Source organism: Helianthus annuus, chromosome 8, assembly GCF_002127325.2.
Source record: "Helianthus annuus cultivar XRQ/B chromosome 8, HanXRQr2.0-SUNRISE, whole genome shotgun sequence".
NCBI classification, from domain to species: domain Eukaryota; kingdom Viridiplantae; phylum Streptophyta; class Magnoliopsida; order Asterales; family Asteraceae; genus Helianthus; species Helianthus annuus.
In genome coordinates this window covers 106505247-106569172 of record NC_035440.2, presented here as the reverse complement: position 1 = coordinate 106569172, position 63926 = coordinate 106505247, and the positions used below count along the sequence as shown (strand labels likewise).

General features: G+C 37.9%; 3 protein-coding genes across 6 annotated transcripts; 2 read left to right on the top strand and 1 right to left on the bottom strand.

Moving 5' to 3' along the window:
* Nucleotides 1–3882: 3882 nt before the first annotated feature.
* On the top strand, nucleotides 3883–5732 carry LOC110874953 (UDP-glycosyltransferase 85C2). The gene is made up of 2 exons (XM_022123266.2): nucleotides 3883–4357; nucleotides 4795–5732. The coding sequence occupies exons 1-2, from the start codon at nucleotides 3883–3885 to the stop codon at nucleotides 5730–5732; spliced, it is 1413 nt and encodes a 470-aa protein (XP_021978958.1).
* Nucleotides 5733–8180: 2448 nt separating this feature from the next.
* On the top strand, nucleotides 8181–11109 carry LOC118480887. 4 transcript variants are annotated; one of them, XM_035975850.1, is made up of 4 exons: nucleotides 8181–8341; nucleotides 8414–8507; nucleotides 10655–10770; nucleotides 10866–11108. In XM_035975850.1, exons 2-4 carry the CDS (start codon nucleotides 8429–8431, stop codon nucleotides 11013–11015), a joined length of 345 nt encoding a protein of 114 aa, XP_035831743.1. In that variant the 5' UTR covers nucleotides 8181–8341; nucleotides 8414–8428; the 3' UTR covers nucleotides 11016–11108. The 4 variants fall into 4 exon arrangements, 3 of the variants coding, with proteins under 3 accessions (XP_035831743.1, XP_035831745.1, XP_035831744.1); XM_035975852.1 differs by having other exon boundaries at nucleotides 8414–8495; nucleotides 10866–11107; XM_035975851.1 differs by having other exon boundaries at nucleotides 8191–8341; nucleotides 8405–8507; nucleotides 10866–11109.
* A 17898-nt stretch (nucleotides 11110–29007) lies between these two features.
* Nucleotides 29008–32354, bottom strand: LOC110876762. The gene is made up of 5 exons (XM_022124921.1): nucleotides 32071–32354; nucleotides 31799–32023; nucleotides 30544–31723; nucleotides 29958–30378; nucleotides 29008–29363 (listed from the first exon to the last, which is right to left on the bottom strand). The coding sequence occupies exons 1-5, from the start codon at nucleotides 32352–32354 to the stop codon at nucleotides 29008–29010; spliced, it is 2466 nt and encodes an 821-aa protein (XP_021980613.1).
* Between the last annotated feature and the right edge of the window lie 31572 nt (nucleotides 32355–63926).

Here is a 63926-nt window from a genome sequence, read left to right as displayed (position 1 = left end):
CTAGTGCAGTTTTTAAGCCGGATTTCTTGATATTGATATACGTTTTGGGTGTTAGCCAAATTCGTGGTATTTATCTAAATACCGATTCAACTCTAGTCTCTAGACTTTACATCATGCATCACATTCTTCTTCTCCTCTTGACATACACCTCATACACCTCGTGACACATATGAGAACCCCACATTGGCTTCTAAATGAGCAACAAATCCAACTTATTATACTACGTTGTACTTTCATATCATATGCAATAAACCCTAAAAAAAAATATATAAATTCTTATAAACCCATTGATGTAATTGACATTAATTAAAAAATAGTAGCAAGAAGCTAAACTCTACTATTATACCAAGAATAAAATATATATTGTAATTTTACGACTATAAAAACCATTGAAAACTATATCTAAGGGGTAAGATCAAATAAAAATTTATTTTGCGTAAGTAGGATGAGAAATAATCTTAATTATTCATTTTTCAAATTAATGGTTAAGATTAAAGTGTAAGAGAAATGAGGAGTGCAATGTATCTTGAGAAAATCCTATTTATGGACTTTCTCTCTCCACATGTAAGATACATGCATATTTCACCTTCATTTTTTAGACGTTTATAACTTTTTTATACGACATTATTTTTCCATAAAAATTTTCACTGTAAGATCAAACGTCTTTTTATCTTTAATTTGAGTACCATATTGCTATATAAAATATGAAGACTAAAAAAACCCACTAAAATGTGTTATTATTTCTATGTTGTATAACATTTTTTGTGCTAGATTTTTTTACTATATTTTTGTGCTAAATTGTTTTTGTCTTAATTTTTTTTTCTCAATTTTTTTTGTTGGATTTTTTTTACTACATTTTTTTGTTGAATTTTTTCGTGTTATATTTTTTTGTACTAGATTTTTTGTGCTATATTTTTTTTACTAGATTTTCTTTGTATTTTTAAAAAACAAAAGGGTGCCACATGTCATTTTCACTCATATTTATAAGGACCAAAATGCCCTTCAATCCTACTTATGAGTAGTGACACATGTACAATCTTTCTTAAGGGGTGTTTGGGATTGCGTTTTCAACCTGATTATTTGATTATTGTGTTTTGAAATCGCAAAAAATCTATTTTGAGTGTTTGGTAAAAAATTAATAAAAAGTGATTTATTACGTTTTGTAGAGTTCAAAACGTGATAATCCATAAGTAGGCCACCCCTTGCTGCAGGAAAACGTGATAATCCAAAAACTGATTTTTTACGTTTTCACTTATTTATTTTTTTAAAATATATATATATTTGCCAAACACTCAAATAGTTGATTATCTGATTATTGTGATATCAAACAACATAATCAAATCCAAACAATGTTGATTATCTGATTATTGTGATATCAAACAACATAATCAAATCCAAACACTATCTTTCTGCAGCACGTTTTGTTACGGCTAATTATCTGATTCTGATTATTCAAAACGCATAATCTATTTTCAAAACTCAACCCCAAACACCCCCTTAGGCTACTTAGACAAAATCCACTTTTTAGTGGATCCTTCCCCCTATACTTAAATTTATTATTATACCAGACTAAAATATATATTGTTATTTTACGACTATGAAATCCATTTGATTAAAAAAAAAACCCGCCTAAAAAACCCTAGCCGTATAAAGAGTTTGTTGTTGGATACCTCGTCATTGTCAGTGGGTTACCTGCTTCAGCTGCTGCTCTCGGATCCTCCAAAAATAGCTATAAAGGTACCATCAAATAAACTGTATATTAATTAGGGTGTTTATAAACCGTCAAAACAATTTAACACATATGTTCAAACAGAAGCAAATTGGCTGGTTTGAAATATATATGTTCGGTTTTGACGGCTTACGATTTGAGACTTGAAATGGGCCGTTTATTATTTACAAATTACATTTTCTTGATTTTAGGAACATATTGTTAGGTATGTTATACTCATGAATTTAAAAAACTTATGCTTTTGAAAAACAGTATAAAAAGTTTGTCTAAAACCATAAAACCCTCAAAACCAAACCATGAATAAAGGCTAGTTTAATTGGCCACCAAATTTCGTTAAAATCGGACTGAGTTGGACAGTAAACACCTTATAGAAATTTCAAACTTAGTTTTTATCCTAAAGCACTATCTTTGAGAAGATTCAGATGTGTTTATGTTCTTTAATTTTTTTTGTGCCAGTTGTTAAATTCCAAGAACATCTCGTCTCATAGAAAACGAGTACGTGTGTTTAGGGGTGTAAACGAGTCGACCTCAGCTCGTATAACTTACGATAGATCGAGCTCGAGCTCATCTCAGCTCGTTTCGACCTCTATTTCTAAAGCTTATGCATAGCTCGTGAGTACGCTGGTGGTTGGCTCGTTTATTATTTATTGAGAAATTTATTTACATTTACAATTATTTTATGTATATTTATGTTTTTATATATTACATAATATATATTTTAGTTGTTTTTATTATAATTTTATATATAATAGTGACTATTATATAAGTTTATATTTTAAATAAAAATTATATAAATAGTAAGACTGATTAGGCTCACGAGCCAACTCAAACTTCATACGCGAAGTCTGGCTTCAAGCTTCGGCTCATTTATTTACAATAAATTCGAGAATATGGTTGATGAAGAGCCTATACTTCTCAAACACAAACACATGCATATCAAACTAAAGAATATGAGATTTACTGTGCTACATGGGCAATGATGGAATTGATGGGGATGCTTATATTTGATGATGTGATTTTGATTCCTATCATTAAGCTTAGAATTGTTGAAGTTCAACTGGATATGTGATCAATACCAAACATATTTTTCAAGTTTAGATGATTGATTTTTGAAGTTGTTTCATGTCTAGGATGATTAGTGTTTGAAGTTCAATCATTTTAGACTTTTTTGCATTTTTATATTTTATATTGTTATGCCGTTCTTCGGTATTTAAGCCCGATCTAACCATTGACCAATCCGGTTTTCAAAACCTTGAAGGTAAAAATGTGACCCTATATTTGAAATTCTATTATTTCAAAATGTAACCCTAGTTTGACTATATTCAAAGTGTAAGTGTTTATGAAGATAATTGTTTTGGACTTTTGGTTGAGTATACACATCAGAAAGTTTTAATCCCATTTTATTAAGGAGTATTGGATTTAAATAATCCCAACTATCAGCAATTAGCCGCCACCAATCTCTAACGAAATACCTGCTGACAGTCTCAACTTTTAACATATTGGCCACCAACGAGCTATGACTAAAAATAATTTGTTCCATTTATATAATCAGTTATTGACCAATATGTTAAAAGTTGGGACCGCCAACACATATTTCGTTTGTTGGGACTGATGGCAGCCAATGGCTGATAGATGTGATTATTTAAATCCAATACTTCTTTTATTAAATGGGTAAAAGATGAATCTGAAGTGGATACATGGGGAAGTATGTTGAGAGGCTTCTTAGTTTTAAATTTGTAGAGAGTATCATATCAAGATAATCATGATGACATTGATCCCATGTAGAGGTTGGATTTTAGTTTGATTTTGATATACAACATTTGTGTAACAATTACTACAATAACCTCTTGAACGCCAGCTGTCCAGCGCAAGCCGCGACTTACCTGATTCCGTTGGTTAGCAGGGTATTGGTGAGTCCCGTGAGTATTCTGTAAATGGGTTCTCATGATTAAAAAAAAAGTTGTGTAACAAGCATTTTATAATTTAAGTTTTATAGTTTACAGTTTCGTAATAGAACTTTCCCAATCTTGTATCAATGATCATATGATTCTTTATCTTAAATTACACTAAAATGTAACCTACTTTCACTTTTTTTTTTGACATTGTATGTAACTTCTATAGCAGGTTATATGTTCAGAATACACAAAAGAGTCATGGATGCAATGGCTACAGCCGTGAAGAAACCACACGCCATCTTTATACCGTATCCAGACCAAAGCCACATAAAAGCCATGCTCAAACTAGCAGAGCTTCTCCACCACAAGGGACTTCTGGTAACCTTCGTGATCACGGAGTTTGTCCACAAGCGTTTTCTTGAATCAGCGGGCCCACATTGCCTAGACGGCTCGCCTGGTTTCTGTTTTGAGACCATTCCCATTGCCACCAGTGGAGATGAACTCATTCAATCTGTTGAAACCGACTTCTTGGCTCCTTTTGTTGACCTTCTGACCAAACTTCTGCATCCTCCTACTTGTATTATCTCTGATGGGTTAATGTCGGTTTTCACTATCGATGCTGCGCAAAAGGTTGGAGTCCCAGTCATGTTGTACTGGACAGTTGCTGCATGTAGCTTCATGGGATTTTACCAAACTCAATATCTCATCGAAAAAGGACTTGCACCACTTAAAGGTTTGCTTTTAATCTCATCTAATAAAGTTTTGTCACACTTAGAAGTTCAAGTTTACTAATATATATTGATGATAATAAAATTGTTAAACATTTCACACTTTCCCATTCGGCCGGTTTTGACATATTTTTGGGCCGAAGTGGTAACTACGGTTTTTGGAGAATCTAAACCAAACAGCCCGATTGGCTAGACCAGCCAAAACAGTTTGAATTTGGTCTGTTTGGGCCGTTTTTTTTTTCTTTTTTAACACGAAATTGTACAGCCAGTAAAATGGTATGCTTAGAAAAAGAGACCGAACATTTTACCTTTCAAGTATTAAAGCATTTACGAAGAAATTTAAAAAAATAAAAAAAAAAGCTTAAAGAGCACGGTTCGATCAGTTTCAACGGTTTTTGGACATAGTACAGGGTTTTAACCGAGTTCTCTATATTTTGCGCAGATGAAAGTTACTTGACAAACGGGTATTTAGACACTGTCATCAATTGGGTTCCGGGAATGGAAGGCATTCGTCTTAAGGATTTCCCGATAGCTTGGACCACGGACCCCATGGACGAAGTTCTGAAGTTCAGTACACAACTTAACCAAAGGTCTCATAGAGTTTCACATCATATTTTCCATACGTTTGACGCATTGGAGGGTAGCGTTATCAAAGCTTTATCATCGATGTATGATCACGTGTACACCATCGGCCCATTGCAACTACTTCTTAATCAGATACCCGAAACTGGAAGCTACAGTTTCCCTGGTTACAGTTTACTAAAAGAAGAACCCGAGTGTTTCGAATGGCTCGAGTCTAAAGAGCCAAATTCTGTTATTTATGTAAATTTTGGGAGTGCGACGGTCATGTCTTTAAAAGACCTGCGAGAATTCGGTTGGGGACTTGCTAACAGCAACCACTATTTTGTTTGGATAATCCGATCCGGTTTAGTGATTGAGGAAACCGCGGTTTTGGGTCCTGAATTTGAGGAGCATATAAAAAAGAGAGGCTTTATCGCAAGCTGGTGTTCGCAGGAAAAGGTTCTGAACCATCCGTCGGTTGGAGGGTTTTTGAGTCATTGTGGGTGGGGGTCCACTATCGAGAGCTTGTCCGCTGGGGTGCCGATGATATGTTGGCCGCATCGGTTGGACCAGGTGACCAACTGTCGGTATATATGCGAGGAATGGCGGGTTGGGGTTGAGATGCAAGGGAGTAAAGTGAGACGCGATGAAGTTACGAGGCTTGTACAAGAGTTGATGGGAGAAGGAGGTCGCGGAATAAGGAACAAGGCTGTAGAGTGGAAGGAAAAGGCGTGTGTTGCCGCAGGTCCCTATGGTTCGTCTTCGTTGAACGTGGATGAAATCGTTAAGGAAATTACCATGATGGTATCAAGAGGCTAGATTAGAACCTCTTCTTTTGTTGTCAATTTAAGATGTTGTCCAGATGTATTGAGCCAACAGCTCAACTGGTTACTGTACTGGTTTAGGAAATCAGGATCATGAAAGATGAATTTGCCAAAAAATTTACTTGACTCATTAAAGTAGACAACATGATCAATATGTCAGGACCACACCTCTTTGTACTAGAGAACGCGGGGCGGTCACGTTATACTATCGTATAACGCGTGATGGCCAGATTGTTCCCACCGCCGCCATATAATTAACGCGTGATGGCATTTTCTAAAGTATAACGCGTGGAAAAATTAACGCCGTGATGGTTTGGTTTTGTGAGTGGAATTGTTGGTTGGGGGGAAATTGTTGGGTGTGGTGATGAGTAATGACCACCCCCACTAAGACCATGTGTAGTGGTTAAACAATATAATGCCCCCACCATGGGGCGTTTTGCGCCATGTGGCAGCCCAGTCAGCAAGGGGCATTATTGGGCGTTTTTACAAAATGGGTGTAGTGGGGATGTGGGGTATTATGTTAAATGAGATGTAAAATAATTAAATAAAAAAAAACCTCAAAAAATTCTTATTGGATAACATATAATGAGATGGAAGATGATTGGAGAAAAGGATTGGGGCAAGGCGTTTTAAACATAACGCTTAATCAAATTTTTTTCAAAAAAAAACGCTCTAAAACGCCCCATTCCGGGCGTTTTGGGGCGTTATTTTGCAATTTTTTTTAAAAATCACGCCCCACTACGGGTGGTCTAAAAAAAGTTGTGAGTGATGGAAAAATGGTTGCTGACATGGCGGAACTTGATTGGTGCTTGTGAGTGATAGAAACTATCACTAGTGAACCACCCCCCTCCCCTATTTATGCAGTGTCATTAAACAAGCGTCTGTCAGGACCACACCTCTTTGTACTATTTATTATACGAGTTTTTAGGACCCCGTACGTTGCGACGGGACATTCAACCGAAAAAAAAAAGACGTAAAGAGATTTAACCATGCACGCGCGTTGAGGGGTGTTTACTCACAAAATTTAGAACAAAAAAAATAACTAAGTCGAAACTATAACAAAACTCACATAAAAAAATTAACGTCGAAGCGACGATAAAAAGAAACAATTGTTAACACATCTAAATAAGCAAAGCCGCAATGTTAAGTAAACACGTGCAAGCAGATACCAAATATTAAAACGTAGATAAAAAATAAAATGAAACCTAAACTAAAATTTTGGTATAAGTTAAATTAATGGGGACTTGATGGTAAAATACGTGTTATTAATATAAGTGATCATTTGTCGAAATATAATGAAAACGGTAAATAAACAGACCCCTCAATGTGACCCACACATATGAGATAATTATTGTTTGTTAAAAGAAAAAAATTGCAAAGATTCAAAGGTAAATAGTTTTAGAAAACAATAAGAGTAAATTACGATTTTGTCCTCTTTGGTTATATTACTTTTACCATATTAGCTCAAAATAGGATTTTTAACATCTATGCCCTCATGATCTCTATAACTAACTATTTTGGCTCCTGACTCTAACTCAACCCCTTACCCTGGTAAATTATTTGCCATATTCAAGGCACATGATGGGTATAATTGTAATTTCTCCTCCCCCATTACTGACACCTATTAAATCATATGACATCTCAATCGTCATCTTCATCAGACTCCCCCAAATCCACAACTACCATATCATCTTCATCTCCCCAAAATCCATAACCGCCGCTGCAAATAAACACCACCATAACACCTTGTTGCCGCCACCCACCTCCACCGCACACCACCTCGTCACACTACAAGAATTTTGAGCTTTAGTGGCGACACTATTAGTGGCGACTGCTAATATGTCGCCGCTAAAGGTGGATCCGTGTCATGTGACCATTAATCGCTTATTGGCCGTTGGATGAAGGCCTGATCCAACGATCAGGGAAATATCTCATTTGAGTCGCCACTAAAGGGTTTTAACCGGGATAAAGTCCTTATCCATTCCCTTTCCTTCCATTCTACCCTGCACATCTCCACTCACCATCTCCAGAGCCCCAGGGCATGTTTGGCTAAGCTTTTCAAACTAACTTATTGGCTTATTGACTTATCAAAAAGCCAATAAGCTTCTTATAGTGTTTGGCAAATGGAAAAGTGCTTTTTAAAAATGACTTTTTGATATGAATGAAAAGGAGTTTTTGAAAAGTCATGAGATTGTGACTTCTTGTTTAGCTTATAGCTTTTCAACCAACAAATTACCAATATACCCCTTATTTTTTAACACCCCTTATGAAAGAATGTTCATTTTAGTCATTTTACATCAATAAGCTAAGCCAAACACTTTTTAAAAAACAACTTATTGACTTATTGGCTTTTCCCACCCCATAAGCTAATCCAAACACTTTTTTTTAAAAACTCCTTTTCAAAAAGTCCTTTTCCCAAGTCGTTTTCCTAAAAGTTGCCCCTAATATGGTTCCAAATTAGGGTTTCTGGTGTCTGTGAGCCCCGTTCCAAGCTGTGCTCCGTCCACCCCACTCAAAACGCTAAAGATTCCGGCCGCCTCCACTCAATTTCTACCACCTCTGGTAACATCCACTGAAATCCAACCACCTCCGGTGACATACACGGTTAGGGTTCTTTATATTGTTGTTTATTTGAGTTATATAGTTATATTTCTTGATTTTGTATAGTGTTTGTAGGTCACCTCCACTAAAATGCAACCACTTCTAGTCATCTCCGCTGAAATCCGGTCACCTCTATTAAAATTCGGCCATCTCCACTGTATGAATTTGGGTTGGCCCGACAATCCTGACCCAATTGTATGAATTTGGGTTGAAATGGACTCTGTGTAAAAATTTATGGATTGTTTTGGGTTAGTCATAATTCTTAGAGGGGTTAGGATGGGCAAGTTAAAAAGTATGGATAAGACTATATGAAAATGTATATTTTGTCTGTGATTCATACAGGATATTGTTGTTGGTGAAACTGGTTGGGTCGGTACGGGCCAAAACTGGTTAGGTGGTTAACGAGTCAAAACTTATTCTGTCTTTATTGAACTTCAAATTTTGTAATTTGCTAATAAAATCTTTATACTCAGTAGCATGTCTTGTAGCTGACACTTGAGAGTCGAGACGGTCATGATTTACCCTTTAGCCTAAAAAATCCCTTCAGTTCTAAATCTAAGTCATTATTCACATTTCTTGGACTTTTATGCTTTTTATATATATGGTACAAAATAATGTTATGCACGTATGTAGTTAGAAGTTACATGCTACTTAATACTTGTAAATATATGTCGTACCTATATATGTAGCATCCCAAACATATAGTCGAAGTCGCAAGGTCGCCTATCGCGGCTATAATCAAGGCACAAGGTGCAAAAAAGTGCACTTTGAGACAAGAATTAAGCGCAATAATAGGAAAAATATTTTTTACATGCATAGAAAATTAGAAACTGAATGAAACATCCACCTTGCTGGCACATGGGAAGAGGTGCATGCCTCTGTTGTGCCTAGAGGAAGGTTCTTGTCTTGCCTGAGTCGTGGTCACTTCGCCTCACCTGAGTGCCTTGTGCACTTTTGACTATTATTATGTCAAATTTGCCGTATCTACACTTGACCCTTTGCATGGTGTCTTATTTCTATTTATGTAGAGCAATGAATAGCAGCATTGTACTGTACGCACAGCGCAGCAAAAACGTCGCACGCAGCAGCGGCGCCACATGCAGCAGCGGCGACTGCACCGCACGCATGTCTCAGCAGCAGCACCACACTGGACGCCCGCAGCAGCGGCTGCGCAGCTGCACTGCACACACGCCTCAGTAGCAGTGTCGCACTGCACGCACGCACGCCGCAGCAGCAGTGTCGCACGCAGAGGCGGCGGTTGCACGCCCGCGGCTGCACTGCATGCACTCCTCAGCAGCAGCGCCGCACGCAACAGCAGCTGAAAAGTCCCATTTTAAGTTCCAGATCACAAGTTCGACACCTGTGATAGAAGTTCTTTTATTTTTTTTATTTCTTACTTTGTTTGATTTTGTTCTCATGCTTTTAATTAATGGTAGACTACTAATTCTACTTTGTTAACATTTAATAGAGTATGCTTTTGGGCTTTCTGCCTTTATACCCAAATAAGTTAAATTTTTTTTATTTTTGTAATTTCTTTTGGATTAAAATTTTGTTTTTATAGAAAGTAAATACGCAATGCAACTGCATAAACAAGAAATTCTTTTGTTGGTGTTATTTGATGTTATTTAAGTAGAGTAACTATTATTATTTATAATTTTGAGCTAGACTAACTATATTACAAATTGATTTTTTTTTATGCCGGATATTATAGCTATTATAGCGAGTACGAGTATGGTAAGGGTTTCGCTACGAAGTGAACCAATACCGGTCGAATAACATTGGTACCCGTACCATCGCTACGTCTAAAACTTGTCTTAATAGTATGATAAAGCTAAAAGATATACAATAATATAAAGATAAAAGTAAGAAAATACATACTAAGGCAACATAATAAAAAGGATGAATAAGAAATCATAAAAAGAATCCTAAAATCCGTTTAATAAGAAATCATTTAAAAATAGTGAAAGACTAATAGAAAATCAATCTTATATGTAAAAAGTAATTTCAAATCTTAAGTGATTGTGCCTCACCCTTTTTTATCAAATAATATTATGATATATAATACAGATACATAACAACATATTTAAATAACCACATATTTAAAAAAGTGAAAAAATAAATAATAACATGATTCGTTTCAGTTTACATGTTTGATCAGATTTACACTTAAGTTCAAACCCTCCTTGTATGTGAATTGCTTTGTCTCCTTAGTGACCTCAGCTTGTTCAATCTGACAACGTCATCAAAAGATAAATCGGTTTAAGAATGTGCACTTTGACTTTAGTTGGCAATAATCATCTCTAAATTTTGTTTCAGTTACATTATCATGGCAATCGAGGCATGGTCATACTCGAGGTATTGGGCCTAAACCTTGTTCAAGTACATCGCGGATTGTCTCTGATGAGGAGTCGCAAACTCCACAATTTTCAAAGGTAAACTATCCTATTTTAGTTTAGAAACTAGCCTATTGTATATGTTGGTTGCTTTACTTGGTAGTTTAATAAATTTGGTATATATATTGTTGTAGGCACTATTCCAGAGTTGGTTCCAAAACCCGGATTTTAGAAATGAACTTCAAAACTTTTTGAGTTCGAGTTACCCGACAAAGTTTGGAAGCGAAGATGTTGATGGTGAAGAAGCGGATGATGGCAGTGATGATGACATGGATATGATTTAAAATTATAACGTTTTAGATGTTAAGTAGTTTATGACGTATTGGTGACTTAAAACGATTTCAGATTGTGACGTTTATGTAGTTTACGCGTATATAGTTTATGCTTATGTAGTTTATGTTTGGTTAGTTTTTTATGGCTCGTGAACTAGAAATGTACAGGTTTTAATATGAAAAAAAAACTGGTAAAAACGAAAAATCCTGAAAAATCCAAAAAAAAAAAAAAAAAAAACGTTTTAGTGGCGACGCACATCGTCACTATTGAGTAAAAGGTTTTAGCGACGAACTCAGCAATAGCGGAGACATCCTTTAGCGACGAAAATCAAGCAATAGCGACGAAGCAGTAGCGGTGACAGCTTTAGGGACGACTTTTTCTAGCTTTAGCGACGATTTTTGTCGCCACTAAAGCTGAAATTTCTTGTAGTGTCACCACCACCTATGGAAGTTCTTCATCTGCAACCATTTGATTTACCAACCGAAGGAAGCAGATCTGATTGTCACATTCGAATTCAACCTTCCAGAACCTGTAGCAAAGCCTAAAAAACCAATCGCTTTAATCTCCTGTTGTTATTGGTGCCAGTATTTCACCCTAACATGTTTTTCAGATCTGGATTTTTTTTTATATTTGTGGTGTTTGACTTTTGAGATTTTAGGTCAAGTTTGTGATTCGGGGGAAATTTTGATGGCAAGATGTGTGCTAAATTGAGGAGGGATTTGGATTTGTTGTTAAATTGTTACTTATTTTCATCTTGTAGGTTCTTTTTGTTAGAATTTATGTGTTTATGTGTTCTTGAAGAGGATATTAATTTTGTTGATTATATGTTGGAATTTTGCAGATCTAGAATTCGTATTAATTTGTTGAAAATCTGGAAATTTAATTTGTGAAGAAAAGATGTTCTTGAATTTGGGTTTTGTTTGTTGATTTGTTCTTGTTCATGAAGATCTGAAACTGAAATGTGGGTTTTGGTTAGGGGATGATGATGATGGTTGAAGGTGGTCATGTTCTTGAAGATCTGGGTTTGAAGATGATGATGTGTTCTTGAAGATCTGGTTAGAAGATGACGATGTGCAGATGATAGAAATTAGATTTAGGTTTTGTTTTTTTTAAAGTGGAGGAGAAATTACAAAAAAGGGGCAAAGAAATTAGATTTAAAGGGGAGGAGAAATTACAAAGATATCCATCATGTAACTTGCATGTGACAAATAATTAACCAGGTAAGGGATGGAGTTAGACTCAGGGGTCAAAATAGTTAGTTATAAAGACCATGGAGGCACAGATGTTAAAAAAAAATCATATTTTAGGCTAATATAGTAAAAGTAATATAACCTCAGAGACCAAAATCGTTATTTACTCAAACAATAATAATTAAACCAAGCATGTCTCATATTAAGTTAAAGGGCACACGCTACTATCCTAATTTACACTTTACTTCACACACTTACAAATAAAACAAAAATAGCTATGCAATAAGTATGAGTACATAGAGCATTAAGAGTGGTAATAAATTGAATAGTAAACTTAACACCCAAACATAAATTACATATAGGGGAAATAAATTATCTATATATAACAATTTACGTAGCTTGTTTATTACAACTTATGTAGAATCTAACTAGGTGTTGCCCCGCCCGCGTTGCGGGGCGATAGCCGAATATTTCTTAACCAATTAAAAAAAATGTACCATAGTTTTGCTAGAAAGAAAAAGTAAAAAGAGTGTTAGGCCGCTCCTTGACACGATTTTTAGCTGGGGGCAAAGTCATATTTTTATTTTTACTTGTGGGAAAAATCAAATTTTTTTCCCGAGTGTAAAATCTTAATTTTTAGCTAGGGGAATACCATATTTTTATTTTGCACTGGGGGCAAAAAAAAAACGTAATTTTGAATTGAGAGTGATATCGTAATTTTGAACCGAGGGGAAAATCGTAAATTCTAGCTGGGGGCAAAAAGCATAATTTTATTTTTGAACTGGGGGCAAAGACGTAATTTTAAAGTGGGTAAAAAATAATAAACTGGTGTAAAATCGTAATTTTGAGCCGGGGAAAAACAAAATTTTATTTTGAACTGGGCGAAAACGTAATTTTGGCTGAGGGTAAAAGCGTAATTTTTTTACCGATGGCGAAATCGTATTTTCGGTTTAGCTGGGTGTAAAGTCATATTTTTATTTTGAACTGAGGAAAAATCATAATTTTGAGGTAGGGGAAAACCATAATTTTATTTTTAGCTGGGGGCAAAAAAGTAATTTTAAACTGAGGGTGAAATCGTAATTTTGAACTGAGGGAAAAATCGTAATTTAGAGCTGGGGGCAAAAACATAATTTTATTTTGAACTGTAGGCGAAGACGTAATTTTAAACCGGGGGCAAAACCGTAAGTTTAAAGCGGGTATAAAATAAAAAGATGAGGGTAAAATCGTAATTTTTGAACCGATGGCAAAATCGTAATTTTGAGCTGCTGGCAAAAGGTTATTTTATTTTTTTAGTTGGGAGAAAAGCGTAATTTTAAACCGGAGGCAAAACCGTAATTTTAAAGTGTATATAAAATAATAAAATTATTTGTCCAATAGAGGAGGGGTGTGACAACCCGAGTTTTCAAGGTTTCTACTTGACTTAATACTTGTTCACCAGGTGTTGTTTTTGTATTTATGTATGGTGTGCATTATACGTGTATAGGTTAATAATACATTTTGTATTAATATTATGATTGTACAATTAAAAACATGGAACCTTGGCTAAATACCCTACCCCACGAAATCACCTCCCCCTAGCCGAAAACCCTCCTCACGAAATCACTCCTGGACGAAAACACTAAAGTGTTTTCGTCAGGAGGTGGGCCGGCGAAAACAGAAATGGGCCTTGGCCCACTGTCGATCTAGTATATGTTTTGATTTCGAGCTTTTACGTGAGAGTTTAATCCGAAAACCCTAGTCACCTCTCATCTTGCGACGACAACCTTGTGTCTTTGAAGCTCCCTAGGACGATCAAGCTATTGTTTTGCCCATCACGGTTAGTGTTTAGCCTGTACATGATTTCTTGATCGATATCTCTGTTAACTGTATAAATGAAATCATTGTTTGTGGATATTAAGTGATATGTAAATCCATGTTTGGATGCTAGGTTGAAAATTATAGGTTGCTAGATTAGCAATTTCGGTTATGTATGTCAAGATTAGATCGTTGTTGATGCGTTGGTTGATAGATGGAGCCTGATGTTTCTAACATGAATTTCTTAGAATAGATCTGAGGTTATTAGGTCATTGATCATGTTAGTCCAATGCTTGATGATCATGTTAATTGAGTGTTGTGTGATTATGTGTTACCTTTTTATGCATATTGATGATCTGATTGAATGGTTTTGTTGATGATTTAATCATGTAACTGTTAGAATGCATTTAGGGTTTTGGGAATACATAACTGCTGTTGATGGTGATGAAGTAACCAGCGAAAACACAGGGACCACGAAAACACAAGGGTCAGATGAAAACACTTTGTGTTTTCGTCACACCTTATGTTCGACGAAAACCAAAGGGTTTTCGCCAGAAAAAGGGTTTTCGCCACTAAGGTGTTTTCATCACATATGATTTCGTGTGTATTCTGACACAGTAACACTGTTAGTTTATTAATACTGTTAGTTATCAACTCTGTTTAGTCTATTAACTGAGTTAAGTTTATTAACTCTGTTAACTTTATTAACTCTGTTAAATTATGTATGTAACTCTGTTAAGTATGTAACTCTATTAGTTTGTTAACTCTGTTAGTTAATTAACTCTGTTAGTGTATTATTCCTGTCAAGTATGTTAATGAATAACCATGTTAGTACAAACTGTGAAGGACATTTATATGAAGCATGAATTGCATAACTTTGATTAACTGCTTATGTGATACGTGATAATTGCTTAGGCACACTTTGCGACATAGATTGTATGTGAAACCTTACAAACATGTACTGATTGTGTATACATGCATAACTATAGGACTTGACTGATTACTTGTGAGCACATCGTTTAGCATACCGAGCAAACCAAGGTGAGTTCACACTTTCTACAAGGCATGGGATTCCCGGTGGTTTGGGAATGGGTTAATAAACTAAAACGGAAATCTACATATCCTCCTTGGGTAGGATATGTACGACCATCCTCCTTGGGTAGGATGCCACTATAAATCCTGCGTATTCTCCTTGGGTAGAACTACGTACGTTCGTCCTCCTTGGGTAGGACAACAACCTTACAACTTACTAGACAAAACTCTATCATGAAGTCCCTCACTTTATATCGACTTAATCGCCGAGGCCGATGGCGAGCGGGTCATTAGTTAATAGCGCTATTAGGTTTGACAAACCTCACACTGTGTCGTTCTAACGGGCGTGTACTAATGGATCATGGCAAACTGTCAATGATGATAGACATTGCGTAGGGCACAACTATTGTTCGTCAGTGGTCGATATGGTAACGGTCTAGTGGTTCACACGGGGAAGCCCCCCACTGATTATGGATATGGTTTGGGAAACAAAGGTTACTGGTTAACTCGTGGTATACGAAAGAACTTATGATTTCAAAACAAACTGGTAAAACTAAACAACCAACTGTGAACTCGCTCAACTTTTTTGTTGACTCATTGTTACATGCCTTGCAGGTCGTTAGGTACTTTTGGAGCTTGCACGAGGAGGCGTGGACGTTGTGGGACATGGATAGTCTTATGCCATGTTAAACATTTATTATACTTTTTGATCTTATACTTTGGTTTTAAACATTATGCTTCCGCTTACAACTTAAACTACGTTTTGTTTGGACACCAATTATATTGTGTTGGGTTTTATATTTAATTACATGCCATGTTCAATATGATTGGTGGCTTGATCCTAGTCAGTCATGCCTCCAAGCGGTGATACTCCGCGTGTGGATTTTGGGAGTGTGACGGATTGGTATCAGAGCCATTGGTTATAGTGAACTTGGTTTTAAAAAGGGGAAAAGCTTTTTGGTAAAACCAGACTATAACCTGTACAGTGCTCAACGATCCACAACGACGCTTCGCTCCACGTGCAAGGCTCAACACTATAGGTGATATGGTTTATGTTTTTATTGCCTACTTGCTAGTTACATAGAATTTTGCTCATGGTATGCTAACTGTTGTTTGAAAACACATGTGTGCTTACTCTTTTCTGTCATTGCACTTTGCGAACCTCTCTCACTCATGTTTCCTTTGGTATGAAGATCATGAGTGGACGCGTTAACCTAACTCAAGCCCAGCTAACGACTCTAATCAATGAACAAGTTACTGCAGCACTCGCAGCCGCTCAGGCAGGAGGTATAACCTGCCATTGCAACTTACTCTAGGATCTTTAGATCCTACTCTCGTGAACCAACACTTGTGTTTAACTTTGTCTCTTCTTACACACACGACAGGTCAACATGCTCAGCCTCCTGCATGTACTTTCAAAACTTTCATGGACTGCCGACCTACTACTTTCAACGGCACTGAAGGAGCTATAGGCCTCCTCCACTGGTTTGAGAAGCTCGAGTCTGTTTTCGAGATGTGTGAATGCCCTGAGGCTCGCAAGGTGAAATATGCTACTGGTACTCTTGAGGGTGTAGCGCTCATATGGTGGAACGCTCAGGTTCAAATGCTGGGGATTGTTGCTGCTAATGCCACCCCATGGAATGACTTCAAGGATTTGATCAAAGAGGAATACTGCAACCGTGATGACATTCACAAGTTGGAAGTTGAGTTCTTCAACTTAAAGATGACGGGGTCAGAAATCGATGCATATACGAAAAGGTCAAATGAGCTGGCAATCTTGTGTCCTACTATGGTAGATCCTCCCATCAAGCGAATCGAGCTGTACCTTAAAGGTTTAGTTCCAGAGATTCAGAGTCATGCAACTGCAGCAAACCTCGCCACTATCCAGCAAGTTATTCGTTTGGCTCATCGTCTCATTGATCAGGAAGTCAAGGAGAACAAACTGCCCAAGTGTATTGGTACTACTGCTACAGTTACTACTACTTCTGATGCCCCCAGCGACAACAAGCGCAAATGGGATGGATTCTCAAGCAAGGGTTCAACATTGGCTCAGTCTCAGTCTCAACAGTGAAAGACTGATGACTACCAGAGTCCTGGTCAGCAATCTTCTGGTAGTTAAGGGTAGGGTTGATACAGGGGAAACCACCCCAGTGCAACCGATGCAACATGCATCATAGTGGGCAGTGCAACAAGGGTCATTGTCTGAGGTGTAACAAGTTTGGTCATGAAGCAAAGGATTGCAGGGGTGCACGACCTGTGAATCAGAGTCGTCAACAGCAACAGCAGGCTCCCCAGAATCAGCCGCAGCAACAGCAGGGTAACAGGGGATGCTTTCAGTGTGGTGCTGAAGGTCACTTCAAGAGAAACTGCCCCCAGTTGAACCAGAATCAGAATAACAACAACAATCAGGGAAACGGAAACAACAATGGGGGTAACAACGGGGGTAATAATAATGGCGGTGGCGCCCAGGGGCGAGCTTTTGTGATTGGTCAGGGTGATGCAAGGAATGATCCCAACACCGTGATGGGTAAGTTTCTTCTAGACGACTTTTACGTTAATGTTTTATTTGATTCGGGTGCCGATACCAGTTATGTGTCTCTAAAAGTTAGTCAAATGTTAAAGCGTATCCCAACACTTTTGAACACCAAGCACATGGTAGAGCTAGCAAATGGTAAAAGTTTAGAGGCCACACACGTAGTTAAGGGTTATAATCTCATCTTAGCTGGTCAGACCTTCTCTATCGACCTCATTCCTATTGTTTTGGGTAGTTTCGACATTGTTATTGGTATGGATTGGTTATCGCAACATCGAGCAGAGATCCTTTGCAAAGAGAAGATCGTCCGCATTCCTCGTTCTGGTGAAGAACCTTTAGTGGTTCATGGCGACAAGAGTGGTGCCGTTGTGGGCATCATTTATTTTCTCAAGGCCCAGAAGTGTTTGCGAAAGGGGCACATTGCTATTTTAGCCCTCGTTACTGACACCTCGAAGAAAGAGAAGAAGATAGAAGATATCCCGATTGTACGTGATTTTCCTGAGGTATTTCCTGAGGAATTACCTGGTCTTCCACCTCATCGTCAGGTTGAGTTTCAAATCGAGCTAGCTCCTGGAGCAGCACCTATAGCTCGTGCACCTTATCGTTTAGCTCTATCAGAACTTGAAGAACTGTCCACGCAACTACAAGAGCTCTTGGATAAGGGTTTTATTCGTCCTAGTTCTTCGCCTTGGGGAGCTCCAGTATTATTTGTGAAGAAGAAAGACGGTACCTTCAGGATGTGTATCGACTACCGCGAACTCAACAAGGTGACTGTAAAGAATCGCTACCCACTTCCACGCATTGATGACTTATTCGATCAGCTGCAAGGATCGAGCTACTATTCGAAGATTGACCTGAGGTTAGGATACCATCAACTGAGAGTCCGAGACGAGGATATCTCTAAGACAGCGTTCAGGACTCGCTATGGGCATTATGAGTTCCTGGTTATGCCTTTTGGATTGACAAACGCACCTGAAGTCTTCATGGATCTTATGAACAGAGTGTGCAAGCCTTACCTGGTGTAACACCTTGAAAATTCATGTCCAATAAAATAAAGACACGTGTCATGTAAGACAAACGTGTCAAGAACCCGGATCAAATAAAGATGTATGGTAGGATTTAAAGGGGCGACATGTTATTAAATTACCTCTGAGTGACCCAAGGGCGACATGTTATTAAATACCTCTGATCGACCCAAGTTATGAATCCCAAGATCCTTGAATCATTTTGATAAACATCTGATATATAGCCGGTTGTTCTAAATAAATAAAATTCCATTTTTATATGGAAAATTGGATTCTATGAATTGTTACTACAACCTTCGGTAAATAAATTCTGGACTAAAAGAATTACACTTGAAATGTTATTCATGTCCAACCCTCAAGAGAATCCAAGATGAATTCTTGGAAATTCCGTCATTTCAAGCTTGCCACAAATATCCAAATGTGAAAATTCATGCAAGGCATGCAAAAGCCTGCCCACATGGTCCCCTACTGCAGAGCATGCATGAGAATTCGTCACTACACAATTGCATGGTCAGATTTTGGAAGTTTGCATGATTTTTGGCTTCTGGCCATTGGTTACAGACCGTATGGCTTTAAGCTTATGGTCCGCAAGGAGCATACCTGGGCGCATCAGACCAGGGTCAGTTACAGACCGTATCCATAGAAGCTTACGGTCCGCAAGGGGTGAATACGGACCGCAAGGCATTTTGCTTACGGTCCGTAAGGCTGTCGCTGGCAGCAGATTTTGGACAGCTGCCTGTCTTTCAGGTTGCACCACCTTATTAGCATGGTTTTCGAAATCAGGGGCTTTATAGGCAGTATATAGCCACATAGGGGCACCTGGGATCATCTCACAACATTTGTAGACTTCCTTGGCAAGATCTTGTGCATTGTAGTTCACTATATAAGAAGAAGTTGTGAACTTTGAAACTTGCTCACTTGGAATTTTGTTCAAGACTTCTCTGGAGCTCCTGGACAGTAACCAACCCTTCTTAGGCTCTAAAAGCATACTTAGGACCATTGTAAGTGTTCCTAATCCTCCTTAATTCATTTTAGCTTAGTTAATTAGCTAAAAGTCAAACCGTCGTAATTAAGGTTTGACTTCGAGATTAGTCAATAATTATCGAATCAAATCTCGAATTAAAAATACCTATAAGTAGGTAATTATGTGGGTAACAAACCCTTAAAAGGGTATTCTCAGATTCCCACTCTAACTATGTTAAGTGTCGAGTCAAGCTTACCTTAAAAAGTCAACAGAATGCTTAATTCCAAATTAATACATAATTAGCAATGTAGGATTCATCCAACCTGTTTGATCACTAAAATAACTTGGTAATTAATATAAGAACATGTCTAAACATGTTTAACTCGACAATTTTCAGTTTAAGCTTGGTTTGGAACCGAAAGTCGCATAGTTTGACTTATGCTTTGACTTTCAGTTCTGACCCATTTAAGCCAAGTTTAGGATTGCCTTAGAGCTTCTTTTGGACCTAGTTACATGTTAGTATAATCCTCTATGATTATACGGCTTGGTTCACTAGTTGTCTAATTATTATGCAAGTTTCCGTTAAATGCTCATATGTTGACCATTATGCCCAAATGACATTAAAATGTGATTTTTGAAAATGTAAAAGAGTAGACATCTTAGTTACTGATTTATAAACTTATACCCAAAATTTGAGATCAGATTGAGGTCTAGAATTGAAGTTATGCTCATTAGCGTAATTAGAAACCTTTTTAAGGAATAAATGGCATGAATAGCATATAGCCTATCTAAACCCAAATTTTTATACAAAACTTATTACCTACTGATATAAAATAATATTTTGGGATTTTTAGAGATTTTATTTATTTTTAGGCTGAGCATAACATAGAGTTCTTAGCTTATTCGGTTAATGCCGGCTTTGCCCTTTTGGGCTATAAAATGAGTTTTATAAATCCTATTGACCCCAAACCTTTTTCTAATGATCTAATATGTTAGATAAATTATTTTGAGCCTTCTGGGATTATAAAAATATCAGCTTTCTATACCAAACCCGGAAATGGCTCCAAATCGCCTTTTTAAGCGTTTTTAACGCATAGTATGTAATAAAACCTTTTTAAACATATGGGGTTGATACCTACTGATGTATTCAGTAAGTTTTTATATTTTTAACAGTAGGCAAATGTTTTAAACTCAGAATTCCAGTTTTGACCTTTTTAGCATATGTGAAATTACCAAAATGACCCCTACGGTGAATAGTATGGTTCTAAGTAATAAATTTCACATATATTTGATACCCTACTGTTATAACTTAATAAGTTAAGTATATTTACTGACTTATTCAGACCTGTAACTCAGGTTACCAATTAAACTCTTTTATACCCCTTTAAAATGACCAAAATGCCCTTTCGGGGCATAGTTTGTGTTTAAAATCATTTTGGGCATAATAGGAGACATCTTACTGATGTCACAACATATTTGGGGCATATTAATTCAGGAAACTTGTATATGACTCTTATGGTTACTCGTTACGCACTTTTCGCGTTCGGATCGGCTTATGTAACTAGTTTACACATATTAGCCGAAACGGGTCAAACCATATCATTTTTGTCTCAAAAATCCAGAATGTGATTAAGTTACCCATATTAAACAAGTATACAAGCTTGTCGGGTCAAAGCCACATTCTAATACGGTCTTCGCTTATTTATGTGATTAAACCGTATTCGTTCTTTAAAACTAACCGGTCTAAGCTTAGGCTAAATTAAAGACCCGTTAGGATTCTAATAGGTTATTATAAACCTTCGTTCCAAAATAGGAGATCCAGTAAAAGATACGTGCACTTGCTTATTGTGAATTATACTTGCAAAGGTAAATACTTTTAACTTATTTTCCCTTATACGGGCTTGGGGTACGGTATATAAAATACCGCTTGGTCGGGCATTTGACCTTAATCGATTAGTGGTTAAGTATTATCAAGATGACCCGTTTGAAAATTTGTTTTGTTTGTTTTACGCCTTTGGGAGTTTAATGACCATGTCCCGGATATCCTTGGCATCATTCATGAAATGGCCACGACCTTAACACGCGGGTGTAGGCGTACACCCGACAGTGTGTTTATATTTATTGAGGTATACCCGCTGGTTTCCCACCGCGGGATTATACTATGTGGTGTGTCTATTAACCTTAAACCCGGCACGAACCGGGCGACTAAACGCATAACAAACATGTAATTCTTTTACAAGTTTAAGTTTGATTAATTATCCCAAGTTATAAAAAGTTTTGTGCCATGTGCATTCAAATCAACTTTTAAAACATTTTCAAAATGAGTCAGTTAAATTGTATTTACCAGTGTAAACTGACGTATTTTTCCCAAAAAGATTAAGTGCAGGTACTACACATAATAGGCTGGCCTCTCCTTAGCATCGTTTAGAGTCTCGCAAGCTTGGATGCAATAAATCTGTTGAACAATTCTCCTTTTTATTTTGATCCGCCTGTGGATCTGTTTCAACTACTTTGTGATACTTGAATATTACAATTTGTTTGGTTGAAATAAATCTTTCTTTGCTTCCGCTGTACATTTATATATTTGTGTTGTTTGACTATGACGATATCAACTATGTCACTATTCCCCCACCGGGCCCACCGGTGACACGTGGAAAATAGGGGTGTGACACCTGGATAAGTTTGTTATTGTTTTCATTGATGACATCCTGATCTATTTTAAGAGTCAGGAGGAACACGAGCACCATCTACGACTCATCTTAGAACTCCTTCGAACAGAGCAGTTGTATGCCAAGTTTTCGAAATGCGACTTTTGGCTTCGTGAAGTCCACTTTCTAGGCCACGTGGTAAACAAGGATGGGATTCATGTTGATCCATCCAAGGTAGACTCGATCAAGAACTGGCCTGCACCCTGTACACCAATGGAAATTCGCCAATTCTTGGGTTTCGCAGGTTACTACAGAAGGTTCATCATGGATTTTTCCAAAATTGCGCAACCTCTCACCTCACTAACGCAGAAGGCATCACCTATCGTTGGGGTAATGCACAGGAATCAACATTTCAGCACTTAAAGGATAGACTTTGTAGCGCACCGATTCTCTCATTGCCAGAGGGTACAGACGATTTCGTGGTTTATTGTGACGCATCAATTCAGGGTCTTGGCTGTGTGTTGATGCAACGGGATAAGGTCATTGCTTATGCATCGCGCCAACTTAAAGTTCATGAAACGAATTACACTACACACGATCTGGAGTTGGGAGCTGTTGTTTTCGCGCTTAAGATATGGAGACATTACCTGTACGGTACCAAGTGCACCATTTACACCGACCACAGGAGTCTCGAGCATATCTTCAAACAGAAGGAATTAAACATGCGACAACGTCGATGGGTCGAGCTATTGAATGACTACGAATGCGTGGTCAAGTACCATCCGGGCAAGGCTAATGTTGTGGCCGATGCCCTCAGTCGAAAGGATACTACACCTATACGCGTGCATGCGTTACAACTCACCATCGAATCTAGTCTTCCTACTCAGATACGAGATGCTCAGGTTGAAGCATTGAAAGCAGAGAATGTCAGGGCGGAGTCCCTACGTGGGTCAAGGAAACGATTAGAACAAAAGGAAGACGGCGCTTACTACGTTACAGGGCGCATTTGGGTCCCACACTATGGAAACTTACGCAAGCTGGTGATGGATGAAGCACATAAGTCTCGCTACTCAGTACATCCTGGTTTGGATAAGATGTACCACGACTTGAAGGCTACATACTGGTGGCCTAGCATGAAAGCCCACATAGCAACCTACGTTGGCAAATGTTTGACTTGTGCGAGAGTCAAGACTGAATACCAGAAACCATCGGGCCTACTCCAACAACCAGAGATACCACAATGGAAATGGGAGCAAATTTCCATGGATTTCGTTACAGGCCTACCTAGATCTCAATGTGGAAATGACACTATTTGGGTGATAGTGGATCGATTAATGAAGTCTGCACACTTTTTGCCTATCAAAGAAACAGACAAGTTCTCTACTTTAGCAGACGTTTACTTAAAGGAAGTGGTTTCGAGGCACGGGGTGCCAACCTCCATTATTTCCGATCGTGATGCGCGTTTTACTTCTGAACTGTGGCAAGCAATGCACAAGTCCTTTGGCTCACGTTTAGACATGAGCACCGCTTATCATCCCTAGACGGATGGGTAGTCTGAACGCACCATCCAAACCCTCGAAGACATGCTTAGGGCATGTGTGATTGATTTTGGTAACGGCTGGGAAAAACATCTCCCGTTGGTGGAGTTTTCGTATAATAACAGTTACCACACCAGCATTCAAGCCGCTCCGTTTGAGGCATTGTACGGGCGTAAATGCCGATCACCTCTTTGCTGGGCAGAAGTTGGTGACAGCCAAATCACGGGTCTAGAACTTGTAGTAGACACAACAGAAAGGATTGCACAGATACGACAACGAATGGCGGCAGCTCGTGACCGTCAGAAAAGCTACGCTGATAAGCGCAGGAAACCACTCAAGTTCCAGGTTGGGGATCGAGTGCTACTCAAAGTCTCACCTTGGAAAGGTGTAGTTCGTTTTGGCAAACAAGGCAAGCTCAATCCGCGGTATGTCGGACCGTTCGAAATCATCGAGAAAATAGGCAAGGTGGCCTACAAACTAAACCTACCCGCAGAACTCAGTGGAGTTCACAACGTATTTCACGTGTCAAATCTGAAGAAGTGTCTGTCAGAGGAGACCCTCGTAGTTCCTTTGAAGGAGCTCGCTGTCGACGATCAGTTGCGATTCATCGAGGAACCAGTTGAAATCATGGACCGAGACGTTAAGGTTCTCAAGCACACCAGAATACCTCTTGTTCAAGTTCGTTGGAACTCCCGTCGTGGCCCAGAGTTCACCTGGGAACGAGAAGACCAAATGAAACTCAAGTATCCCCAGTTATTTGGGAACAGTGCAACCACTACTGAGGCTGAAGCTACTACGGAATTTCGGGACGAAATTCCAAACCAACGGGGGGATGATGTGACACCCCAGGAAAACCAGGAAACAACACAACACAACTAGCTTCCTCAGTAACCTCGCGCTAATTTTCGGGACGAAATTTCTTTCAAGTTGGGGATAATATGACAACACGAGTTTTCAAGGTTTCTACTTGACTTAATACTTGTTCACTAGGTGTTGTTTTTGTATTTATGTATGGTGTGCATCATACATGTATAGGTTAATAATACATTTTGTATTAATATTATGATTGTACAATTAAAAACATGGAACCTTGGCTAAATACCCTACCCCACGAAATCACCTCCCCCTAGCCGAAAACCCTCCTCACAAAATCACTCCTGGACGAAAACGCTAAAGTGTTTTCGTCAGGAGGTGGGCTGGCGAAAACAGAAATGGGCCTTGGCCCACTGTCGATCTAGTATATGTTTTGATTTCGAGCTTTTACGTGAGAGTTTAATCCGAAAACCCTAGTCACTTCTCATCTTGCGACGGCAACCTTGTGTCTTTGAAGCTCCCTAGGACGATCAAGCTATTGTTTTGCCCATCACGGTTAGTGTTAAGCCCATACATGATTTCTTGATCGATATCTCTGTTAACTATATTAATGAAATCATTGTTTGTGGATATTAAGTGATATGTAAATCCATGTTTGGATGTTAGGTTGAAAACTATAGGTTGCTAGATTAGCAATTTCGGTTATGTATGTCTAGATTAGATCGTTGTTGATGCGTTGGTTGATAGATGGAGCCTGATGTTTCTAACATGAATTTCTTAGAATAGATCTGAGGTTATTAGGTCATTGATCATGTTAGTCCAATGCTTGATGATCATGTTAATTGAGTGTTGTGTGATTATGTGTTACCTTTTTGTGCATATTGATGATCTGATTGAATGGTTTTGTTGATGATTTAATCATGTAACTGTTAGAATGCATTTAGGGTTTTGGGAATACGTAACTGCTGTTGATGGTGATGAAGTAACCAGCGAAAACACAAGGACCACGAAAACACAAGGGTGAGACGAAAACACTTTGTGTTTTCGTCACACCTTATGTTCGACGAAGAAAAAGGGTTTTCACCACTAAGGTGTTTTCGTCACATATGATTTCGTGTGTATTCTGACACAGTAACACTGTTTATTTATTAATACTGTTAGTTATCAACTTTGTTTAGTCTATTAACTGAGTTAAGTTTATTAACTTTGTTAACTTTATTAACTCTGTTAAATTATGTATGTAACTCTGTTAAGTATGTAACTTTATTAGTTTGTTAACTCTGTTAGTTAATTAACTCTGTTAGTGTATTATTCCTGTCAAGTATGTTAATGAATAACCATGTTAGTACAAACTGTGAAGGACATTTATATGAAGCACGAATTGCATGACTTTGATTAACTGCTTATGTGATACGTGATAATTGCTTAGGCACACTTTGTGACATAGATTGTATGTGAAACCTTACAAACATGTACTGATTGTGTATACGTGCATAACTATAGGACTTGACTGATTACTTGTGAGCACATAGTTTAGCATACCGAGCAAAGCAAGGTGAGTTCACACTTTCTACAAGGCATGGGATTCCCGGTGGTTTGGGAATGGGTTAATAAACTAAAACGGAAATCTACGTATCCTCCTTGGGTAGGATATGTACGGCCCTCCTCCTTGGGTAGGATACCACTATAAATCCTGCGTATTCTCCTTGGGTAGAACTACGTACGTTCGTCCTCCTTGGGTAGGACAACAACCTTACAACTTACTAGACAAAACTCTATCATGAAGTCCCTCACTTTATATCGACTTAATCGTCGAGGCCGATGGCAAGCGGGTCATTAGTTAATAGCGCTATTAGGTTTGACAAACCTCACACCGTGTCGTTCGAACGGGCGTGTACTAATGGATCATGGCAAACTGTCAATGATGATAGACATTGCGTAGGGCACAACTATTGTTCGGCAGTGGTCGATATGGTAACGGCCTAGTGGTTCACATGGGGAAGCCCCCCCACTGATTATGGATATGGTTTGGGAAACAAAGGTTACTGGTTAACTCGTGGTATACAAAACAACTTATGATTTCAAAACAAACTGGTAAAACTAAACAACCAACTGTGAACTCGCTCAACTTTGTTGTTGACTCGTTGTTACATGCCTTGCAGGTCGTTAGGTACTTTTGGAGCTTGCACGAGGAGCCGTGGACGTTGTGGGACATGGATAGTCTTATGCCATGTTAAACATTTATTATACTTTTGATCTTATACTTTGGTTTTAAACATTATGCTTCCGCTTACAACTTAAACTACGTTTTGTTTGGACACCAATTATATTGTGTTGGGTTTTATATTTAATTACATGCTATGTTCAATATGATTGGTGGCTTGATCCTAGTCAGTCATGCCTCCAAGCGGTGATACTCCGCGTGTGGATTTTGGGGGTGTGACAGATTGGTATCAGAGCCATTGGTTATAGTGAACTTGGTTTTAAAAAGGGGAAAAGCTTTTTGGTAAAACCAGACTATAACCTGTACAGTGCTCAACGATCCACAACGACGCTTCGCTCCACGTGCAAGGCTCAACACTATAGTTGATATGGTTTATGTTTTTATTGCCTACTTGCTAGTTACATAGAATTTTGCTCATGGTATGCTTAGATGAACGTAATAACTGTTGTTTGAAAACACATGTGTGCTTACTCTTTTCTGTCATCGCACTTTGCGAACCTCTCTCACTCATGTTTCCTTTGGTATGAAGATCATGAGTGGACGCGTTAACCTAACTCAAGCCCAGCTAACGGCTCTAATCAATGAACAAGTTACTGCAGCACTCGCAGCCGCTCAGGCAGGAGGTATAACCTGCCATTGCAACTTACTCTAGGATCTTTAGATCCTACTCTCGTGAACCAACACTTGTGTTTAACTTTGTCTCTTCTTATACACACGACAGGTCAACATGCTCAGCCTCCTGCATGTACTTTCAAAACTTTCATGGACTGCCGACCTACTACTTTCAACGGCACTGAAGGAGCTGTAGGCCTCCTCCACTGGTTTGAGAAGCTCGAGTCTGTTTTCGTGATGTGTGAATGCCCTGAGGCTCGCAGGGTGAAATATGCTACTGGTACTCTTGAGGGTGTAGCGCTCACGTGGTGGAACGCTCAGGTTCAAATGCTGGGGATTGTTGCTGCTAATGCCACCCCATGGAATGACTTCAAGGATTTGATCAAAGAGGAATACTTTGATTTCCTTCTTTTCTAACTAAATTTTTAACTAGGTTAGTTATTCCTAGTTTCGATTCTCATTATTTTATTATAATTATTATAACTTATACATGTGTAATGACATATATAGTTTAATAATTTAGGGGTGTTACAAGTCTACCCTCCTTAAAGAGGATTTTGTCCTCGAAATCATAATACGTACCGAATAAGGAAGGGTATAAGCGTCTCATTTCTTCTTCGGACTCCCAAGTGGTGTCCGATCCCTTCCGGTGTTCCCATTTAACTTTAACTTGATTAATCTCTTTATGCCTTAAGCTTTTGACTTTTCTATCAAGGATTTCAATAGGCTTTACGACATAGTTAAGTTTATCGTCAACTTCAATGTCGTCATAGCTTACATAAGCTGTTTCATCAGCTAAGCACTTTCGTAAATGTGAAACATGGAAAGTGCTGTGTATACTACGCAATTCTTCCGGCAATTCGAGTCGGTATGCAACCTTACCTACACGCTCCACGATTTTAAATGGTCCAATAAATCTTGGACTCAATTTTCCCCGTTTTCTGAATCGGATAACCCCTTTCCACGGAGATACTTTGAGCATAACCATATCACCCACCTGAAATTCAATTGATCTTCGTCTTTTATCCGCGTAGGACTTTTGTCGATCTTGAGCAGCTTTTAAATGAGCCCGAATCACTTCAATGTTTTCATTAGTGATACTGACTATATCTTTGTGAGCTAATTCTCGTGGACCCACATCACCCCAACATACCGGGGTTCGACACTTTCTGCCATAAAGCATTTTATACGGTGCCATTCTGATACTGTAATGGTAACTGTTGTTATATGAAAATTCTACTAGTGGTAGATAGATATCCCAGCTACCACCAAAATCGATAATACATGCTCGTAGCATATCTTCGAGTGTCTGAATAGTTCTTTCACTCTGTCCATCGGTCTGCGGATGATATGCGGTACTAATGAACAGCTTAGTACCCATCTCCTCTTGAAAATCACGCCAAAAGTTTGAAGTAAAACGCGTATCTCTGTCCGATATGATAGACACCGGTACTCCATGGTGAGATATAATTTCATTCGTGTATACTTCTGACATCTTCTCGGAAGTGTATGTTTCCCGAATTGGAATAAAATGAGCACTCTTGGTCAATCTGTCAACTAGTACCCATATAGCATCAAATCCATGTGATGTTCTTGGTAGTTTAGTTAACAGATCCATAGTAATGTGCTCCTACTTCCACACCGGAATGTCTAACGGCTGAAGTTTACCATAAGACTTCTGGTGTTCTACTTTTACTTGTAAGCAAGTTAAGCATTTTTCCACATACTTTGTGATGTCTCGTTTCATTCCGGGCCACCAATAATTTTGTTTCAAGTCTTTGTACATCTTGGTAGCTCCCGAATGAATAGAATAGCGAGACTTGTGGGCTTTATCAAGAAGAAGAGTTTTAACATTGCAAGTGTTTGAAACCCAGATTCGATCGAAAGGGGTTTTCAATCCATTACTATTATCCTGCAAGTCTTTAAGCTGACCCACTATTCTTTCCTTTTTCAAATTTTCTTCATTTACAGCTTCAGTTTGCGCCTCTTTAATTCATTCAAGTAAACCCGAGGTCATTACTAACTGTATCGACTGCACCCGAATAGGTGAATATTCTTCTTTCCTACTCAGTGCATCTGCAACTATGTTGGCTTTTCCGGGATGATAATGAATTTCACAATCATAATCTTTCACCATCTCTAACCAACGCCGTTGTCTCATATTTAACTCCTTCTGATCAAAGAAGTACTTGAGACTTTTATGGTCAGTGAAAATAGTACATTTCACACCATATAAGCAATGCCTCTATATTTTTAAGGCAAAGACTACTGCCGCTAATTCCAGATCATGTGTCGGATGTTTCTTTTCATGAATCTTTAATTATCTTAAAGCATACGCGATCACCTTTCCTCGCTGCATAAGTACACACCCGAGACCAAGCTGGGACGCGTCTGAATAAATAACCATGTCTTCAGTCCCATCTGATAACGTTAGTACAGGGGCACTGGTCAATTTTTCTTTAAGGATACGGAAGGCATCTTCTTGTGCACTACCCCATACAAATTTCTCATCTTTACGGGTCAACTTAGTTAATGGAGTTGCAATTTTGGAGAAATCTTGTATAAATCTCCGATAATAACCCGCAAGACCTAGAAAACTCCTAATCTTTGATGGATTCTTTGGAGGTTTCCATTTAGACACAACTTCTATTTTGGACGGATCTACCGACACTCCATCGACACTAATAACATGTCCTAGAAACTGCACCTCACGTAGCGAAAAGGCACATTTTGAAAACTTTGCATAAAGTCTCTCACGCCTAAGCGTTTCAAGTACTTCACGCAAATGACATTCATGATCCACTTCGCTTTTTGAATATACAAGAATATCGTTGATGAAAACAATCACCGACTTATCCAACATTGGCTTACAGACGCGGTTCATAAGATCCATGAAAGTCGCAGGTGCATTAGATAATCCGAAAGACATTACTAAAAACTCATAATGTCCGTAACGTGTTCGGAATGTTGTTTTCGATATATCTTCTTCTTTTACTCTCAACTGATGATAACCCGACCTTAAGTCGATCTTTAAAAACCAACTCGCTCCTTGTAGCTGATCGAATAAGTCGTCGATCCTAGGAAGCCGGTATCGATTCTTTACCGTGAGTTTATTTAACTCCCGATAATCAATGCACATCCTCATACTTCCGTCTTTCTTCTTTACAAATAATATTGGCGCTCTCCACGGAGAAATGCTCGGTCGAATAAATCCTTTGTCAAAAAGGTCTTGTAATTGCGACAACAATTCTTGTAGTTCCGACGACGCTAATTGATAAGGAGCCTTGGCTACCGGTTTCACGCCCGGAACCAATTCGATGCCAAACTCTACCTCACGCTCAGGTGGTATCCCCGGTAGATTTTCCAGAAAAACATTTTCGAATTCCCGTACAACTAGTACATCTTTGATTTCTGGAGCCTCTTGAGTCGAATCATGTATGTAAGCCATATATGCCTTACATCCATGTCGAACCATCTTGCAAGCTTTAATGAAAGAACAGATTATGGGGCTGCAGCTTTTCTCCCCATAAATAGTAACATGTTTTCCGCTTGGAGACATTAATTGTATCTCCTTACGGTTACATATTACTTTCGTGTGATATCGAGCTAGCCAATCCATCCCGATTACCACTTGAAATTCTCCCATTGACATGGGAATTAAGTCGACGAAATATTCTTCATCGTCAATGCTCAGTTTGTAATTCCAACACATATCACAAACAATAAAACTTTTATTATCACCTATTTCTACTTCTAATGGTATAGGTAATTTTATTAATGTGAATGTAGGGTGTTGAATAAATCGATGTGATATAAAAGATCTATTTGCACCCGTATCAAATAAAATTCGCGCTGGAATTGAATTTACAAGAAATATACCTAAAACAACTTCAGGTTCAGTTTTAGCCTCAGCAGCTGTCATGTGGAAAGACCTAGCCTTTGCTTTTTGGGCATCAGGCTTTGCATCAGTGGTGTCTTTGGTTCCAACTATCTCCGGGCACTCAGACTTTTTGTGTCCCGGTTTGTAACATTTATAGCATACTGACACCTTCCCTGGGCAATTTGCAACCACATGTCCCACTTTGCCACAAGTAGAACATGGTTTGTTTTTAAAATAGCATTCACCCTTATGATTCTTTCCACAAATTTTACATTGAGGTATCCCCCCTTTTTCAGTGCCTTTCTTAGGAGCTTCATTCAGCTTTGGTTTCTTTGCAGAACTTGGATTTTTATCAAACACTCTTCTCTCACCCCTATCGATCTGCTTTTTCAATTCAATCTCTCTTTCACGTGCGGCATTCACTATCTCTGTAAGATGCACATACTTTGAAGGAGTCATAAACTCCCTATATTCCGCACTCAGCATGTTGTAGTAATAATATATTTTCTGTTCTTCATTCTAAACCAGCTCATCGCAAAACCTGAGCTTATCAAGAAAGATTCCCCTAATCTTCTCTATCGACTCACCACTATGCCTTAGCTGAATAAACTCTTCTTTAATCCTATTGATTACAACTTTCGGGCTATGGTGTCTAAGGAACGGAGTTTTGAATTCTTCCCACGTCATAGTTCTCGTGGCCTCAATTCCCTGTTCCTTCTTCAGATTATCCCACCAATCCTTAGCTTGGCCTCTCAACTGACCGGTTCTGTATGCCACGAAATCAGTCTCATCACAATGGGTCCTTTCGAATACCCCTTCAATGTTCTAATCCATCGTTGACAAACAATCGGATCAACTTCACCATGACAGAACGGGGGTTTGCATGCCATAAATTTATTATATGGACACGCTTTTGATTTACCCGCATCTTTCTTTTCATTGATCTTATCGTCTATTACTGATAAGAGCGTACTTTGTAGTCTATCGATGAACTGCGGTAGACTAGCTTTTAAGGCTTTTCCGACTTCCTCGGAAATGGTAGCTTTCATCTCCTCAGTTAAACGAGATGTTGATTCTTTTCTGGTTTCACCGGCCATTTCTTTAATTGAAATGTTCACAATAGTTAATCAATAACTATTTAATTTATTTCCACCTTGTTACATGGAACTTTATATTACACATACTTAATCACAAGTAATGTATTGTTTCTTTTTAGGTTCAGTCAAGTACATATCTTGCCTTACCTTTCTTACTTAGTGTATTTCCCGGGTTCGAGCGTATTCATACACTCCTCCCATACACTTTTCACATATATCACATCATTTACTTCTTTAAATCTAGACTCATTTATAAGTACTCATACGGGATGTCTTGATCAAGCTTAAACCGAACACGCTTTGTCTTAACGAGGCTCTGATTACCAACTTGTAAGACCCTTCATGCTTATGTTATGATTTATGAAATACATCATGCATTTCTAAGTCTTTTTAGTAATAAAATATCGAATTAACGACATTTATATAAGTTTTAAAACTTTACAAAGACATTCCTTAACATTACCAAAACCTGTTGTTCAAACCAACATACTTAACTTTTTAAAACATACTTACCATATGTACTAAAGTATATAAAAACAACATCAAAACATTTGGTGACCAAAAGAACTAGTTTCAATTTCGGAAGCGTCTTTAAGCGCGCGTTCGGTTCTATAACAAAGCTTGATCTTCACCCGCAAGTCCCTATAGCTACCTGTGATCAAAATGCCTCAAACCATCAGTTTTATGATGTTATAATGTAGTCTAACATGTTCGGAAGATCAAACTAAACAACATAAAAATTTTTGCTGATCTGTGCGGCTGTCGCGGGGCGCGACAGAGACGGTTTCAGCCGTCTCGAGCCGCGAGCGCTGTCGCGTGTCGCGACAGATAGTGATGTTTCTGTCGCGTGTCGCGACGGAGCACTTTTTCCAGCGAGTTTGTTATGAAAACCTGCATTTTCCAAGCTAGGAGCCATTTTACGAAAACTATCATAACTTTTTCGTTTTGAGTCCAATTTGGGTCACGTTTCTTTCTACGTGACCGTAATCAGATCATCTATAACATGGAATCAAAATCCCATATCATGATTCACAATTTTCTTAACTTTATACCATTCGAAATCATAAATTTATACAAGTTATATTGACCCTTTCAAAAATTTGAACTATAACCTCACTTTATAACCTTTAATCTGTTATAACCACTACAAATCTCATGCTTATAGTTACGACACCTTTTATACTAAAAACTCAAGTGCCAATAACAGGTTACATATGTCCTAATTGTCTTGTTTAACCCAATTAGCGACATTTATCACTTTAACTAACCAAAGTTCAATACTTTGGTGATTTTGACCCGTTTGATTTCACTAGCGAACTCCATCCCCCTTTTTCAATCAAACATATAGTGTTCGAGTCAATTTGACCCGTTTAAACTTTTAAGTGGAATCCACCACTTTCATCATTTATTCACTATCAAATCTCTAAATTTTTTCTCATCCGATTATTACATACGAATTCCTTCGCTTAGTAATAACCAACATTATGACTAGATCATTATTCTTCAAATAAGTAGCATAAACAATAACAAGACTTTACGAAGCGTATAGCCACATACCTTTTCAATGATTTCCTTTTAAGTGGGTATCCGTTCCGCCTTGCCCACTTGATGATCCACCCAAATCACCTATATAATTTGATTCGAATATATTGTTTAGAACTCATAGTTCAATATTCGATATTTCATTCTCTTGGTTAATCAATTAAGCGATTATTTCATATTTTTCAAGTATTCCAATTCATTCAAGCATTTTATAAAAAATCTAGTGTGCATAATTTGTATTCTAACACCATCATGTTCATGATTAGTAACTTTAACCATGTTTAAGCATTGTAATTCGATTCATATATCAAGAGCACTATAATCACACTAGAATTTGCATCATAAGCATTAATTAACATCCAATATCACACGACTATATGTATTGTTCACAAAACCCATATACCCTTATGTGACAAACATTGAAACTCACAGGTTATGTCATGAATTGATAAATTTATTGTCTAAGATTAGTTCATAGACTTCTATTCATCATAATTTAGCCATAACCTTCATCAATTCACCATAAATTTCTGTTACAAGAATTCAAGAATCATCAAAACTGTTGCTGACAGAAGCTATTGAAGCTGAAGCTATCCAAAGACCAAAGACAGTGCAAGACTACTTGAAGATTGCAAGACGACCGAAGACAAAGTTTTGACTCAAGACAAAGTTTTTATGAAGCTATTGTCAAGGGGGAGTTTTTTTTTTTTTTTTAACCAAACATACTGTTTTTTTTTGTCCTAAAAATCACACGAGTTCGACGGTGCAAACGGTTCTGTCTAACGAGTTACGGATCAATTTCTATTTGCAAAACACCGAAAAATTTCCGACGCTTGCCAACTGAAATTCCACCACTTAAATTTGCTACTAAATTCGCTGGTTATGGCTTAAATTCGCTGGCCAGTGGTTAAATTCGCTGATCAGTTTAAATTTGCTGGTTAATTCGCTGAACTGTTAAATTTGCTGGTCAAATTCGCTGCCAATTTCGCTCAGATTAATTTCGCCGGTTAACCAGTTCGCTATTATAACGACTGATAGAATCGCTGAAACCGTGATAATTTCGCTGTGGAAACTAACACGATTACCAAAGTCGCCTTTGGATTTTAAATTCGCCGATCACCATGAAATTATGTCCCAAATTCGCTGATAAATATGCTGGATCAGTTAAATTCGCAGGTCCAGCGAATTTACTAATTTCGCCAGGCAGCTTATGGAAATTCAATCTTTTTCAATTTTCGGAGATTTTCCAAGATTTTGTAACAGTTCCTGCAAAATCGAAACAAGCAGATTATCAGTGATTTTCGAAAATCAACAAGAAACAGAATGAAGAACGCGAAGAACACGAAGAACAATCTTCGAATCTTCAAGTGTTTCCAGCCAAAATCCTTCAAACAATCAACCAAAAACAGTCCTGCAAACCCTAAAACCTGCAAAACAGCAATCAAACAGACCAAAATATCAAAACAGCCAACAAATTTTCGAAAATTTTATCAAACACCTAAAAATTTTCGAAAATTTTAAAACCCTAATTTTCAGGTTTCACCAAAATTCGAAAATTTCTTCTGCCAAGCACAATTCTGAACCGAGCAATCAAGAGCCTAACGCTCTGATACCAATTGTAGGTCCCTTTGAGTCTATGGATCGTGACAGAATCGTCTTTCCAATCAAGAGTGCGGAATCCTCTTGATCAGAATCAGCAGAAAACGTGTAGGAAACAGAATTCACTTTCAACTGGGTTTCTATTGATTATCAAACTTGCGTATTACAATCAACCAAACCCTAATTCGTCTAAGACTATGTCTCTCACGAAATTGCTCTCTCACACACTGTTTTGGCTGATTAACTGATTAACTGATCAACCTAAACCCTAAAGCCTAACCTTGTTTATATAACACAAGGTTTACTATTTGGGCTAGGGTAAAGACTCCTGGGCTGCGAATTGGACAGGCCCAATTCGCCCCCATCACCCAATTCCTTGGGTTTAGTAAGCCCAAACATAACAACTAACTATTACAAAGCTAAACCCGCTAACTATTTATCGTTTAACTAATTACAAGATATCCAAAGACCAAATCTAAGCTGTTGTCACAAACATGCACCAACAAACTCCCCCTTGACAATAGCTTCATAAAAACTTTGTCTTGAGTCAAAACTTTGTCTTCATTTAAAGTAGCAGGATCAGAAATCTTTCCCTGAATATAGTTTTCATAGGAAGCAACAAACGAAGCAAGTAGAGCCAGATGCTCTTCAGCAGACTTCACACTCATCGGCATTGACTTAGCAGTAGTACTCTGCTTAGAGGTTGATGTATTCTTTACCCCTGATGATCCTCCTGAAGCAGTAACGAAACACACATCACCATCCTGATTCACCATAACCTGCTCATTCTCACATGATAAAAACGCAGTAGCAGAGTCGCTAGAAGCGTTGTGAGATGAAGAAGATGTAAGCCCATTGTAAACAGCCGGATCTTGAACCTGATCATATCCAGTATCTTTCTTCTTCATGCTGAGCTCATAAGCTCTCAACTTTCCTACTACCTCTTCAAGATCTTTTGTTTCATAATCTGCTTCACCCTTGATCATTAAAGTGTAGCTATCCCACTTAGTAGGCAAAGCATCGAGCAGCTTGTCATTCTTCTCTACGTCAGAGTAGCAATCGATCTCATAATTTGTCCATTTCTGACATCAGATGGTAGTAACGAGTGATGACGTCTTCAAGTGACTCGTGCTTCATGTACTTGAAAACAGCAAACTGCTTCTTCAGTAGATCAATCTTGTTCTTCTTGACATCAGCATTACCAGCGTATCTTTTCTCCAAAGCATCCCACATATCCTTTGAGTTAGTGTACTTCTTGAAGGTATGTTTGATGCTATCAGGCAACGACATTTTGATTGCAGCCAAGGCTCTCTTTTCAGCCTCATACATCTTTTTATCATTATCTTGCATGTTCACATATTCTGTTCTACGTGGTCTGCCTTCAAAGTCGTGTGAAGGATTGATGTACCCATCTTCGATGCATATCCACGTGCGCGTATCCTGGTATTCAATGAAGGATTGAAAACGATCCTTCCATGTCAAATAGTTCTCCACCTTCATCATCTTAGGTGGTTTGTTGGTAGTACCAACCTCATGCTCCATCTTCAACAACTCGTTCAAAGTAGACATGTTTGACATCTTAACGTTAACAGACTGAGAAAACCGTACAAAATTTTCCGAAAAACAGTGATTAGTAAATTACACCGTTAGAATCGTCTCGAAAAGACGAATCCAATGATATATAATGTCAAAGACCGAATTCGGGAAGATCAGATTGACCCTGATGATCTTGAAGAGATGGATTTGCAATGGCAAATGGCCATGATTTCTAGGCGTGTGAAAAGGTTCATGAACAGAACAGGAAGAAAGTTTGTGGGAAGGAGTGTTGGTTTCGACAAGACCAAAGTGAGGTGCTTTAATTGTCAAAGTTATGGGCACTTTGCTAGGGAATGTCAGAAACAAAAGCAAGATAATTCGAGCCAGAGTTCAAACAACAGGAATGCATCAAACAACTCCAGCTCAAAGGCATTGATCTCCACTGCAAGAGAGGGTTCATATGATTGGAGCATTCACTTAGAAAGTGATGGGAATGCCACTCAAGCATTCATGGCAGAGATTACTCCAGTCGTTGATGGTGAAGCTAAAGTAGATGATGCTGATGTGAAGATGGATGCTGATGTGAAGATGGATGCTGATGTAAAGGTGGATGCTGAGGTGAAGGTAGAGAATAGAGCTGAAGAGAAGAAGGTTGATCAGACAACAGGTGCTGAAGACGAAAAACCAAAGTCTGAATATGAAAAAGAAGCTGAGGAAAAGGATGCCAAGTATAAACAATTGCAAGCTCAGCTTGCTGCTCTAATGGCCAACCTTGACAAACAAACAGGAGAGGTAAAATCTAATTCTGTGTGTTTAAAATGTCGTGAACTGCAGGGTGAGGTTGACAGGTTGTCTGCACAAAACAAAAGTTTGGTAAGCGAAATGTCTAACATTAAAGAATCAAACTGGTAGAATTACTGGTCGAGGAAAGGTGACCAATGGGAAGATCACACTGGACAAAGTGAACTATGTTGAGCAGCTTAAACATAATCTTATGAGCGTGTCACAAGTCTGCGACAAGGGTCACTCGGTCCATTTTACCAAGAATGAAGCTTTAGTGTTGAAACCAGGTTTGAAGATACCGGACGATTGGATAATGATGCGCGCGCCAAGGAGAAATGACACTTATGTCATGGACATGGGTGCTAAGGATCCAACTGCAGTGGTGGCGTGTTTACTATCAAAAGCATCTGAAGCTGAATCGATGTTGTGGCACAGACGCATGGCCCATATTCACTATCGCAAAATGAACTATCTTGTTAAAAATGAACTGGTGAAAGGGGTTCCATTGCGGAGGTTTCAAGTGGAAGACAAATGTCTTCCATGTCAAAAGGGAAAACAACACAAGAAACCTCACAAATCAAAAACAGTAAATTCCATAGATGCCCCTTACGAATTACTTCACATGGATTTATTCGGTCCAGTGAACGTGAGGAGCATAGGTGGAAAGTACTATTGTTTAGTTGTCACTGATGATTACTCACGTTATTCATGGGTTTTCTTTTTAGGTACAAAAGATGAGACGGCAGAGATGCTGATAGATCTTTTTACAAAACTGGAAAACGTCCATGATGCAAAGATCAAGAGGATAAGGAGTGATAATGGCACGGAGTTCAAGAATCGTATTCTGGATCTCTACTGTCTTCGCAAGGGAATTGAACATCAATATTCTGCTCCTTATACGCCTCAACAGAATGGAGTTGCTGAGAGGAAAAACAGGACGTTGATTGAAGCCGCTAGGACAATGCTTTCAGATTCTAAGCTACCAGTTCTTTTCTGGGGAGAAGCTGTGAATACAGCTTGCTATGTCCTAAACAAAGTTTTGACTGTTAAACGTTTTAACAAAACTTGTCATGAATTAATGTTTAACAAGAAACCAAACTTAGAAGGCTTTGAACCATTTGGATTACCCTGCACCATAGTGCGAAATAAAGATAAACAAAAATTCGGTGAGCTGGCTGACGAGGGCTACTTTCTAGGTTACGTACCTGGCGCACCGAATAAAAGGGTTTTTAATCTCAAAACTGGTAAAATTGAGGTTGTGTTTAATGTAGAAATTACTTCTTACAAACCTCAACAGTCAACGAGTGGACCAGCTATATTATATGATTATGAAAGTGTCTTTAAATCATTTAATATTCCTGAGTTTTCCAATGCAGATGAGTCTCAGCTGATTCACACAGTGATTGGTGATGATGAAGGCGAGTTCATGCCTAGATCAAATGTTGATACAACAGATGCTCCGGGACCTTCCCAAGATGCTGCTGATACTGATTCAAGTGACGATGAACCCGAACCCAATCAGGGGGAGGATTTCATTAATCCGTTTGCGGATCAGCATATTCAAGGGGAGGTTGGCTCAAACCTTGGTGACAATTTGGAAGTCGATGCGGTTGCTACTACACGAGCAAATAGAGATCATCCAGTTGACATGATACTTGGAGATCCTGCTGCAGGTGTTCAGACAAGAAGAAGCATAGCAGCGAATACTGGTTTATTTGTGTCGATTGAGAAGACTGGGATTGTGAACGAATGCTTGTATAGTTGCTTTATTTCCCAAGAGGAGCCGAAGAACATTCATATGGCTCTTAAAGACAATTCATGGGTTGAAGCTATGCAAGAGGAATTGGCCCAGTTTGCTAAGTTGAAAGTTTGGGAGTTGGTTGATCTTCCTAAAGGTGAAAGAGAGATTGGCACTAAATGGGTATTTAGGTGCAAGAAGGATGAAAGAGGTATAGTCACGCGAAACAAGGCTCGATTGGTGGTCAAAGGTTTCAATCAGCAAGAAGGGATTAATTACAATGAGGTGTTTGCACCAGTGGCAAGGTTGGAGGCAATTCGTTTGTTTCTGGCTTTTGCTTCATTCAAGGGCTTCAAAGTTTACCAACTAGACGTGAAGAGTGCGTTTCTTTACGGGAAAGTCCAAGAAGTGGTGTATGTCTCACAACCAGATGGGTTCGTTGATCCAGATTATCCAGATCGAGTTTACAAACTTGATAAGGCTTTGTATGGGCTACATCAAGCTCCCAGGGCGTGGTACGAGACACTATCTACACATCTGATAAAGAATGGTTTTGAAAGAGGTCAGATTGACAGTACACTGTTCATCAAGAGGAAGAAGGAAGATTTTTTGCTGGTACAGGTGTATGTAGATGACATCATCTTTGGGTCATCTGATGAAAGCATGTGTAAAGAGTTCGAGCAGGTGATGAAGAGCAAGTTCGAAATGAGTGCTATGGGTGAGCTGTCCTACTTTCTGGGATTACAAGTTGAACAGAAGGCGGATGGGATGTTTATTCATCAAACAAAGTATGTGTATGACATTTTGAGTCGGTTCAAAATGAATGATTGCACTACTTCCAACACACCCATATGTGAAAATCACAATCTTGGCCCAGATCATGAAAGTACTGAAGACGTTGATCCTACTCAATACAGGGCAATGATTGGTTCTCTGATGTACTTGACTGCTTCAAGACCTGACATCATGTTTGCCGTATGCTTGTGTGCCAGATATCAGGCGAATCCTAAAGAGTCACACATGAAAGCAGTGAAGCGAATTATTCGTTACTTGAAGGGGAAACCTAAACTTGGGTTGTGGTATCCAGCTGATAGTGATTTGACGTTTGTTGCTTACACTGACTCAGACTTTGGAGGATGCAAATCGAACAGGAAAGATAGTCACTTGGAATTAGCTCATTTCTATTTGAATGTCTGTATATTTCCCGATACACACAATTTTGATCTGATTCTGAAATCTTCTCTGAAAAAAGTCGTGTACCTCCTCTGCTGCATCCAGATATATGCTGACCTGGAGGTGCTAGGCAACGACAGCTTCTGCTGCATCCAGATACATGCTGACCTAGCTGTTCGTTGTCGCGCTATAGATCTAATACACCCGAAAGAGGCCCTCAAGTGCCCAAAAGAAACCCAATAAACCTATATCAAACTGAGAAAATCTCATTTGATCTGTATATTATACCATCTCTACTAAAGATCTATTCTGTTCTCTTCTCAACCTATTCTCAGTTAAGATTTCAGAAATCTGGATTGGACTTGTGAAATATGTGGTAGGGAAGATACTTGCATGATAGAGTGTGCTGTTTATATTTCTAGGATTTGATTAGTACTTATTGGGTGTTCATAGTTAAGCAATTAAAACATGATAAAACAGTTTATATGCAGAACTAGACACAGTCAGGATATCTTAAAGGATGAATTCAGTATACTCACCTACTACGATGAATCTTTGTGCATACCTTGATCGTGGGGGTATATCCTGATGTGGGACACGCTAGTATTTCAGTAATTAAAATTACCTTAATGTATCATATGGTAATGGTACTTGAAAAGTTCATGCATTTTGTTTAAGTGGACAAACATACTGGTAATCGTCTTGAACTGCTTTTCACTGAACATTAAATAAAGAATTATCTAATTGTGTGAAACAGTTTGATTGTGCTGATATGATCTTCTTACCAGTGATTCTCGCAAAAATAGAGTGTTTATTATTTTTGTTATTTACTTGCTTTCAGAAAAATATAAAAATCCAAAAATAGTGTCTTTTTCTGTTTAAAAATTCTTAATGTACGGAAAACTGTTATTCGTGGAGAAATTGTTACTGATAGGGGGAGACGGTGTTAGTAAGCGAGTTCAAAATTTTAACTTCTGCAGGTTCTTGTGTGTTGAACAAAATGTTTTTGCGTGTTGGTGATAAGTTGAAAAAGCTTAATCTGTTATACAGTTTAAAAAATCTCTTGAAAAATAATAATTTATTTAACTTATGTTGAAAAATTCTTATGGTTTCTCGAGATGTTTGTTTTATAGTATATAGATTGAAGCGGTTTGTTGCTGAGAAGTTGCTGTGAAGTGTGAAGATGAGAGTTTGATTAGCTGCATGGTAGAACCTCCTTTCTAAATTGCAGACAAGATTGAAGATTTTGAAGATTGCTGTGCAAATGCTGAACTGGAGTTTACTCAAACGCTAACGTGTTGAAGATTTGGTGATTGGATACATCAGCTTAGGGGGAGTCTGTTGCTGACAGAAGCTATTGAAGCTGAAGCTATCCAAAGACCAAAGACAGTGCAAGATTACATGAAGATTGCAAGAAGACCGAAGACAAAGTTTTGACTCAAGACAAAGTTTTTATGAAGCTATTGTCAAGGGGGAGTTTGTTGGTGCATGTTTGTGACAACAGCTTAGATTTGGTCTTTGGATATCTTGTAATTAGTTAAATGATAAACAGTTAGCGGGTTTAGCTTTGTAATAGTTAGTTGTTATGTTTGGGCTAACTAAACCCAAGGAATTGGGTGATGGGGGCGAATTGGGCCTGTCCAATTCGCAGCCCAGGAGTGTAAACCTAGCCCACTTGTAAACCTTGTGTTATATAAACAAGGTTAGACATTAGGGTTCAGGTTAATCAGCCAAAACAGTGTTTGAGAGAGCAATTTCGTGAGGGACTAGGTCTTGGACGAAATTTAGGGTTGTTAGGGTTTTGGATTGATTGTAATTCGTGAGATTGATAATCAATAGAAAACCCGGTTTGAAAGTGATTGCTGATTTCTGTTTCTACACTTTTCTGCTAATTCTGATCAAGAGGATTCCGCACTCTTGATTGGAAAGACGATTCTGTGACGATCCATAGACTCAAGGGGACCTACAAAAACATCTTCATATATCAAGATTAATCATACCTTTCAATCTCCTAGTGTTAGTGATCAAGATTCTAGCTTAAGATTGATTCTTGATTGAACTCTTCTTTGATTTTTGAGTGAAATTTGTAGAATCTAGGGTTTGAAAGAAGTATGGTTCGTCCCTGGGGTTTCAATCGATCAGGACACACACAAAGTGTGTCTGTTCTGATGTTTATCCAGGTTTAAGCAAACAACTTTCAAAATTTGCATCTTTGGCCCCTCTGGTTTTCTTAGTTTTATAAAAAGATTAAAATACTTTGATTTCCTTCTTTTCTAACTAAATTTTTAACTAGGTTAGTTATTCCTAGTTTCGATTCTCATTATTTTATTATAATTTTTATAACTTATACATGTATAATGACATATATAGTTTAATAATTTAGGGGTGTTACAAAAACCGTAATTTTAAAGCGGGTATAAAATAAAAAGATGAGGGTAAAATCGTAATTTTTGAACCGGTGGCAAAATCGTAATTTTAGCTGCTGGCAAAAGGGTTATTATATTTTTTAGTTGGGAGAAAAGCGTAATTTTAAACTGGGGGCAAAACCGTAATTTTAAAGTGGATATAAGATAATAAAATGGTTGGTCAAATAGAGGAGGGACGACCGCCCATTTCGACCAATGACAGGGAAACAATATTCCCTGCCATTGTCTTTGTATATGTTGAATAATGTGAAGAATGTGTTCAAATTAGGTGATTTGACCGCGCGTTACGGCGGTACATTACAATACCAGTATGATACATGCACTTCGTATAGAAATCAATCGAATGAAAACGACAAAAATGAACACGGGTACTGACACCAATGTTCAAACGGTATTGATTGATTCAGATCATCACAGTATTGATATCATTATTCATATATCGTTGCAGACAAAGTTGTATAAACTAAAATTATCGAAAACGAAAACCGTAAAAATGAATACAAGTACCTGTACCAATGTTGTTCGTTTGGTTTGTTATGGTATAATAACGAGATGGTACCAGTTTATCAAAAGTAAAAACAATAAAAATTAATAGCGGTATTGATACAGATGTTGTTCAATCGATTCGGTACGTTTTGGTACGTTAGCGGCGCATTATCTATTTAAAAAAAAACTTTATCACAATATTGGAAAAAATAAACACAGTTTATTAGAAAAAAAATCGAAATAAATGATAATAACTACCATTCATTGTCGCTTTCCGTTCGGTTTGTACACCTGCAGCACAATATCCATTTTCAATAAAAGTTATACCGCAATGTTAAAAGAACATTGTTGCGGATTTTTTTTGGTAAATTAACAAACGCAAGTTATTAAAAGAAACTAAAGTAAATGATTGAATAAAATAGTATTTAAAAATAAATAAATACTTAAAAATAGAATTAAAAAATAAATCAACACTTTAAAATAAAATATTGAAATATTGTTCATGATCACTTTCAATTGATATGCATAACTAGTGGGTTTTCCCGCGCTTCGCAACGGGTTTTCAGTGGGTATCGGTTCGGTTCATTCAGTACCAGTATGATACGGGTACTCGATATAGCAAATTGAAAGAGATGAAAAAGATACATGTGCAAATACAACTCCGTTTTCAACTAAAATTTTACCAGTTGTGAGTACTATTAACCAACAACGGTTTTACTGGTACCGATGTTATTCTATCAAAATCGGATCAGTTTGTCATGACACGGTAAGAAGATCGATAAAAGCATAAGAACAAATACCAATACATATGTTATTTTTAAAAGTATCGGTTAGGTTAGTTATAGTAAAGAAACAGAAAAATCAATTATATATGTAACTTATTTATAATTGGACGAAAAATATATAACTTATAGTTGAACTAGATATAAAAATTTGGTTTAATATATTTAGACAATTAAACACTTCACCACATCCAACCAATGAACCCATATCAAACCCTCAACCAATTAAAGAGCTAGAATAGATTTTTATATGAGATGAACCTGGGCTGCAGAAATCTTTAATTATTAATTGAGTTTTTATACATGAAGAGTATTTATTCATATATAAGAGTGAGATTCTCCCGCACTACGCGGCGGGTGTCGCTGCCTTACCAAATCGAATTGAAATCGACTGAACAATATATGTATCAGTACCTACTTTTATTTTTATGTTTTTGCTTTTGCTAAACTGACACCATATCACTATTATATTGTACTGAACCGAACCGAACAACATTGGCACCGGTAGGTATTCATTTTCATGGTTTCATGTTGATGTGTGCAAGGTGTTATATATTTTAGATGTATATTTTAAGCCCTTTTTACACTTTTAGCCAAGTTTTAAATTTATAAAACACGATATTTACTAACACTAAACACACATATAGGCAAGTGCACCCATCGTGGACGTAGTATAGTGTTGGTAAGATACCGAGGTCGTCCAAGGACACAAGAGCTTTTAGTACCGGTTTATCCTCAACGTCTAATCAAACCAAAATATTAGAAAAAGATTTTTAAACTAAGAAAATAAAACTAACTAAAATGCTGAAAATAAAAATAAAAATAAAAATAAAAACAGATAGACAAGATGAATCACTTGGATCCGACTCGTGTGTTAGTGTAACCTTTGATTATTTTCGCACTTTTGCACTTGTTTAAGAGATTATCTTAGTTATTGTAGTAGGCCCCTCTTTTGAAGGCGACGTTACCCTCAACCTAGTAGTTTGAGTCAGAAAGGATACAATCCTAAAGGGTCGGATTATTGAAAGATAATTAATTAAGTTATTAATGCATAATGTGGTAGGCCCCTCTTTTGAAGGCGACGTTACCCTCAGCTAAGTAGTCTGAGTCAGCAGGGATACAGTCCTAAATAGCTGGGTTAAAGTTTTAATAGTAGTTAACTTATGAGGGGATCAAAGAGTTTGGACCCCCGCCATCCAACACCTTTGGGTATTGAAGGAGGTCCTACTAAATTTGACCCAGGTCCCTTGCAGGATCTATAAACGCTGAACAACGGCAAGACTCTTACCAAACTGTTCCCTTAACCCCCGGCCAGGTAGCCAACATACCTCCATATAGACCGTGGAGATATGAATGGTGAAAATCTTTTATTTTATATAGACAGTAAAATAATGCCAAGACACCACGGACATACGATAAGGAAGAATCACATTCAACATAAGAAACTAGTAATTAAAGTCATTAATACAAAACCAATTAAAAAGTGCAAAAGATTAAAAATAAAAAGTATTACACTAAACACTTGTCTTCACCAAGTGATGTAAGAGACTTAGGCAAACATGGCCTTTGATTGTCAAGAACTCTTACGATCAATCTTGGATCCCTAGACGACTCACACACTCTATGATGGACAATGGATGATGGTGGTGGATGATGGATGATGGTGTTATGGTGGTGGTGGGTGGTGGGTGAAGTGTGAGAGAGGTGGTGTGCCAAGGGATGAGTTGAAATGTCTCCAAGCACTCCTATTTATAAGCTGAACAGAAGCTCGGGCACGGCCCCGTGCCCGCTGGGCACGACCCCGTGTCCATCCTAGTCTCTCTCCTCATTAATTGTAATTCGCAATTACAATAAATGCGCCTGCAGGAGTCTGACCACGCCCCCGTGTCCGCTGGGTACGACCCCGTGGTGGGCAATAGAAGCTTCTAAAGGTTTGTCTTTTCTGCTGCTTCTTGGGCATGGCCCCGTGCTTGCTGAGCACGGGGCGTGTTCAGTCTTTTGTGTCCTTGGTTTTGCTTGGGAAGATGCTGTTGAGGGGTCGGGCATTCCACTTTTGTTCCTTTTCCTGTATTTATGTTAGATTTTGCTGTCTTTTTGCTTCTTTTGTTAATTTGAGCTCATTTAATCCTGAAAATACAAAAGGAAGACAAAAACACACTTTTTCCAACATTAGTACTAAAAAAGGGTTAGTTTTATGCCATATTTGATGTAATTTATATGTTGCATTTTGCGCATATCAAATACCCCACACTTGAATCTTTGCTTGTCCTCAAGCAAAACTCTTTATAATGTGGCTTTATTCACTCCCAAATGGAATGGGTAGAAGAGAAAGTTTTTGGGCTTGTCATAGAGTGTCGGGATTTCCAAGATTCTTTATTGGGGTTTTATTTTTATTTATTTACAATCCTATTCGGCATGATTTATTAAGAACATTTTTTTAAGATAAATTACTTATTTGGGCATAACATACCTTTTTAAAATCTCATATACATACAAGTTCACATAACTCACGGTAGATCACTCAACACTCGGCCGAAGGTGTATTTTTAGTGAATCACTCGAGAGCGGCAAGTAACTTACTTCTACCATAAGCTTGCCAAGCAATCAATCCTCCTCCTTTTTAACTATATACCTTTGTAAATATCAAGAGGACTTTATGGGTTTTTTGGCTTGGGCTAAAGGTGGGTGGTTGGGTTAGTGGTTAGTAAAAAGGGCGAAAGGCGTAACAAACGTTGGTTTGAAAGACTTTTTATTTTTTTTTATTTTATTTCGATGGGTTGTTCAAACAAAGATATTTGATAAACTTTGTTTTTTTAGCTTCATCGATATATATATATATATATATATATATATATATATATATATATATATATATATATATATTAAGGAAGTCATAAGAGAACCGAATGTTGTTACTAAAAAAATAAAATAAAAAGGTTTAGGTGGGTAAAAAGGGTTATTTTGGGTTAAGAAATGAAAAGGTTTAGGCTCAAAGGGGTTAACTAGGGGGATTTTGGGTAGGTGGTAAAAAAAGAAAAAGAAAAATAATGGTGTAGAATGAAAAAGGGTTAGTCCTAATGCCTCCATCATTTACTTACTCAGGTTTAAGTTGGTAAGGACCGAGAATGTATTGTTGTGGCAAGTTCTAGAGTCGTATGAACCAAGCGGCTATTCACACAAGAAACGAAAAATGAGCAATTAGTGTAAAGATATATATATTTGTATGCTCGTTAAAGGCTCAAAATTCACTTTTGTGGGAAAAGGGTTTTTTATGTGATCAAGTATATATAATTGTATTTTAACTAAGTTTGTCATGCCTTTTCATAATTTTCTTATGTTGGTTCTTTTTATCACGATGCTATCGGTTGTAAATTTGTAAAAATATAACCTTATTAAGACTTGAATTCCCAACTTAAACTTAGACAAGTAAAAAAAATTAAAATTTTTGGAAAAAAAATTTGGGGTGATTAGCGGTTCCAATAGACTTTTGTGTAAGGCTTGTTATTAGGACTTGCAAAATTCAAGGTTTTAGCATCCCCCCACACTTAAATTACACATTGTCCTCAATGTGTCCCAAAAATAAGTTTTTAGGTTGACTGAATGTGTAAAATGGTGTTAAAAGTATAATTTTATGTTACTGGCAGTCTGGACACGGCCCCGTGGGGACCGGGAACGGCCCCGTGTTCAGGTGCCAGTGACAAAAATTTAAGAAAAGAAACAGAAGCCTGGGCACGGGGGCATGTTCAGCGAACACGACCCCGTGTCCAGTTACCTGAACTGGGCGATTTGCTGCAGATTGTACAGCACGGGCCGTGTCGGGTGGACACGACCCGTGCTGAGCCTACTGTAATGGGAGATTGTTGTCGGATTGCTCTGTTTTAGTGCATGGGGCTATGTTTCTCGTTTCCCTTGTTATCCTTCACCATCAGAGTGTGTTTTATTTCTTATAACACCATCCAAACCATCATTTCATTAATAATCATAGAGAGGATTACATAGTCCTAAAAAAATTAAAAATAGATAAGAAATAAAAAGTCCTATTAGATAGATTTAGTGAAACATAAAGTTATCATAAGGAGTCCTATTCCCTTGTTAAGAACCAAAATTCCGGGAATTCATTCTCGGTAATGTAGTAGGACTTCTTAGCCGAGTGTTATCTTCCTAGATGCTTTTTAAAGCCATTCTTCTATTTCTCTTGGGAGAAAGAAGGTGGCCTCGTTTTCATCTTGCGGAGGAGAAGGAGTAGCGCCAACTGGAACTCCTTGCAATATGTCCCTAGGAGGCCCCGGGTGCATGGCATACCACTCGGCTGGTATGATAACTTCAGGCACCACGTTCCATGCCCTTTGGGTTATTATAGGTACCAAAGGGGGTGATGCGAGAATGTTCAACCTCTGGTGCAGGAGGTTAACTTCCCGGAGACACCCTTCCAGTCCCACCGTTATATGGTTGATGCGGTCGACCAAGGCTTCTTCCACCCCCGTCATTTCATCTATAGCTTCTCTTAGGGTATAAACATAGTTTACAAGAGAATCTTCCGCCGTAGACGACCTCCTTCCGTTTCGGTTGTTCCTTGCGTGTGGTGTAGACGTTCCGCTAATTCTGCTTGCCATTCTGAGAGGAAAGACCGTAACGAGCTCAAATTTTTGTAAAACAGTCCCTCGGGCACGGCCCCGTGTTCGATGAACACGGCCCCGTGTCCAGATGTCTGTAAGTTTTCATATCAAGGAATTTTGTAGTTTAAATTATTTTACTGATTTATATGTAGAGTTTAAGCACAAATAATTTAAAACAAAGTTTGCATGACTTATTTTAGACAAGATTCCTTGAATAAGATCTTACAAACACTTCATTAAAGGTTGAAATCATGAAGTTTCCAACTCTAATAGAGGTGTTAACTAAAAATTGAGGGAGAAGGTAATGGACAAAAGTGGAAAAGACAAGAGGGTTCTTGAGAACCTTCTTTTAGAACATACCTAGGATAGTATGAGTGAAGATCTCAGGAATCTCTGTCTTTTGAAGTGGTCCAAATGAGCAGGAATCATGCTGCATTTATAGAAAACGACAGCACGTTGGACACGGCCCCGTGTCGGCTGGACACGGCTCCGTGTGCAGACAGAATCCTGACACATTTGTGTCCGTATTCTGATAAAATCAGAAAAGAATCTTTTGGTGGACACGGGGGCGTGTTGGCCGGATACGGCCCCGTGTCAAAGGGCTGATTAAGAAGGTTGTCTATTGTTTTAAGGAACTTATCCGGATCGGGTGGTTCCTTACTAGATGGAACAACCCCAAAGTGCCTAAGACACCTTAATTGACATAGGTTAAGACGAGAACGCAAGAGGTTGTCGGTGAGGGTGATTCCTATGCTATATGTAGGTGGACAAGTCCAACCCTTTTTCCGGGCTCTCGTTAAAGAAGGTATATGCCGAATCGCTCAGGTCTAGGTATGCATCGAACGAAGTCGATGGAGAGTCCTTCACGGCACAATCGACACAGGGACGACTATCGTCCAAGTCTTTGCTAGAGTCGAAGGTATTATCGGGAGCAACGAGGTTGTTTGAATGCGGTCCCAACACTTCTTCTTGGTTATTGTCTTGAGATGAATTTAAAAAATCCATCCTAAGTTCTTTTAACCAATTAAGAATCAGATCTTCTAGTTGAAATAGTTCATCAAGAAGCATTTCTCCTAAAATATCTGGTTGGACGCTTTCGAGGGAGAGATAAGGATTATTTTTACTATCGCCCCTCTTAAGGATACAGGGAAACGATGGGTCTATATAGTGGGGCTTATAGTTTAAAAAATAACATTCTAATTCTTTATGTCCGCCTCCACATAATTGAGACCATGTACCATAAGAGTGCCGAAAGTAAAAAAAATCGTCATCACTCATTTTTGTGTCAGAATTTACCAACCGTCGGGATCTTACGGTTCTGTTTTCAGCAACTGAATCTTGGGCACGGGGGCGTGTTGAATGGACACGTCCCCGTGTTCAGCTTACTGTCTGACTTAAAACAGGATTGTCAGTTCTAAAGATTGGGCACGGGGTGTGTTCAGCGGGCACGGCCCGTGCTGAGTTCTGCAGAAGCTGAAAAATTAAGAAAATCCTAAAAATTAAAAAGAAAATAAAAAAATGATTAGGCCGTTGATTCCTAACTTTCTTAAAATCCTTGTGTCCCCGGCAACGGCGCCAAAAACTTGATGTGTGCAAGGTGTTATATATTTTAGATGTATATTTTAAGTCCTTTTTACACTTTTAGCCAAGTTTTAAATTTATAAAACACGATATTTACTAACACTAAACACACATATGGGCAAGTGCACCCATCGTGGACGTAGTATAGTGTTGGTAAGATACCGATGTCGTCCAAGGACACAAGAGCTTTTAGTACCGGTTTATCCTCAACGTCTAATCAAACCAAAATGTTAGAAAAAGATTTTTAAACTAAGAAAATAAAACTAACTAAAATGCTGAAAATAAAAATAAAAATAAAAACAGATAGACAAGATGAATCACTTGGATCCGACTCGTGTGTTAGTGTAACCTTTGATTATTTTTGCACTTTTGCACTTGTTTAAGAGATTATCTTAGTTATTGTAGTAGGCCCCTCTTTTGAAGGCGACGTTACCCTCAACCCAGTAGTTTAAGTCAGCAAGGATACAATCCTAAAGGGTCGGATTATTGAAAGATAATTAATTAAGTTATTAATACATAATGTGGTAGGCCCCTCTTTTGAAGGCGACGTTACCCTCAGCTAAGTAGTCTGAGTCAGCAGGGATACAGTCCTAAATAGCTGGGTTAAAGTTTTAATAGTAGTTAACTTATGAGGGGATCAAAGAGTTTGGACCCCCGCCATCCAATACCTTTGGGTATTGAAGGAGGTCCTACTAAATTTGACCCAGGTCCCTTGCAGGATCTCTAAACGCTGAACAACGGCAAGACTCTTACCAAACCTTTCCCTTAACCCCCGACCAGGTAGCCAACATACCTCCATATAGACCGTGGAGATATGAATGGTGAAAATCTTTTATTTTATATAGACAGTAAAATAATGGCAAGACACCACGGACATACGATAAGGAAGAATCACCTTCAACATAAGAAACTAGTAATTAAAGTCATTAATACAAAACCAATTAAAAAGTGCAAAAGATTAAAAATAAAAAGTATTACACTAAACACTTGTCTTCACCAAGTGATGTAAGAGACTTAGGCAAACATGGCCTTTGATTGTCAAGAACTCTTACGATCAATCTTGGATCCCGAGACGACTCACACACTCTATGATGGACAATGGATGATGGTGGTGGATGATGGATGATGGTGTTATGGTGGTGGTGGGTGGTGGGTGAAGTGTGAGAGAGGTGGTGTTCCAAGGGGTGAGTTGAAATGTCTCCAAGCACTCCTATTTATAGGCTGAACAGAAGCTCGGGCACGGCCCCGTGTCCATCCTAGTCTCTCTCCTCATTAATTGTAATTCGCAATTACAATAAATGCGCCTGCAGGAGTCTGACCACGCCCCCGTGGTAGGCAATAGAAGCTTCTAAAGGTTTGTCTTTTCTGCTGCTTCTTGGGCACGGCCCCGTGCTTGCTGAGCACGGGGCGTGTTCAGTCTTCTGTGTCCTTGGTTTTGCTTGGGAAGATGCTGTTGAGGGGTCGGGCATTCCACTTTTGTTCCTTTTCTTGTATTTATGTTAGATTTTGCTGTCTTTTTGCTTCTTTTGTTAATTTGAGCTCATTTAATCCTGAAAATACAAAAGGAAGACAAAAACACAATTTTTCCAACATTAGTACTAAAAAAGGGTTAGTTTTATGCTATATTTGATGTAATTTATATGTTGCATTTTGCGCATATCACATGTTTGATAAACTGACACCGTATCGCTACCGTACCGTAGCTAACAACATCTGTACCAGTACGGTGATAACCCGAAACAATCGATGTCGTCCGAACAACATCGGTGCTGGTGACGATACCGGTGTTCGTTTTTATCAAAGATGTAAATCACGTATTGTTTTCTATACCATATACGTATATCGTATCAGTACCATAACAAACCATTAATAAAACCAAAGTAAACAATAAACAAAACATTACTTAAAAATAAAAATAAAAATAAACACTTTAAAATTATAAAGTACTATTCCTCGAGACTTTGGATTCATATAGATAACTAGTTGTTGTCCCGCCCGCGTTGCGGGGCAATGACCGAATAATTCTCAATCAATAAAAATAAACACTACTATAATTTTACTAGGAAAAAAAAGAAAACGATATTTTTCAGATCAGGGCAAAACTGTAATTTTTCAGGACTAATGAGCGAGCGTTAGGTGGCTCCTTGACACGGAAAAAAATTAAATCGAGTCAACCAATTAAAAAAAATGTTTCCTACTTTTGCAAAAAAAAAACTAAAACGATGGGAAAACGTAATTTTTAACTGAGGGCGAAATCATAATTTTAATTCCGGGATAAAACCGTAAATTAAATGGACCAATGGGGGAGTGCCAGGAATTTGCCGGCATGACTGTAGTTTTACATTGGGGGCAAAATTGTAGTTTCACAAAGAAAACAAACAAAAACGATGGAGAAAATGTAAATATAAGTTGAGAGCAAAATCGTAACTTGGCTGTGAGAAAAAAAACTAATGGCAAAACTATTAATTTATACGGGGCAAAATTGTAATTTTGAACCGAGGGCAAAATTGGAGTTTTTATCTGGGAGCAAAAGCGTTAATTTATTTTTAAGTGGGGGTAAAAACATAACGTTGAACCGATGGCAAAATAGTAATTATAAGGGAAAAAAACTAATGGCAAAACTGTAAATTGAAACGGGGCAGAGTCGTAATTTTTAACCGGGGGCAAATTGAAATTTTTAGTTGAGAGTAAAAGCGTAAATTTATTTTTAAGTGTGGGCAAAAACATAATTTTGAACTGATGGCAAAATCGTAAATTTAAAGGGGGATAAAATTGTAAATTTGTTGGGCCAATAGGGGAGTACCAGGCAGCTGCCTGACACTATTTCCTCTGCCGCCCATTTAACCCAATTGAAGGCCTGAACTATTCTCGCCTACTTGTAGTTGTTGAAAATTGAAATTATGTACAAGACTTATTTTAATTTAAAATATGGAATTTATAGTCTTTTGTCTACATGCATGTGTGCACACAGTGTGTATCCACATGCCCACAATTATATACTTAAAAAAAATCTGAACAGAAAATAAAACAAAAAATCGTAGGGAGATAAATAAACCATTATTTTGAAATTTACTCTATTTATTGATATGCATACTACTATTACGGATCACTCGTTATTACCAGATTCACCACCAAATCAAAGATAATTTAAATTCAACTTCTAAATAGCTTAGTCGGATATTGTTGTGGTTACATTTTTAGTGTCCTTATTTTATACTCTTGATTATGTATTCTCAGTTAATTGGTTCCTTGTATAACCAACCTCCTCTTCTTTGTAATATATCACTCCTTTATCAAAGAAAATATTTTCACATAAATCTCTCTACACAACTGCTTCTTGGTTCAAACAAGTTTCACGGTTCACCAGTTTTTTTTGTTTATATAAGATCTGTTGATGAATAAAGTCAAAATCGAAAAAAACCTTCATCCCTGCCTGATAAAATAAGTTAAAGTACAATCACAAGCTCAACAATTTCTCTCCCCTTGAAAGCTTATCAAAACAGCTACCCCAACTACTGTTGCATCAAACTACTGACTTCAAAGAATCAGAGTTTAGAAGAAAAAGTGTTGATTATCAAAGTGCTGGTTAACAAGTCAACATTCAAAGTCAAAGTCGAAGACTAGAAGACCAAGTCAACAAGTCAAAGACAGAAGTTCTGGATTTCCAGAAGTGCTGGTTCTCAACCAACAGTTCTGTGAAATCCAGCAGTTCATATTAAACTTACAAAAGTAGCAGCAGTTCAATGCAACAGTGTAACTATCCAGCAGTTTCACAACTCTTGGCAGTTATATCATTTAATGAGGCCCTTAAGGGTCGCTTTCATGATGACGTTACTAGCAGTTCACTCCTCTTATATATAGTTTAGTTTGTTCATTGTGATAGTTAACATTTAGAGCTGTGAGCATAAAAACTAAGTGAGAGAGTGTTCAACTGGTGAAGGGGAGTACTGTATGTACCTGGTGATTGTATTACATCATAATGAATTCAAAGAAATCATTTTGCAATCATTCCCAAATCCAACAGTGTTAGATTGGTGTGTTTGTTTATCACTGTTTGATCACATTTTCAATTTGATTAACTGTTTTATCATAAAAACACACACTACACACACTCTTAGATCCAACAATTGGTATCAGAGCCTTTTTCACTAAATTGACCTCGCCGTTGATTCAGAAGATAAACTAGCTCAAATTAATAACTAATTGAGTGATCAAAGGACATTGAGAATAAATAGACCAATCAGATCAATAACTTGTTTCTGATACTCCATATTCTGAATTAAAATTCAATAGAACTCAAAGAGATGTTAATCATGTAACATCCGCCAAGATGGGTACCCGTTTTGAAAAATTGAATTCGAACCATTTGTAAACTAGTTCGAACTGTTATAAATAAAATATATTATTTAAGACCATACTCCAATTTTTATTTTTATGAAACTTAGGTCATATTATAGAGAAAAATGCGCTCGTTCCAACGGTATGTTCAAATGATTATAACACATTATACTTTTAGAGTTATACGATGAATTAATTCTTTATATATAAAAAATATTATATAATAAAAAAGTTAACATTAATAAGCGATTTTTTTCTCTCTCGGCATATATAATTCTATACAATCTTAAAGGACAAAGTCGGTGGGTTTCTCACCGGCGTTGCCTCCTTGCCTCCCTATTTTCATGATATTGCAATTTTAGCCCCTTGACTTTATAACCTTTAAAGTTTCATAAAATGGCAAATTTAGTCCCAAAACCTTATACTTTGAATTTTCAAAACCACAACCTCATCTTTCAAACTTTGCCAGCACCAACCTTCTACTTTGGTTTTCCACCATCACCCCCTTAGCTCTTACATAGTTACGCACCAACCCTCTTCTTTTACATTTCCACCAACACCCCCTCATCTTTTACACATTTCCGCCACCCTCATATACTTTTACACTTTGTCTTTTTTAGAATTTGCTTTTTTACCCCTTGTACTATTATTCCATTTTTACACCCGCCCAACTTTAAAAAAATTGCAATTGTAACCCCTAGATTACAACTCCTACTTTTGCAAACACCAATGCATTCTGTTTTACGAAATGTCTTAGGTATTGTGTTTTACATTTTGTGTCTACCTTTGTGTTTTACACGTTTTTTTGTAATTGTCTTTTACGCTCTGCGTTTTACGAATGGTGTTTTGTCTTACTATATGTTTCCACCCGTCAAAAGACTTTGCCTCCCCATCCCCCATACTTTCACAATGCTGCAATTTTAGCCCCTTGACTTTGGTACCTTCAAAGTTTCATAAAATGGCAAATTTAGTCCCTAAACTACTACTCCATTTTACAAATAGTTTGCTTTTGACACCCCAACTTTGTGGTAGTTTCCTTTTCAGCTCCAACTTTGTTATAGTTTCCTTCTTACCCCAAAACTTTATCAAATTTTATCTTTACCCTTTCTTAACCCTTAAGTTTAGGAAAAACAATTTTTAACCACTTAACTTTTTATGAGCTTTGTAAATGCCACTTTGACCCCTCGAGAGTTTTTGGCTTGACGATATAAATTCGAGTTAGTCGGGTCGCGTATAATACGTTATGATTGTACGATATAAATTCGATTTACGTTACGCTTTAATCCAATCGCAATGCAACTATAGGATTCATTGACTTCAAACGGATACGTCAAAACGTGCGTTTTCATATGGTTAACACATCACATAACACTTGGACTAATCCGTTCGATATTTGCAAAGTACCCGCGCCGCAACGCGCGCGGGTTTTATTACTAGTATTTTATGAAAAAAAGAAATTTTGTCAATCTCTTTTAAAAGGCATGACTTTATCTTCTCAATGAAAGATTATTGCCTTGCTTATAAAAAAACAAATCACAACCCCATTTCCTTGTCTTTTTACAACATCTCTCATCTTCTCTCTAAAAATCCTAGCCACCACCATCTCTCTCTCTCAAAGAAACCCTAGCCACCACCATTGAAGTCTTGCAAGTTTTCCCAAACCATCAAGGAGGAGGAGCAATAATCTCACATCACTCTCATCTCCATCTCTTTACCCTCTCTTCAAAGGAGGTAGTTTTAGTGTCATTCATTTGTTTATATTTCTTTATTCGTTATTGTTTTATGTTCATACTTTAGTTTCCTTGCAATTTACATTTTTATAATACTTGGGGTTTAGGATAGTTTTTTAACCATAGGTATTCTTTCAGGAGCAGTATGGGCTAATGAAGCATGGGGATCATATTGGAGTTGGGATCCAAAAGAAACTTGGGCCTTTATTACTTGGATCGTATTCGCAATTTATTTGCATACTCAAACAAATAAAAATTTGCAAGGAGCAAATTCCGCAATTGTGGCGACTCTAGGTTTTCTTATCATTTGGATATGCTATTTTGGGGTCAATATATTAGGAATAGGGCTACATAGTTTAGGTTCATTCACGTTAACCTATAGTTAAATTCAAGAAAAGTTCTTAAGAATACAAACAGAATGCAATATGGTGTATATAAAGCATCTTGTCTCAACCGGCGAGAACCGTGTGAATCATGTAGTATAGTAATTCATGCGGTTCTCGCAAAGACCGAGTACATTGGGTAAAATTTTAAATTCATAGTTTGTTTTGACATTATTTAAAATTTAATTTAAGAGAATAAAAATACTTCTTTTTTTTTTCATTAGCCAACCAACTCTAAAAATAATAGGAGTTTTTTTTAAAACTATCTATAAAAATAATTAGATAGAATACCTTCAACCTTGTCAACTGATAGTGAAAGAACAAAATCGGGGTACATTGGTAGTCATAATTATGTTTTGATTTAAAATAGAAATTGTGTTGGCAAAATATTATAATTCTAAACTAGTGTCATAAAAATATTAAAATTCCTGTTATGAAACAACATCCTAATAGCAACATCTAATATGTAAAGGATAATATAGAGAATATAGAGAGAATGAGAAGTGTAGACAATGAGAGAATTCTTATTCATTGAGTGTGTAATACCAATTACATAAAACCTCTATTTATTGAGGCTTAACATTAATACAAAGGTAATCAATAGATGGAGGTTACATATGTGGAGACTCACAACATTATGATGCATTCATAACACTCCCCCTTAACTATCCACATGATGAAATATAATAGTCTACTATTCTTTTAATATGCTAGGTGATGCTGCCTCGTTAAAAACCTTGCTAGGAAAACCCAGTGGATAAAACCTCAGCTAAGGGAAAAAGAGTGCAGCGCGTATTTTCTCCCCCTGATACTTTTGGATCAGGTATGTTCCCTCATTAAAAACCTTACTAAGAAAACCCAATTAGACAAAACTTAGTCAAGGGAAAAAGAGTGCTACTTGAATAAGTCTCCCCCTCATTTAAACATGTATCCTTTATGTGACGTGTGTCCATCTTCCTTGAAAATCGAATAAAGTTTCTGTAGCGAATGATTTGTCGCTTGATCCCTTAATGTGCAATCCTTTATGTTGAACAATGTTGTATAATCTTCTAATGAGACTTTAGGTGCCTCATTCCAAAAATTATCATATGTCCACGACTGTATTTCGTTACATTCCTGCATCTACAAGACTAACCAAACTTGTTTTGATGGGTTTGTAAAATATAATCAAATATCGTTTATACCTGAAATATTTCTTTGAACTCATTCCAATGTCTCTTAGGTTGACAAACGCTATATCATCATAATAAGCTCAAGTGAAAGGTATTATAATGATGCGTGTAAGTGTGTATATGTTTTAGATATATATTTTAAGCCCTTTTTACACTTTAGCCAAGTTTTAAATTTATAAAACACGATATTTACTAACACTAAACACACATATGGGCAAGTGCACCCATCGTGGACGTAGTATAGTGTTGGTAAGATACCGAGGTCGTCCAAGGACACAAGAGCTTTTAGTACCGGTTTATCCTCAACGTCTAATCAAATCAAAATGTTAGAAAAAGATTTTTATAAACTAAGAAAAATAAAACTAACTAAATGCTGAAAAATAAAATAAAAATAAAAAACAGATAGACAAGATGAATCACTTGGATCCGACTCGTGTGTTAGTATAACCTTTGATTATTTTCGCATTTTTGCACTTGTTTAAGAGATTATCTTAGTTATTGTAGTAGGCCTCTCTTTCGAAGGCGACGTTACCCTCAACCCAGTAGTTTGAGTCAGCAAGGATACAATCCTAAAGGGTCGGATTATTGAAAGATAATTAATTAAGTTATTAATGCAAATTATGGTAGGCCCCTCTTTTGGAGGTGACGTTACCCTCGACTAAGTAGTCTGAGTCAGCAGGGATACAGTCCTAAATAACCGGGTTATAGTATTAATAGTAGTTAACTTATGAGGGGATCAAAGAGTTTGGACCCCCGCCATCCAATACCTTTGGGTATTGAAGGAGGTCCTACTAAATTTGACCCAGGTCCCTTGCAGGACCTCTAACGCTGAACAAGGGCAAGACCCTTACCAAACCGTTCCCTTAACCCCCGACCAGGTAGCCAACATACCTCCATATAGACCGTGGAGATATGAATGGTGAAAATCTTTTATTTTATATAGACAGTAAAATAATGCCAAGACACCACGGACAAACGATAAGGAAGAATCACCTTCAACATAAGAAACTAGTTATTAAAGTCATTAATACAAAACCAATTAAGAAGTGCAAAAGATTAAAAATAAAAAGTATTATACTAAACACTTGTCTTCACCAAGTGATGTAAGAGACTTAGGCAAACATGGCCTTGATTGTCAAGAACTCTTACGATCAATCTTGGATCCCGAGACGACTCACACACTCTATGATGGACAATGGATGATGGTGGTGGATGATGGTGTTGTGATGGTGGTGGGTGGTGGATGAAGTGTGAGAGAGGTGGTGTGCCAAGGGATGAGTTGCAATGGCTCCAAGCACTCCTATTTATAGGCTGAACAGAAGCCTGGGCACGGCCCCGTATCCGCTGGGCACGGCCCCGTGCTCGTCTGACACTATCTCTCCTCATTAATTGTAATTCGCAATTACAATTAATGCGCCTGCAGTACTTTGGGCACGCCCCCCGTGTTCACTGGGCACGACCTCGTGGTGAGCAATAGAAGCTTCTACAGGTTTGTCTTTTCTGCTGCTTCTTGGGCACGGCCCCGTGCTCGCTGAGCACGGGGCGTGTTCAGTCTTCTGTCTTCTCTGTTTTGCTTGGGAGGATGCTGTCGAGGGGTCGGGCAGTCCACTTTTGTTCCCTTTCTTGTATTTATGTTAGATTTAGCTGTCTTTTTGCTTCTTTTGTTAATTTGAGCTCATTTAATCCTGAAAATACAAAAGGAAGACAAAAATACACTTTTTCCAACATTAGTACTTAAAAAGGGTTAGTTTTATGCCTTATTTGATGTAATTTATATGTTTCATTTTACACACATCAAATATCCCCACACTTGAATTTTTGCTTGTCCTCAAGCAAAACTCTTTAATATGTGGCTTACACTCCCAAATGGAATGGGTAGAAGAGAAGGTTTTGGGCTTGTCATAGAGTGTCGGGATTTTCCAAGATTGTTTAGGTTTTATTTTTATTTATTTACAATCCTATTCATCATGATTTATTAAAAACTTTTCATAAGATAAATTATTTATTAAGGCATAACATACCTTTTTAAAATTTCATTTATATACAGGTTCACATACCTCACGGGGGAAATCACTCACACTCGGCCGAAGGTGTATTTTTAGTGAATCACTCGAGAGCGGCATGGAACTTATTCCTACCATAAGCTTGCCAAGCAATCAATCCTCCTCCTTTTTAACTTTATACCTTTGTAAATATCAAGAGGACTTTTTAGGTGAAGGGTTAGCTTGGGCTAAAGGTGGGTAGTTGGGTTAGTGGTTAGTGGAAAAGGGCGAAAGGCGTAAGAAGCGTCGGTTTTCGTAAAACATTTTGTTTTTGTGACTTTTTATTATTATTTTTTTAATGAAGTATTTATTCAAACAAGCTTTTGTTTGAGGAGCTTTGTTTGTTTATTTCAAACTTCATTGTAATTTTTTTTTTCATAGTCACACGAAAACCGAGCTTGTTACTAAAATAAAAGGTAAAAATAAAAAGGGTTTTTGTTGGTTAAAAAGGGTTTTGGGTTAAGAAATGAAAAGGTTTAGGCTCAAAGGGGTTAACCAGGGGGAATTTTTGGGTAGGTGAAAAGAAAAATAAAAATAATGGTGTTGAAAGAAAAAAAGGGTTAGTCCTAATGCCTCCATCATTTACTTACTTGGGTTTAAGTTGGTAAGGACCGGGAATGAATTGTCGTGGCAAGTTCTAGAGTCGTAAGAACCAAGCGGCTATTCACACAAGAAACGAAAAATGAGCATTTAACGTAAAGATGTATATTGGTATGGTCAATAAAGGCTCAAAACTCACTTTTGTGGGAATGGGTTTTTATGTGATCAACTTAAACTTAGACAAATAAAAAAAAAATGAAATTTTTTTGAAAAATAGCTCACAAAGCCTACTGGGCAATAAAAAGTGTAAACCTAGACTTAGAAACTGTAGGTAAAAATCGATTTTGTCAAATGAATGAATTAGACGAACTAAGGAATTATGCATACTCTAACTCTGAAATTTAAAAGGAAAGAATGAAAAATTTACACGACAAATATATTAAACCTAATGAATTTCGAGTAGGAGACCAAGTTCTTTTGTTTAATTCACGACTTCGATTATTTCCAGGTAAACTAAAATCTAGGTGGTCAGAACCTTTTTCCATCACCCATATTTTTCCTCACGGTGCAGTAGAAACTAAAGCTCGAAGTGGGATTCCATTCAAGGTCAATGGCCAACGGCTAAAACTCTATCGAGGATCCATTGAGGATGAGGAAGAAGAGATCTCGCTTCAAACGGTCAACGACTAAAAATCATCCACATCATACCTGGTATGTTACGAACAAGTAAGTATACATCGAAAGCGGTAAGTCTTTTAACCATGCTTATTGGGAAAAACGGGCACTCACACGAGCACACAAAAAAAAAAATTTAAAAAAACTTTGCTCGGGACGGGGCCGTGTCAGCGCAACTGTCGGGATAAAACCCTCTTTTCATAACAGTTATATCATTCCACACGCCCCGTTTCCCCGAAAAAGCTCTGGTCCGAGGCGATTTTCTGCAGATTTTCGACGTTACCTCTAGATCTAACAACATCAAGGTATGATTCTATCATCATTAGCAGTTAGATTAGTTACTTGCATGTAGTTAAACATCAAAAATTTGGGGTGATTAGCGGTTCCAATAGAGTTTTGTGTAAGGCTTGTTATTAGGACTTGCAAAATTCAAGGTTTTAGCATCCCCCCACACTTAAATTACACATTGTCCTCAATGTGTCCCAAAAATAATTTTTTAGGTTGATTGAATGTGTAAAATGGTGTTAAAAGCAAAATTATAGGTTACTGGCAGTCTGGACACGGCCCCGTGGTGACCGGGCATGGCCCCGTGTTCAGGTGCCAGTAACAATAATTAAAGAAAAGAAACAGAAGCCTGGACACGGGAGGGGGGGGGGATGTTTGGTGAACACGGCCCGTGTCCAGTTACCTGAACTGGGCGTTTGTCTGCAGGATGTTCAGCACGGGCCGTGTTGGCTGGGCACGGCCCGTGCTGAGCTTACTGTAATGGAGAAATTGTTGTCGGATGGCCCTGTTTTCGTGCATGGGCCCATGTTTCTCGTTTCCCTTGTTATCCCTGACCACCATGAGTGTGTTTTATTTATTTCAACATCATCCAAACCTTAAAACCATCATTTCATTAAATTCATAGAGAGAATTACATAGTCCTAAAATACTAGTAAATTAGATAAGGAAGCACAAGAAGCTTTTTAACCCAAGGAGCCCTAGCCTACAAGTTATTCTAATTAGCAAAATTTCCGAGAAGTTAGTAGTCTCGGTTGAATGTGGCTTCATAGAACTCCTTTCTCCGGTTATGGACCCCTCATATGTCGGCGAGCCATTCCTCTATCTCCCTTGGGAGGAGAAAGGAGGGCTCGTTGGCATCGGTTTGAGGAGGTGCGGCTTCCACTGGGACTTCTTGCAGATCTCCAAGAGGAGGCTCCACTGGAATATCATCCCATCCGGTAGGGTTATTGACTCCAAGTGCTAGGTTCCAATCCTCTTGAGGGAGGATGGGTTCCATGGGAGGTGTTACAAGAATATTTAACCTCTGGTGCAAGAGGTTAATTTCTTGAAAACTATTTTCCAGCCCTACCGTAAGATAATTTATACAGTCTATTAGGACCTCCTCTACCGAAGTCATTTCATCGATTGCTTCCCTTAGCGCCATGACGTAGTGTACAAGGGTAGCTTCAATGGAAGGTCTTCTTCCACTTCTACTGTTTCTTGAATGCACTGACGATGTTTCACTGTTTTCACTTGACATTCTGTGAAAATAAACCGAAAACAGCTTATTTAATGAAACAGTATCTTGGACACGGCCCCGTGCTCAATGAGCACGGCCCCGTGTTCACCTTTCTGCAGAATTTTGAAACAAGGAATCTTGAAGTTTTAAGTTATTTTTCTAACTTGTGAAGCCTTTTTGATCAATAGTAACTTAAAACAATGTTATACAACTTATTTTTAACAAGATTCCTTGAACAAAACTCAATATTTCTTACCATAAAGCTTGAATTCTCAAACTTTAATGGAGGTTTTTGGAGAAAGATGAAGAAGAGGAAATGGATAAAAGAGGAAAGGACAAGAGGGTGGTTGGAAACTTCTTTTAGAACATACCTAGGATAGTTGAGAGAAGATTCCTTCAAATCTCTGTTCCTAGATGGTCCAAATGTGCAGAATTCTTGGCTTCATTTATAGAAAACGACAGCGTGCTGGACACGGCCCCATGTCGGCTGGACACGGCCCCGTGTGCAGATAGAATCATGACACAGTTTGTCCGTTTTCTGACGTAAAAGTCAGAAGGGAATCTTTTGGTGGACACGGGGCGTGTTGGCTGGACACGGCCCCGTGTCGAGGGGCTGATTATGAAGTTCGTCTATTTCTAAGGAATTTATTTGGATCGGGTGGTTCCTTACTGGATGGAACAACCCCAAAGTGCCTAAGATACCTTAATTGTCCTAGACTAAGACGAGAACGCAAGAGGTTTTCGGTGAGGGTGATTCCTATGTTTATTTTAGGTGGACAAGTCTAACCCTTTTCCGGGCTCTCGTTAAAGAAGGTATATGCCCAATCGCTCAGGTCTATGTATGCACCGAACGAAGTCGATGGAGAGTCCTTCACGGCACAATCGGCACAGGGATGACTATTGTCCAAGTCTTTGCTGGAATTGAA

Excerpts from the sequence above, each read along its gene's own strand:
- LOC110874953 (XM_022123266.2), top strand. The coding sequence starts at position 3,883 with ATGGATGCAATGGCTACAGCCGTGAAGAAACCACACGCCATCTTTATA. Across the intron at positions 4,358-4,794 it reads AGGACTTGCACCACTTAAAG|ATGAAAGTTACTTGACAAAC; the intron begins GTTTGCTTTTAA and ends TATTTTGCGCAG.
- LOC118480887 (XM_035975851.1), top strand. The coding sequence starts at position 8,429 with ATGCAACCACTTCTAGTCATCTCCGCTGAAATCCGGTCACCTCTATTA. Across the intron at positions 8,508-10,654 it reads TCTCCACTGTATGAATTTGG|TTACATTATCATGGCAATCG; the intron begins GTTGGCCCGACA and ends ATTTTGTTTCAG. Across the intron at positions 10,771-10,865 it reads AAACTCCACAATTTTCAAAG|GCACTATTCCAGAGTTGGTT; the intron begins GTAAACTATCCT and ends ATATTGTTGTAG.
- LOC110876762 (XM_022124921.1), bottom strand. The coding sequence starts at position 32,354 with ATGGCCGGTGAAACCAGAAAAGAATCAACATCTCGTTTAACTGAGGAG. Across the intron at positions 30,379-30,543 it reads GGAGAGCGCCAATATTATTT|TTGAGAGTAAAAGAAGAAGA; the intron begins GTAAAGAAGAAA and ends GGTTATCATCAG. Across the intron at positions 29,364-29,957 it reads GAGTTTTCTAGGTCTTGCGG|AGGCGCAAACTGAAGCTGTA; the intron begins GTTATTATCGGA and ends AATGAATTAAAG.